Here is a 72,089-nt window from a genome sequence, read left to right on the forward strand (position 1 = left end):
ATATAAATATTATCCGAGTCATAGATGTTGCCGGAACCGGAAACATGGTACGTATCGGAAAATATTATTGGAAATGGAAATATTGCTGGAATCGGAAATATTACCGGAAACGGAAATATTGTCAGAATCGGAAATATTATCGAAATCGGAAAATAATTCCGGAAACGGAAATATTAAATATTTGTTCGAAACGGAAATTTATTCCGGAATCGGAAATATTAAATATTGTTCGTATCGGAAATAAATTCAGGAATCGGGAATTTAATCGAAAGCGTATCGTACGAATTAGCATCGGACGAGGCCTGCCAGACGAAGGCCCAGCACGAAGTCGGGCCATCGCCCAGCAAGCCACACGCACCACACGCAACAGCCGAGCCACGCCAGGCCCAGCGCAAAGGCCAGGCCCAGCAGCGACCTCGGCACGCGGGGCTGCGGCATGGGCTTCGTCGAGAAGGGCTGGTACTGTGCGTGGGCCGCAAGGCCTGCGTACGGTGCTAGCGTATCACTCGAAGTGTGTTACTCGAATCCTAAGGCTACCGGGATTCGTCATATGATTAAATCCTAATCCTAATAAAGATAGAATTTGTTTAATAGAGTTTTGATAAGATTCTAATTAAATAAATTAGTATCCTAATAGGATTCCAAGTCCTTTTCCGTAACTCTATAAATAGGTGCCTAGGGTCACATATTTACATCGAGAATTTCAAGTATTCAAACAATAAAAAGCTAAGATTTTAAGTAGAAAAATCAGCCATATTCTTGCCCTATTTAGTCGAAATTTGTAGTACCTTAAGGGCGATTCTAGTTGGTCAATCTTAAGGCGAATCCGGACGTGCTGTGGACTATCTACGGAGGGACGACACTTGGAGTCCTAAAGACTTGTTCTTGTTCGGTTCGGGCGCAGCTAGGGAGGGCACGCTACAAAGTGTATGCATCTGAATTATGCTAAATGATTATGTGTAAATAATATGTTTCCTGGCTTTATGGTTTTTCCGCATGATTTATGTTTATTCATATGTATCATAACCTAACAGTGCTATCACGAGCCTCTTATTATTTTCATAATCTAAATTGCATGAACATGGTTAAATTTTACAAATTTGCAAAGAATTAAAGGGGTGATTAATTTTCGTAATTAATTGCAAATTGCGTTTATTTAATTATATGTACGCAGTTTTTCGGCAGTTTCTTCGTTACTCATCCAAATCGAGTGATTTTTGTGTCAATTCCGCATGTAAAAGGCATTCTAAAATTTTGACAAAAATAGTAATGTTCGGCCGAACCCAGAATTCCCAAATTCGAAGCCTAACTATGACTTTTCGGAGGTTTTAGTTTTTCTAACGCAAAAGTTTGTAAATTTAAGATGTTAAATTAAGTATTTGCGATTCTTGTTGATAAATCTTGAGTTTTTGATTGACCTACAGTATATGTTTAACAATTATGAATGCCTAGACTTGTTAATTATACAACCTAATTTGTAATTATGATTAATTTGTTGAAACTCGAATAATTTAGAATTGATTTGTTTTTCATAATTAATTAATAATTTAATTAGGTATCCATGATTAAAATCCACCATAAAAATTGTTAATTTATGTTAAATTTTTAATTTTTATGACCTAGATTTGAATCCATGTTAATCGGAAATTAATTGATTAATGAATTTTCGATTTTTCGCCCTAAAATTATGAAATTAATATGATTTATTAATTTGTCATTAATTTGAATTAAAAATTTTAAATTTTTATATAACACGCCCACAAATCTTGCACGCACAAAGCAATGGACGCTACTTATTACCCTTAAGGGGTGTTGTATAGTGCGGGCATGCGACGACGAGCAAGGGAGCTCGTCGCCCATGCGGTACAATGCAGCGAGCAAGAGCCATGGCACACGAGCACAAGGCAGCACGCTGCCCTTGTGTCGAGTGTTGTGCGCACAATGGGCGAGTAGGCGAGGGCGATGGGCCAAGGCGCAAGCCAGCGGGAAGACGCGTGTGGGCAGCAAGCGTGCTGCGCCACAGCGCGCGCTGCCGCGCCCAGCGAAGCAACAGTCGCGACGAGTGAGCGGGCTGCGCGCAGCATGGCCTGTGCTTGCTGCGTTGCGTATGGCCTGCTTGCGTGGTGCTGTACGATCGGTCGAGGGGCGTTAAGCCTCGTGCACTCGACGGGGCTTGGGCGCAAGCCCAAGTGCTCGTCGTGTTACGATTGAGTCGTTTAGAATTTTAATTTGAAATTTTCAGTTCGGAAATAATTTTAATTAATTTTAAAATTAATAATTTAAATTGTTTTCTCGAATTTTAATTTTGAATATTATAATTATTATAAGTTTTTATTTATACTAATTATTTTACTAAAATTAAACCTTGAATTAATTTGAATTCATTTTTTTTTTGGCAAATAGGGGAATATATTACCAAAAGGGGAAAGAGCCAAACAGCTCAGTTACAACCAAACACCAGAACACCAAGGCCCAACAAGCCAAACAAAACCTAGAAAACTAGGCTACAAACATCAATACAGCAACAGATGCAAATCAGACTCTTTACATCTACAAGCTACTCTAAAAATAGCTGCTCTAACAATATGATCAGGAACTTGAGAGTGGCCAGCAAAGACTCTTTGTTTCCTTTGAATCCACAGACCATACACCACTTCTGCAAACACAGCAATGAACAATTTACTAGTACCAGAGGATCTCTTACACATTCTAACTGCAATCTGAATCTCTTGATCAAAACCAAAGCTTGGTCTCTGAATTTTAAGCACCTGTAACACTTGCTGCCACACTTGCTGAGAGTAAGAGCATTGAAAGAATAAGTGCTGCACAGTTTCAAGATCAGTGCTACATAGAGGACACAAACCATCAGTAGGAATACCCCAATTTTGCAGTCTATCTTTGGTAGGCAGTCTGCTTTGAACAGCTAACCAGAGAATGAACAAGCTCTTAGGGCTAGCCCTGTTGTTACAAATCAATCTTCTCCAAGCAACCTTAGGCAATATACCAGTCAAAGCTGAATACATTTTCCTAATTGAGAACTTTCCAGCAGCAAGAAATACTTGTTTGCAGTCACCATGAGTATCCAAAAGATCTCTGGAAGACCAAATTTTCTTAATCATCCAAGAAGCAGAAGCAGGAATAGGCATAGTATACATATCCTTACCTTTGACATAGTAAGCATTAACCCACTTTACCCATAAGGCATCAGGTTTGAAAGCAAGAGCCCATAGAAGTTTCAGAATAGCTGCTTTATTCCATAAATGGAAATTCTTCACATTTTGACCACCAGCTACTTTAGGTTTGCAAACTGAATCCCAAGCAATTGGGGATTTCTTAGATGTTTTAGTATCTCCAGTCCATAGATAAGTTCTGCAAATCCTTTCAATCTCTCTCACAACTTTCTTTGGCAACATGAAAATTTGGCTCCAGTAAGTTTGCAAGCTAAACAAAATTACTTTAACAAGCTGAAGTCTACCAGCATAGGAGAGCTTCTTTGATACCCAACTTGTAACCCTGGTATAGAATTTATCAATGAGTGGCTTACACTGACCAATAGTCAGTTTAGAACTAGACAAGGGAACTCCTAGGTATCTGAAAGGCAAGGACCCTTTAGTAATCCCAAGTGCCTCCATAATTGCCTGTTGTTCTATTGGGTGCACACCAGAAAAATACACTTCTGTCTTATCCATGTTAGCTTCCAAACCAGAAGCTTTAGAGAAGCAAGTGAAAGCTTTAAAGATTAGTTGCAAGGAAATCAAATCACCTCTAGCAAAAAGCAAGAGATCATCAGCAAACATCAAGTGAGTCAACTGCAGTTTTTCACATTTGGGATGAAAGTTGAAATCTGGATTTGACACTAGTGATTTCATACATCTGCTCAGATATTCCATACAGATGGCAAAAAGGAAAGGAGACAGTGGATCTCCTTGTCTAAGATCCTTCTTAGCAGCAAAAGGTGGCATAGGATTACCATTAACAAGAATGGAATAAGAAACAGTAGTCACACACCCTTTAATCCAGTGAATGAACAATGGAGGGAAACCCAACTCCTGCAGAATCATGAAGAGGAAAGGCCATTCCACTGAGTCATAAGCCTTCCTCAGATTAACTTTAACCATACACCTAGGAGACATATGAGCTCTATTGTATCCTTTAATTAACTCAGTGGCCACAATAATGTTATCTGAAATACTTCTACGAGGAACAAAGCCAGCTTGATATTCATAAACAACCTCAGCAACTACTTTCTGTAGTCTAGCAATGAGAACTTTAGACACTATTTTGTATACAGTAGTGCAACAAGAAATAGGTCTGAAGTGAGAAACAGAAGTGGGAGAAGGGATTTTAGGGACCAAAGTGACAGAAGTGCAATTAAACTTCCCCAACACCCCACCAGCATTAAAGAAATCAAAAACAGCAGCATAGATATCCTTTTTCAGAATTGACCAAGTCTTCTAAAAAAGAAAGAATTGAAACCATCAATACCAGGTGCCTTAGAGGAATCAATGCCAGCAATTGCCTAATCTATTTCTGTTGTAGTGATAGGCATACACAAGGAAGCTCGTGCCTTAGGAGAGAGCAGAACACCATTTCTGATAGTAGGCAAGTCAATGCTAGGGAGTGATACAGCAGCTGACCCCAAGAGTTTCCTGTAAAAAACTCCAATTTTTGCTTTGATAATTGCTGAATCAGTAATCATCATCATCCAGTAGCATATGTATCTTATTTAGACAATGTCTCTCCTTCATTGCAGCATAGAAGTAGTGGTGATTTGAGTCACCTACCTTTAGCCATTGCACTCTAGATTTCTGCTTTAAAGCTTGCTCCTCAATTCCAAGCCATTTTTTAAGTTTGCAAACCAGATCAATCTCAGCAGCTAATAGATGAGAAGAACCACAAACTCTAAGCTGAGTTTGCACAGAATCCAATTCTCCTCTATAGTGTTCAATCTTCTCAGCAGCATGAGCAAACTCCTCCTTGTGTAGGGATTTTAATTTGTTTTTAATCCTTACCAGTTTGCACCATATCTGCTCCATAAGGTGTCCCCTATCCTCCATGTTCCAACTATCAGTTACCAAACCAACAAAGGTAGTGTGGTCAGCCAAATAGTTCATAAACCTAAAAGGTCTCCCCCCATGAAGCTCACTCTTTACACAGGGGATAATTTAAATTCATTTAATTCAACTGAAAATAAATTCAAGAGAATGGATTCAATTATAAATTTATATGAGCTTTAAATTTTTAATTAAATTTGTATGTTTCCGGTTAGACTAGAAATACATTTTTATGTTTAAAAATTAGTAAAGCATATGAATTTATTGGTTTAAGTGGGAGCAATTTTAGTCATAAACTCTTGATTAGGTCTACAAATCCTTTAAGGTTAAACAACTTGATTAGAATTAATAAGGACTGAATAATTGGTAGATTATTGGTGCCCTTAATTAATTGCTGCAAATATTTATGTGATGCATACAATGTGTTTTCACTAACCAATTATGTGGGCCATTCATGATAATGAATGGGTGAATGGTATATATTGTATATGTACTGTTTTGCAGGTTATGAAGTGACTAGTATGGCCCAAATAGGATAGAAAATATGGTCTGCGTACCATTAATTTGAATGTAATTGGTCTAAAGCACCAAATTTGTTTTTCAATTCAAATATGGTCTGCGTACCATCATATAGTTGTAATTAGTTTAATTATAGCTTATCCTATTTGAAGAAAATGGCGCCTCCCACGGTGAAATTCAAGACAGAGTTTCCAATCCATTTTCAAGACGGACTTTGAAGTTGAAGCTTCAAGATGAAGTCGGGCCATACCAGATCACATTTATCTTATGCATGATTTAAGTTATTTATTGCTTTTAAATATGTCTTAAATATGTCTTAAATATGCATGAGATTGAAGCTTGATTATGTTGCATGATTAAGGATTTTAGTTCACTTAAAATCTAACCAACATAGTAAGAGCCTTAAGTTCCAAACTTAAAAATTGAGTTAAAAGGTGCCATGCCAAAATAACACTTACTTGGATATCCTTTACATCGATCTTAGTAATAGTTTTCCGCCATAGCGAGGTGTTACCTATCGATACTAAAGGGGTAAGGTACACAAATAATTGTGAGTACATGTTAGTTTTGGTGAAACTCAACGATATAAGTAAGGAGTCCTTTTATGTCGTGGAAAAATCGATAGGTTTACCTAATAAGTTCTTAGACGTACCTATCAACCAAGAGTAGTTTCTAGACTATTAGCAAAAGGCTTTTGCTTACCTAAAAGATTTTAGAATTGAGTCTAAATACATATTGTGCTTAATTCTTCAATGGATTTTAGGATTTTGGAATCATTTTATTCACACCTGCCGGAACACATAACTTGAATAAAATGCTTAATGAACATTGAATTATGCATGTATGCTAGAATTTAAGTTTATTAAGAGAAACTGTGAATGATTATTTATTTGTTTATTCTTTTTCAATTGTAATTTTAATTATGGCAAACAACAATTCATTCAACATTCGATCAATTCTCGAAAAGGAGAAGTTGAACGGGAAAAACTTCCTTGACTCGCAAAGGAACTTGCAAATAGTTCTTATGCAGGAAGAAAAAGAGTATGTCCTGGAAGAGGCGATGCCCGAAGCCGCAGGCGAAGGGGTCACTCAGGAAGCCCTCAATCGTTGGATTGATGCCAACAAGGATGTGAAATATCTAATGCTTGCAACCATGAGTGCAGATCTACAGAAAACGTTCATCAACTCAGATGCTTTCACGATCATCAGTGAGTTAAAGAACATGTTCCAAGATCTGGCTCGGATCGAAAGATTCGAGATTCATAGGAAAATTCTTGAGACCAAGCTTAAGAAAGGCGAGCCCGTAAGTCCACATGTTCTCAAAATGATTGGACTCATTGAGAATATGAGTCGGCTGGATCAGCAGTTCTCTCAGGAAATGGTTGTAGACACCATCCTCCATTCTCTTCATAACGGGTATGATCAGTTCAAGCTGAACTACAGTATGAATAGTCTGGACAAAACGCTCACTGAGCTTCACGGTATGCTGAAGACCGCTGAAAAGACGCTCAAAAGTGATAAGCAAGATGTGCTTATGGTGCGTGGGGGCAAGTTCAAGAAATCTGGAAAGAAGAGGAATGCTAAGAAAGGTGGCAACAAGGCCAGCCCAACTAAGCAAACCGACGCCAAGTCTGAAAAGAGGAAGGTCAGTCAACCCACTTCTGAATCCGAATGCTTCTATTGCAAGAAGAAAGGGCATTGGGAGAGAGATTGCTTGAAGCTAAAGGAAGATCAGAAGAACGGAACAGTCGTTCCATCTTCAGGTATTTTCGTTATAGACTGTATACTTGCTAATTCAACTTCTTGGGTATTGAATACAGGTTGTGGCTCACACTTATGTTCCAATTCACAGGGACTAAGAAGAAGTAGAAAGTTAAGCAAGGGTGAAGTCGACCTACGAGTGGGAAATGGAGCACGGATTGCTGCATTAGCTGTAGGAACTTATTATTTGTCGTTGCCCTCTGGGCTAGTTTTGGAACTGGAAGAGTGTTTCCATGTTCCAAGTCTTACTAAAAACATCATTTCTGTTTCTTGCTTAGATGCTAAGGGATTTTCCTTTTTAATAAAAGACAATAGTTGTTCGTTTTATTTTAAAGAGATGTTTTATGGATCTCCTAGATTAGTCAATGGACTTTATTTATTAGATCACGACAAACAAGTTTATAACATAAATACCAAAAAGGCCAAAAAGGATGATTCAGATCTCACCTATCTGTGGCATTGTCGATTAGACCATATTAACTTGAAACGCATAGAAAGACTTCAAAAGGAAGGAATTCTAGAACCATTTGACTTAGAGGACTATGGTAAGTGCGAATCATGTTTACTTGGCAAAATGACAAAGCAGTCTTTCTCTAAAGTTGGAGAAAGAGCAACTGAACTATTGGGTTTAATCCATACAGATGTATGTGGACCAATGAGTACAAATGCTAGGGGTGGTTTCAGCTACTTTATCACTTTCACTGATGACTTCAGTAGATATGGTTATGTCTACCTAATGAAGCATAAGTCTGAATCCTTTGACAAATTCAAGGAATTTCAGAGTGAAGTAGAGAATCAATTAGGCAAGAAGATTAAGACACTGCGGTCTGATAGAGGCGGTGAATATCTGAGCTATGAATTTGATGACCATCTGAAAGAATGTGGAATTCTATCAGAATTGACTCCTCCTGGAACACCACAATGGAACGGTGTGTCGGAACGGAGGAACAGAACCTTGCTAGACATGGTTAGATCAATGATGGGTCAGGCCGAACTTCCAATACAATTTTGGGGACATGCACTAAATACAGCCGCACTCACTATAAATAGAGCTCCGTCTAAAGCTGTTGAAAAGACTCCATATGAGTTATGGTTTGGAAAGCCTCCAAAAGTGTCTTTTCTTAAGATTTGGGGATGTGAAGTATACGTCAAACGATTAATTTCAGACAAACTTCATCCGAAATCTGAAACATGTATCCTTGTGGGCTATCCAAAGGAAACAAAGGGGTATTACTTCTACAATACATTTGAGAACAAGGTGTTTGTTGCTCGAGATGCTATCTTTTTGGAAAAGGATCACATTTCCAAAATGACAAGTGGGAGAAAAGTAGACCTCGAAGAAATTCGAGTCGAACAACAAACTCTAGGGAATGCTCAAGATGACATTCAGGATGAAACTCAGAGATCTTTAAAAGTTTCTGGTGAGAATCATGGACAATCTAGAGATGTAACCCCGCGTAGATCGCAGAGATATAGATCTCAACCGGAAAGGTACTTAGGTATTTTGACGAACGAGAGCTATGATGTTCTATTACTTGAAAGTGATGAACATGCGACTTACAAACAAGCTATGACGAGCCCTAGGTCCAAGCAATGGCAAGAAGCCATGCAATCTGAATTAGACTCCATGTCAGAAAACCAAGTATGGGATTTGGTCGATTTGCCAGATGGCTACCAAGCCATTGGAAGAAAATGGGTTTTCAAACTGAAAAAGGACAAGGATGGGAAACTTGAAGTTTTTAAAGCTAGATTGGTTGCAAAAGGTTACAGGCAAGTCCACGGTGTGGATTACGATGAAACCTTTTCACCAGTTGCAATGCTAAAGTCTATTCGGATAATGTTAGCAATCACTGCATATTACGATTACGAAATATGGCAGATGGATGTCAAAACCGCTTTCTTAAACGGCGTTTTAACAGAAACTGTGTTTAAGACACAGCCTGAGGGTTTTGAGGATCAAAAGAATGCTAAAAAGGTATGCAAGCTAAAGAAATCAATCTACGGATTGAAGCAGGCATCCAGGAGCTTGAATATACGTTTTGATGAAGCAGTCAGTGACTTTGGTTTCATCAAGAACGCAGACGAATCTTGTGTATACAAGAAGGTCAGTGGGAGCAAAATTGCTTTTCTAGTATTGTATGTAGACGACATATTACTTATCGAAAATGACATTCCTATGTTGAACTCTGTCAAGATTTGGCTTGGGAAATGTTTTTCGATGAAGGATCTAGGAGAAGCACAGTACATATTGGGCATCAAGATTTACAGAGATAGATCTAAAAGGATGATTGGACTTAGTCAAAGCACTTATATCAATAAGGTGCTTGATAGGTTCAAGATGGAAGACTCCAAGCGAGGCTACCTACCCATGTCTCATGGAATGACTCTAAGCAAGACTCAGTGCCCAAAAACACTTGATGAGCATAGAAGAATGAATGGGATTCCATATGCATCATTGATTGGTTCAATAATGTATGCTATGATATGTACACGCCCGGATTTTGCGTACGCACTCAGTGCTACGAGAAGATACCAGTCAGACCCAGGAGAGGCACATTGGACTGCTGCCAAGAATATTCTGAAGTACCTGAAAAGGCACAAAGATGACTTCCTGGTCTATGGTGGAGATGATGAATTAATTGTTAAAGGCTATACGGACGCAAGTTTCCAAACCGACAAAGATGATTTCAGATCACAGTCTGGGTTTGTCTTCTGCCTCAACGGAGGAGCAGTAAGTTGGAAAAGTGCTAAGCAAAGCATTATTGCGGATTCTACAACTGAAGCGGAGTACATTGCTGCACATGAAGCAGCAAAGAAAGCTATATGGCTAAGGAAGTTCATAGGCGAACTTGGTGTAGTCCCCTCCATTAAAGGACCAATAGCCCTGTATTGTGATAATAACGGAGCTATTGCACAGGCAAAGGAGCCTAGACACCACCAAAGAGTCAAGCATGTACTTCGTAGATTTCACCTTCTACGAGAGTTCGTTGAAAGAAAAGAAGTCGAGATAAGCAAGATTGGAACTGATGACAACATATCAGATCCATTGACTAAACCTCTTCCGCAGGCGAAGCACAACTCGCACACTGCAGCTATGGGAATCAAGCATATTGGAGAATGGCTTTGATGTCCTTGTTTAATGTTTTAAAGTTTTAGAGTTTAATACTTTGTAAAACATTATTGGTTAATCATTCACAATAAATGAATAGAATTCATTTTCCATTTAATTTGTGGTTTATTAAATGATGAGTCCCTTCAATTTGACGAAATATTCAAGATACACTGTCAGGACCAGTCCTGTGACTAAGAAATGTCTATCAAGTGAACTTGAATGTCAAAAGTTGAAAATGGTCCCTGGTCGGAGTTTTCTATAAAGATGGACGCATAGAAAACGTTAGACGACTAGAATGCAAGATGACTAGTAGTTTTGTTTCTTGAACTATGTGGACATGGCAATGTCGTAATCATTTGCATAGATACTTACTTTGGGAAGACTAGTATCGGACAGACCTATGAAACTTTACTGTAAGAGATGGAAATCTATCATAAGTAAATTTCATTTAAATTATTAGACACTAAATCCTCAATACCGGAGTGATTTGAGATTACTTGTTTGAGAACTGGTTACTTTGACGTTGACCAACCGTCGCACCGTAAAAGGAGGCTATAAAGGCAACGCTCAGGTAATCACCTATCAAACGAAGTCTAATCTCAAGATCGCAAGATTGGGATTGTCCTCCCATAAATCGGGATGAGATGCTTAAAAGTTGTACAAGGCCACTCGGAGAGCTAGAAACTGTAAAATGCATGGCCGTGCTCGGATGAATCATAGGCTATGATTATCTGTTTATTTGATCAGTTGAACTGTGAAACCGAGAAACACCTCTGGACATAATAAGGATGACAACTCTTACCTTATGTTCAAGAGCAAGCATCGAGCGACAAAGGAATTAGGAAATGCACACTTGTCCCTAAGGACAAGTGGGAGACCGAAGGAAATAATGCCCTTGGTCCAAGTATGCATATAATGTTAAGTCTAGTAAATGCGGTTCAGTATTAATTAACAAGTTAATAATTCAGTGAGATTAAGTGAGCTTAATGCCTAGCTAGAGGCCGCTTCAGTTCAAGTGGAATTAATGATATTAATCCACAGCTTACTCTTGACTGAACCCGTAGGGTCACACAAATAGTACGTAAACGGATCAAGTATTTAATGGAATTAAATACTCCATCTATGGATATTCGGAATCGACGGATCTTGGTTTCAGTGGGAGCTGAGATCGTCAAAGGCAAGAAATGAATACTCCGGAAACGATGATATTGCCGGAAACGGAAAGATGGATCGTATCGGAAATATAAATATTATCCGAGTCATAGATGTTGCCGGAAACGGAAACATGGTACGTATCGGAAAATATTATTGGAAATGGAAATATTGCCGGAATCGGAAATATTACCGGAAACGGAAATATTGTCAGAATCGGAAATATTATCGAAATCGGAAAATAATTTATTAAATATTTGTTCGAAACGAAAATTTATTCCGGAATCGGAAATATTAAATATTGTAAGTATCGGAAATAAATTCCGGAATCGGGAATTTAATCGGAAGCGTATCGTACGAATTAGCATCGGACGAGGCCTGCCAGACGAAGGCCCAGCACGAAGTCGGGCCATCGCCCAGCAAGCCACACGCACCACACGCAACAGCCGAGCCACGCCAGGCCCAGCGCAAAGGCCAGGCCCAGCTGCGGCCTCGGCACGCGGGGATGCGGCATGGGCTTCGTCGAGAAGGGCTGGTGTTGTGCGTGGGCCGCAAGGCCTGCATACGCTGCTAGCGTATCACTCGAAGTGTGTTACTCGAATCCTAAGGCTACCGAGATTCGTCATATGATTTAATCCTAATCCTAATAAAGATAGAATTTGTTTAATAGAGTTTTGATAAGATTCGAATTAAATAAATTAGTATCCTAATAGGATTCCAAGTCCTTTTCCATAACTCTATAAATAGGTGCCTAGGGTCACATATTTACATCGAGGATTTCAAGTATTCAAACAATAAAAAGCTAAGATTTTAAGTAGAAAAATCAGCCATATTCTTGCCCTATTTAGTCGAAATTTGTAGTACCTTAAGGGCGATTTTAGTTGGTCAATCTTAAGGCGGATCCGAACGTGCTGTGGACTATCTACGGAGGGACGACACTTGGAGTCCTAAAGACTTGTTCTTGTTCGGTTCGGGCACAGTTAGGGAGGGCACGCTACAAAGTGTATGCATCTGAATTATGCTAAATGATTATGTGTAAATAATATGTTTCCTGGCTTTATGGTTTTTCCGCATGATTTATGTTTATTCATATGTATCATAACCTAACAATACTTTACTCATATTCATGATCTTAAATGTTGATCATAATCTTATTTATATGCTACAACTAACAATGCAATTATATGATTTATTTTTCGTGATAATATCGCACACAAGACATTGATTGCAGGTATAATGTTGATGACGTTCGGCGACACTGTTGATTACGTCTGACGACACTGTCGATGACGTCCGACGACATTGTCAATGATAATCGACGACATTGTCAATGATGATCGACGACACTGTCAACGATGACAACACCAGCTTGGAATACATCAAAAACTTGTCAAGATCAACAAAAGATGTCCAAATGGGGCATACAGCTAGGATGTTACGACATCAGGGCTAGGACTTGTGTTAAATTCGCCACAAGGGGACATGATAGTACAATCTATCTGTTGCGAGTTTAAAGCTACCAACAACAAAGCGGGGTATGTTAGGGGGGAAAATACCCTCTTGGTGACGTAGGCAAACGTGGCAAGTATTGCGTACGTGGCTGCCAGCAAGGCACATGGTGGCACCTTTCGAACTTACTCTCAACTGCTGGGATCAAAACAGCCGTTGCAAAACCTCGATGAAGCCGGCCTTCATTACGCATTTATTGTCTAATTATGTGCAATTAAGCACAAATGTTACACTTTTATTGTAAATGCCTATAAAATGGCTTAGTCTTGTCTATTTTTACATACACGATTTCTAAGCAATAAACCTACGATAATTCCATGCTATTACAACTGACTCTCACCATTTTCAATTATCTAGCTCGATCGATTGTTAGCACCATCATCAAGGCAAGCTCGTCTCTAAGTCGAATTTGCCCAAAACAATTTGGCGCCCACCGTGGGGCTGACAATAAAAAAACAGCTTGATAATACCATTCCAATCACCATGGCCGGAAATACTAGCTCATCCGACGACATTACTCGTCGCTTCGAAGCCATGGAGCAGCGCATCAACATCCTCCAAAAGGAAAATGAAGCATTACACTCTCAAGTCAGGTCCACCGCCTCCATCGCCACCAGATCCAGGTTCCAGTACCGGCGAGACACCTCCGGGCTAAACCGCCGCTTGGATCTTGACGCCGCTCCAGACCATCCCCTCCATGTACCTTTTGGCGAGCCTGGGGGCCCTGTCCTCGAACAGATCCGCAAGTTCGATCCGCTGCCGAATCCGCCCCGCTCTAACCCGAGTTGGCTTCCACCACCTCCAATTCGACCATCCTCTGCAGGTACATCGGCGACAGTCGTCGCCACGACAGCTGTCCGGGTCGCCCCACCTCAGGCCGGCAAGACGACATCCACCATGGTGTTGGCTCCCGCCTCTGTTCCGGCGTCTCGCCCGTTGCTACCTCCAATGGTAACCATGTCGATGCCTCTGCCCGTTACACTTCCGGTACAAGGATCAGCGCCAATGACTCAAATGCAATGGGACCAACTCTTCTCTCAGCAAGTCGTCCAACCTGTTGTCAACCTAGTCACTTCGGCGCCAGGAGCACCCCCACAGTTGATGGCGGTTCCTGTAGCCATCCAGGCGCCGCAAGTAGCGTTTCCAAATTCCCTAATGAGCCCTAACTCTTCTCGAAACTATTCTCCATACACTCCTCTTAACAGGTTAGTCGTTCCGGTTAGTCACGGTTTTGTAACTCCTTTCCCTTATGTTGCAGGTACCCACGCTACTCAAGGAACGCCCCCTTACATGCAACAGGTGGTACCGCAGTTCACTCCTCATCAACCTCATGGTGTATATCCACAAAATACCTATTATCAACATCTCCAAGCCAGCCTTCCCGAAACATTCAGCCCCCTCGTCCCGGTGCTCAACAGCATCTGTGAGAACACCAATCATCAACTCCAACAAATCATGACTATGATAAACAAAATCCCTGGTGTACCAACACCAATCAAAGAAGCTAGCCTAGACAGTTATGCCGACTCCCCATATGCCGACCCCATTGATGCAATCGACATCCCGAAGCGATTCAGCCCACCCAACATGCCCATGTATGATGGGACGACCGATCCAAGAGAACATATCTTGACCTACAAACAACGGATGATGACCATTCCGGTCCCCAAACACATGAGAGAAGCCAGCCTTTGCAAGGGGTTCGGTTCGACACTGGTTGGGTCCGCCTTGAAGTGGTTGACCAGCCTGCCAAATGGATGCATCACCTCTTTTGCTCACCTCGACAACATGTTCAATCAACAGTTCGCTAGCAGCAGGTGTCTAGAGAAGCAGACAAGCGACTTATACCGAGTGATCCAACACCCTGACGAACCCCTGAAGGATTACATAGCCCGGTTCATCATGGAGAAGGTGATTGTTCCCGAATGTGATGTCCCGACAGCTATCGAATAGTTCAGGCAAGGATTGTATGGTGAAACCGACCTCTGGAGGGATCTAACCAAATACCCCTGCAAGACGTTCGAAGATGCTCAAGCCAAAGCAATGGCCCAAGTAAGGTTGGAAGAAACTCTCCATTCCCGGAAAGGGGGTAATGACTATTCAAAGACGGAAAGACGATTGCCCTATCCCAAGAGGAGCAACGATCGCCCTGCTCCTTATTCCCGACCTCAACACGTAGCAGTGGTGGAAGATGACGACGACTCCGACTGGAAGAACAACCCGGATCTGCCTCCGAAAATTAACGAATATTCTTTCTGTGTTGATACTGTAGGTCTGATGAACCACCTCTCGAAGATGGGAAAAGCGGTGCAGTGGCCACCGAAGTCCAGCAAACCCGAGTCGAAGAAGGATCCCTCAAAATGGTGTGATTTCCATGCCGACATCGGTCACACCACCAACGACTGCGTTGCGTTGAGGAGAGAAGTAGCCTATCTGTTGAAAAATGGGTTACCTCAAGGACGTCATGTCAGACAAAGCTCGTGGTGTTGTCAACAAAGATAACTCTAACTCTCCATCTCGACCTCCTCCACCTCCCCCTCATACTAAAACTATGAATTTTATTGCTGGAGGTTCTCACATTTGTGGTTTAACTTATTCTGCAGCGAAGAGACACGCCCGAGAAAATGAGATAGATAGACCGGTCCGAGCCGTAGCCGCAAAATATCTAACCCCTATATCTTTTGATGAATCTGATGCAGGGGACATCTCGGATAAGCATCGTGACGGCTTGGTAATATCCATTCCTGTTGGGAACTGCATGATCAAGCGAGTCCTTATCGACAACGGTAGCTCAACTAACGTGATGATGCTCGACGCCCTCAAAGAGATGGGTGTCGTCAAAAGGTCCACCGTGCTGATAGGGTTCAGTGGTGAAGCAAAAACCACCTTCGGAGAAGTTACCCTACCTGTTTACGCACAAGGAATCAACCAACAGGTAAAGTTTTGTGTTATTGATTGTCCTTCATCTTACAACATTATCTTGGGCAGACCATGGATCCACGACATGAAGGCCATCCCTTCGACATATCACCAAACCATCAAGTTCCCAACTCGATGGGGGGTTCAGGAAATCAAGGGAGATCAGCAAGAGTCCAAAGAATGTTATAAGGCGGCCCTAAAACCCTCAGCCACCAACAAATCCTCATTATAGCAATTACAGTCTAGTTCTGGACCAGCAAGCTACAAAGAGCCCAAGTCTGAAAAACTCGATGAGGTCTTCTTAGATCCCACAAAGCCGGAACAGGTTGTTTTTATTGGATGTGACATACCCGACGACATCAGGTCGGAACTTGTCAAGTTTCTCAAAGCCAATGCAGATTGCTTCGCGTGGTCCCATGAAGATATGCCAGGCATCAGCCCAGACGTCATCACTCACAAACTCAGTGTTGACCCCCGTCACAAGCCCGTCAAACAAAAATGGCGGAAGTTCGCTCCAGAACGCAACCAAATTATCAATGACGAAGTTCAGCAACTATTAGATACAGGAAAGATCAGGGAAGTAAAATACCCAGACTGGTTGGCCAATGTCGTCGTAGTCAGAAAGAAGAATGGGAAATGGCGAGTTTGCATAGACTTCACCGACATCAACAAGGCGTGCCCCAAAGATTCTTTTCCTTTACCCCACATCGACGCCATGGTTGATGCTACTGCGGGACATGAGATGCTCACATTCATGGATGCGTTCAGTGGGTACAACCAGATTTTGATGCACCCAGAAGACCAAGAGAAAACCGCCTTCATCACGGAGCGGGGAACTTATTGTTACAAGGTCATGCCGTTCGGTTTGAGGAATGCAGGCGCCACCTATCAGCGCCTAGTCAACAAAATGTTCAGAAAACAACTAGGGGACACAATGGAGGTCTACATCGACGACATGTTGGTATAATCCAAGAAAGCCTCAGATCACATCTCGCATCTCCAACAAGCCTTCGACGTACTACGGGAGTACATCATGAAGATCAACCCCACCAAATGTCATTCGGAGTCTCCTCCGGGAAATTCTTGGGTTATATGGTTACTCAAAGAGGCATCGAAGCCAGTCCTGATCAGATCCGCGCAATCATCAACCTGCAATCACCTCGAAATCAAAAGGACGTACAAAAGTTAGCAGGCAGAGTAGCCGCCCTCAACCGTTTCATCTCCAGGTCGTCCGACAAATACAAATTGTTCTACGACATCCTTAGGAAGAACGAGAAGTTCAACTGGACCGACCGACACAAAGCCGCATTGCAGCAACTCAAGCAATACCTGTCAAACCCTCCGCTACTGTCCAAACCAAAAAACAATGAAGTGCTACAGGTATACCTTGCAGTCACGGAGTCGACCATCAGTGCAGTATTAGTACGAGAAGAAGACGGAAAGCAGCTACCTGTTTATTAGGTCAGTAAGTCTTTACTTAGCGTCGAAACAAGGTACTCTCATCTCGAAAAACTTGTCCTTGCATTGGTCGTCGCTTCTGTTAAATTGCGCCCTTATTTTGAATGTCATCCTATTACTGTTAGAACTAACTATCCCATGAAGTCAATCATGAGGAAGCCCGAGTTGTCTGGCAGGATGTCCAAATGGGCAATACAATTGGGTTGCTATGACATCAGATACGAACCTCGCACAGCCATCAAGTCGCAAGCTCTGGCTGATTTTGTGGCTGACTTCAGCCCGAGCCTCCAACACGAAGTCGATCACGAGGTCAACATAGTGACCGACAGTGGATCCTCATCAACATGGACTCTACATACTGACGGCTCCTCCAACATACGGGGGACAGGCCTCGGCATCGTGCTAAAATCGCCACAAGGTGACACCATAGTACAGTCTGTCTGTTGCGAGTTCAAAGCTACCAACAACGAAGCAGAATACGAAGCCTTGATCCTGGGATTATCATTAGCACTCGACATGAATATCCGCCGACTTGAGGTACGTTGTGATTCTTTATTGATTATCAGTCAGATTAACGGTTCGTATGCAGCGAAGGACTCAAAGATGCAGGCCTACTTGGAAATAGCAAAAAGGCTCGTGAACAAGTTCGACTCATGCACCTTACAACAAATACCAAGAGATCAAAACACCCAGGATGACGCTTTAGCCAACCTCGGCTCAAACATCAAACCTAAACTCACTTCCATTCCCCTAGTCCACTTAATGTATCCAGCCATCACCAAAGATAGCCTACCCATCACCGAACAGTCCCAACCTACTCAAACGCCTTCATGGCGCGACCCCTACATACACTGGCTCAAACACAACACCACCTCACCTGGAGTCACCCACGAAAAATCCTTCCGCATGAAAGCCTCCAGATTTATCCTAATTCATGGAGTATTGTTCAGAAAATCAGTTGCAGGACCGTACCTGAGATGTCTAGATCATGACGAGATCGAGTCGACACTGCGCAATATACATGATGGAGAATGTGGAAATCACGCCGGAGGAAGAAGCTTAGCTCACAAAGCCCTCACCATGGGATATTTTTGGCCCACCATGAAGAAAGACGCAATCGCCTTTGCTAAGAAATGCGACTCTTGCTAGCGGTTCGCATCTATCTCTCACCATCCCTGTGAAGTACTCCACCCCATCCTTTCCCCTTGGCCCTTCATGAAGTGGGGGATGGATATAGTGGGACCCTTACCACAAGCATCCGGACAGCGCGTCTTCATGTTGGCAATGACTGATTACTTCTCCAAATGGATCGAAGCAGAAGCTTTTAAGCGAGTTCGAGATACTGAGGTCATCTCGTTCATCAAACGAAACATCCTTAGTCGGTTCGGTATCCCATCCGAGATCGTCTGCGACAATGGTTCTCAGTTCATCAGCAACAAAACCAAGGAATTCTGCAGTAGATATAACATCACCTTGCATACCTCAACACCAAGATACCCTCAAGCAAATGGCCAAGCCGAGTCAAGCAACAAAATCATCATCAACAACCTCAAGAAGCCCCTCGACGACGCCAAAGGAAGATGGGAAGACGAATTACCTATGATCCTTTGGGCTGACAGGACGACACCCAAGACGGCGACCAATCACACTCCTTTCTCCTTAGTCTTCGGTTGCGAGGCAGTCATCCCTCCCGAAGTCGAGCTCCCCACAGCAAGAAGCAGTTTCATTGCTCCAGGAATGAACGACTCAGTCTTGGCTTACGACATCGATACTGTCGACGAACTCAGAGAAGCAGCATTGGTCAGGATGGCGTCCTACCAACACGCAGTTGCAAAAAGCTACAACAAGAATGTGTGGGTTCGAGTATTTCAGCAGGGAGATTGGGTTCTGCGCAAAGTTTTCCCAAACAAAAAGGATCCTCGACATGGCAAATTGGCCCCGACATGGGAAGGTCCTTATCAGATCGTGAGACGAACAGGTCATGGTGCGTACGAGTTGGTTGACAAAGATGGTACATCCATCCCAAGAAGTTGGAATGAAACACACCTAAAATTGTACTATTTCTGAACACTCAAGCCTTCTTTCTTGCTTTATAGTTTTTCCTAACACACAGGCACCCTAGCATTCGTCGTCTTTATGACGACGCCCCCAAAGCAGAGTGGGCACAACGTATCATAAAACCGAAAACATCTCGAGCAGTATACACTCACAAGTAACAAGAAGTTAAGTCTTTCTCCTCTATCCTTTTTTACTTCTTTCTTTTTTTTCTCTCTCTCTACATATTATTATCCTTACTGACTTAGGCATCGGAGGGTCGTTGGCTCCACCAACGGCCAATTCTCACGCCATCATTCTGTTTTACAGGCAATCACATGACGCCAACATAAAGTATGCACTTAGAAGGAGTAACAAACATAAAGCATTCGACTAGACTTCGTCCATATGATGCCCACATGATGACGGATTCGACAAGAGGAGAAGAGATGAAACGAAGTATACAACACAACATACAGGAAAACAATATTCGAAAATGAGCACAAATATTCAAAGAAACGAAGTAACAGGAAACGTTGTTAATTTTATTTCAAACGTGATTGTATACATCACATATTAAAAAGTTTACAAACTACAAAACACAATTTAGGCCATTACAAAAAATCCTGGTACACTACAATGTACGTTACATACACAATGGAATACAGATCTACATTTCCTACAGTATACATTTTGCAGGTTCTCCTTTGACAGGCTGGAGACGTCTCCAAAGTCGAACTCGAGGTATGTGCCCAACCTGCAAAACAAAACACCAAACCAAAGCATATTTTTTCCAAACAAAAAGCAAGCAAACATAGAATCTAAAACCCACAAAATATTTACATGACTTGCCCCCTTGGACAAGCCCAAAACACACACAAAAGGCTGCCGCCATTAAGACGAAACACAGCCCCAATATTTTTCGACCTCTTCAAAGGCCAAACACAAAAACATTGTTTAAACGAACCATTGTTTAAGAAAACACCATTAAAATATTAAATTTTTGAGGAGGGGGGACAGAGCTACTCCTAAGGATCTGTTGGGCCTGCATTCTCCCCTTGTTCGCCATCGCCTGGTGCCGCCACCGTCTCGGCATTGGGGCTGGTTGCAGTTGCACCCTCCTCAACGTCTTCTTCATCGCTAACGGCACCAGGGGGATATAGTCCTCGGGGAATGCAGTGTTGAACTGAGCAATGTCTTCATCAGGAGTCCAGTTCACATGTTTGCCCGCCTTGATTTCCTCCATCATCTCGGCCTTCATCTTCCAAGTGTAATAACCAGCACACTCGTAAATCCTCGCCTTGACTTTGGAGAGAGACGTCTTCAGCTCGTCAACCTCAGCAACTAGCGTCTCCTTTTCGGCATTCAACTGTGCAACCTCAGCAGCCCCCTTTTCTTACGCCACTTGCAGCGCCTCAGCTCTGGCCATCGCCTCCTTGGCCACACCGCCAAGACGACCAGCTTCCTGCTTTGCCTTCTTCATGTCGTTTTTCAGTTTTACTATCTGATCTTCTAACATTATGACAAGATGACGTGTGGCTAAAGCAGATTGCAGGGACTATGTGAACAAAAACAAATTATTCAAAGTCACTACAATGACGAGATGAAGATGGCGTGCAGGAAAGTAAGGAGACGAAGCATAAAAAAGAAGCAAAAACATACCCTCCATGCATCCGAGACGCTCTCGACAGTTGCAGCAACTAGGGACAAGGATTCCTGACGCTCCCGGCTTGACGGCATCCAAAGGCGGTCGACCTCAGGCCAAAGCTGAACCCGTGGCGCATCTGCCGACCCGTAGTCGTCAGGAAACTCCACTGCGAGCTTCCTCTTCCGAGTTGGAGGCGGCAGCTTTTTCTCAGCAGGCATAAGCGAGCTGGTCTCCCCCGTCACTGTGGCGTCAATTGAAGCCTTTGGCGGCTTCGGTGGTGACAGCACAGTGATGGGTTTGGCTCGAGACACACTCCCCGGTGACTCCAGCCTCTTCCTCAGCAACGCGTCCGCAGATGGGGTCTTGCCAGAGCGTGTCGATGGGCCAGTTCCTGTTGACAGCATTTTTCGACGACTCAGTCTCGTCACAACAGTTTTAATTTATATTTCGTTTTGAAAAGGGAAACGAACCCAAAGTTGTAAACTAACCCTAACCCATGTTTACCTGTTGACGTCGACATGTTTGCAGGCTCAGAAATTTCTTCTTCTTGAGAGGCCTCCTCACGATCGAACTTGAGGCCGATAAAAGCTCTGTCCTTTAGAGGGACCCCCAACAGCACATCAGTCTTTTCTATAGCTTCGGCACCGACTCCAACTGTGTCGAAGGACGCACCTACAAAAATAAGAAAGTGAGACAAAGTCAAATCAACAAGCCCAATAAACACAAAAACAAACAAAAATACCTCTAGCCATCCATTCCCCCGTCAAGAAGTCGGAGTCGGGCCCTAAACTAGCCAACTCCACAATAAAGAAACGACTCATCCACCCGCGGTCGTTCGACTTGTCCGCACCAAGAAGAGCCTCCCTGTCATCCTTGACATGCAGCAAGTATCTACCAGCCCCATAATTCAGGACCTTGTAGGTGTAAACAAGGTCCTCAACCCGGAATTCCATATCCAGTTTGCCGGCCAAATGGTCGACCAGATGCATTACCCTCCAATCCTGCGGCATCAGTTGCGCCGGCGGCACCGCCAGTGCCCTCAGAACTCCTCGCACCAGTGGCGAGAAAGGATAAGTGTACCCAATTCTGAAGGGGTACTCATAAAAGCACACCCAACCGTCCGATACCCAATCGGCCCGTTCGTCGGGCTGCGGCAACCGAATTACCGCCAACGGAAGGAAACCACACTCCTCCTTGAGAGCCTCCACATCCTGCTTCCCCCAAGTGGCCGGCCGAGCATTCTTTCTGTCCAGAATGTGGGTAGGGCTGAAGATTGGCCCCTCAACCAGGTCGCACTCCACCACCACTCTTTTGTTCTTCGCGCGGGTGGATTTCGTTCCCATTCGTTGCGACATTGAAAGAATTAAAGAAAGGAAGAAGAAAGGAAGAAGATGGAAGCCAAGCAGTTACCTGGAGAAAGGAGAGAGAAAGAGCGCCTATTGCTTTTCTGGGAAAAAGAAGAGAGAGATTGCAGAAGTGAGTACGGGTGGTTGGGTGCGCAGCCCTATTTATTGGCGCAGGTGGGCGGTTGGTCTTTCCAAAGCAAAAGTCATCATTTCTCTAACGCCGTCAGTGTTGGGGAGGTTAAGAGGCGGTTTCCATTTTCCTTCCGTGAAACACATTTTTCCTTTTTGAACTTCCCGGTTTGGGGACAATTGTTAGGGGGAAAAATACCCTCTTGGTGACGTAGGCAAACGTGGCAAGTATTGCGTACGTGGCTGCCAGCAAGGCACATGGTGGCACCGTTCGAACTTACTCTCAACTGCTGGGATCAAAACAGCCGTTGCAAACCCTCAATGAAGTCGGCCTTCATTACGCATTTATTGTCTAATTATGTGCAATTAAGCACAAACGTTACACTTTTATTGTAAATGCCTATAAAATGGCTTAGTCTTGTCTATTTTTACATACACGATTTCTAAGCAATAAACCTACGATCATTCCATGCTATTACAACTTACTCTCACCATTTTCAATTATCTAGCTCGATCGATTGTTAGCACCATCATCAAGGCAAGCTCGTCTCTAAGTCGAATTTGCCCAAAACAGGGTACGAGGCCATTATCTTAGGATTGACGCTAGCTCGCGACATTCACATTCGACGACTTGAGGTACGCTGTGATTTATTATTGATTATTAGTCAAATTAACGGTTCTTATGCAGCAAAAGATTCCAAGCTGCAAGCCTACCTCGAGACAGCCAAGGCACTTGTCAAAAAATTTAATTTGTGCAACCTCCAGCAAATCCCAACTGATCAAAACACCCAAGCCGACGCACTAGCAAACCTGGGCTCCAACATCAACCCGACCAAACTAACCACAATTCCTATTGTCCACCTCATGCATCCAGCCATCACAAAACAAACCTTGCTAATCAGTGAACAACCATCCGTTAACTCCCACATCAGGACGACACCCAAAATAGCAACCAACCACACTCCATTTTCGTTGGTGTTCGGATGTAAAGTCGCGATCCCACCTGAAGTCGAGATTCCAAAAACACGGTACGGACTCATGACGAAAGATAGGAACAACTCGGGGTTGGCTCACGACATCGACACGATCGACGAACTCAGAGAAACGGCCAAGGTTAAAATGGCGTCATACCAACAAAATTTTGCAAGAGGTTACAACAAGAATGCACGAGTTAAGTCTTCCAGCAAGGCGACTGGGTGTTAAGGAAAAGTCTTCCCCAACACCAAAGATCCGCGACTGGCAAGTTGGCTCCAAACATGGGAAATCCCTTATCGTGTCGAAAGACGAACAGGTCATGGTGCATACAAACTGGCGGAAAGAGATGGAAAACCAATACCAAGAAGTTGGAACGCGACACACTTAAAGTTGTATCATTTCTAGTCTCTAACTCATTGTGTACAAGTATGTTTTCCTTTTTGCAAACACCCCACTTGCAGAGATGAACAAGCCACTGTTGATGGAATCAAACCGACGACACCGAGACGGGGGACAACACAAACCCGTCGCAGTCACTACGCAGAGGATAACACCCACGCTAGACGATTCCCAAACCATCTAAGTAACTCAACAATTCGATCCTATCCTTTCTTATTTGTCCATTTTCTTACCATGACTGACTTAAGCATCGGAGGGCCGTTGGCACACTCAACGGTCAACTTTGACGCCTTTAGCTCGTCTTGCAGAATAAACAATCATGACGATCCATCTTGGAACAACTTTAAGGTGTATACATACATTACACAAATCATGTTGAACCATGGGAAACCATTTACAATTACACTTACATTTACAATTTACAATTTACATTTACGATTTACATCTTACAAATTGGTCCATACAAAATGCCTGGGAAACGTTGGCCAATACAAAATGCCTGGGAAACGTTGGCCAATACAAAATTTTTGGGAAACAATTTACGGTTACATCTTACATATTACGTTTACATCTTACATTTCATTTTCATAACGGACATTTGTTTACATTCACATACAAGTACAAAACAAAGCAGCTGCGGGGTTGAAGTCGTCGCAACAGCAGGGTCAAGAGGCCACAACCTGCAAACCCAATAACCAAAAACTACCAAAACTCACATATGCCACACACAATCAATACCTCAAATCCACACAATATTTCAACAGACCTGTTCCCTAAAAACAAGCTAAAACCATACTGCCGCCCTCAAGGCGAAACACAACCACAATGTTTTCTGACCACCTACGGGTCATCCAAAATCAAACCAAAGTATTCTTAACAGTACCTACAAACACTTATATTTGAAATTTTATCAGGGTGGGACTACTCCAGCGGATCTTCCGGGCCTGCATTCTCCCTTTGCTCGACATTGCCTGGTGCCAACTCGACTTAGGCGTTTGGGACTGGTTGCAGTTGCGCCCTCCTCAACGTCTTCCTCGTCACTCTCGGCACCGGGGGGACATACTCCTCGGGGAATGCAGTGTTGAACTGGACAATGTCTTCCTTTGGAGTCCAAACCATCCTGCTTGCCATCCAAAAGAAAAATCCTTCATCAAACTCAGGTTGAACATCAAAGTCGGCATTCTCTGTTTGTTCACCATCACCTGGTACCGTCTCGACCTTGGTGTTGGGACTTGTGGCAGTTGCGCCTACCTCAACATCCTCATCGTCATCCTCGGCACCAGGGGGGACATAATCATCAGGGAATGCTCGACGAAAGTGGTTGATATCAGCTTGAGGGGTCCAACCATTATGCTTCCCATCCAAGAATTCCTTCATCAAATCGGACCTAGTCTTCCACATATAATAACTGGCACACTCCCAATTTTTCTTCTTGACCTTGTTTAGTGACGCCTTCAACTCGGCATTTTCAGCAGACAACACCTCCATGTCGTCAGTCAGTGTTACAACATCAACCGACGACTTCATCTCGTCAATCTCTAGCGGGACGACCTGCCAGCCCCTACAAAAACGCCAACTATGGACGACTCAGTCTCGTCACCCCATATCTTCTACTTATTTATTTTTATACTAACGCTAATCGTTTACCTGTTAATGTTGTCATTTTCTCAAGGTCAGTTCTTATTGTCATCATTACATCTTACCGGTTGATAAGGAGTCGGGAAGTTATTTTCCTTCCTTTTTGAAGATTAAACCCATTTTCTCCTTTGAGCTTCTCGGAAGAATTCGAAAATGGGTATGGGGACAATTGTTTGGGCGGTAAAATAACGTCCCCGTGACATGGCAAGGTGGACCATTCAAAGGGTCATGTAACACACCATCAAGACAGTAATAAAAGCTATGGGAATTGATCAAGGGAACCAGCTAAAGTAAAGGAACGGTTACAAACATTGAAAGCAATGCTAAAATCAAGGAACGGTTACAAGCAATTGAATGATATGGGAGTTACACCCAATTACTCCTTGATTAAATGCTCAATTTATGTTACAAAATAATGATTCATGTATAAATAGGAAATGATAGGCTAATTGTATGCATTCCATTCACACTGGACAATAATATACTACCCCTCTCCCCCTTTTCTGTAAGAGTTTTCCACCTACGTTCCCACCATCTTTATATTATCTTGCTCATTCGGATTGTTAGCACCCCTCCCTCCGACAAATTCAACCCTAGGTAGAATTTGTCCAAAACAAGTAGCAATATAGTACTAAGACCCTCTATAAATAATTACGCTACCTTTTTAAAAAAAGAAAGACATCTAATTAAACCTTATTCCTCACGGTTTATTGATTCAGGATTTACGTTCTAAACAATTAAGAGTAGGGGTTCAGGAGTATGTAATAAGGGATCCACACCCACAAACAATCCCTCTCAGTGAGATTCGAACCTCAAACTTACAAAATTTAAGCTAAGAGTCCTACCAACTGTATTGGAAATAACATCTCTGCAATTGTAGGGGTAAGATTGCGTACACCCGACCCCCCCCTTACCTCGCTTCTTACGGGAGTCTCTTTGAGACAATAGGGTAATGATAATGATAATGATGAGTCTTACCAAGTGTGACAAGGCTTTGTTTGGTACACTTGGTTGCGATAAGTTTTGGTATGAATATCCCGATCCGTAGCTTATGTTTGCACGTTGAAGATGTACGACCGGACTCTATCTTTCTCCTCGCTGACTTTGGTTCACATTCCTTCACAAAGTATGAGTCAAATATAAAGAAATTTGTCATTAATAACATCAATTACGTCATTAATAGAGAAAAGTTGAGCTCGTGGACGAGGAACACGAATTATAAGGTGGCGTAAAATTTGTGACTCAAATTACATATTATACAGCTGACACAACAACTTTAACCATTTATTTCATCTAATAATAGATATATCCTTTTTTGCACCACATCTATATAACTTGTTATGTTGATTGCACGTCTGCACCTGATAAATGTTGGACGCGAAACACGAATTATTAGGCGGAGTACAATTTGTGACATAAATTACATATTGTATGCTTACACAACAACTTAAACCATTTATTTCAGCTAACAATGTATATATACTTCCTTGCACCACATCGATGTAGCTTGTTATGTTAATTGCACTTCTGCACCCGATAAATATTATATTCTTCTTTATATCCAAGTCATAATTTTTGTCATCAAGACTAACTTTCCCCTACACAGGACAACTAAAGAAACCCGTAAATAGTTGGGCCATGCTTTTTGATCGTCTCTTCATACTTTATTAAGTTGTTAACATATATTGACGAGTTTTAGGTGCATAAAATAAATGCATCAAGAAGGAGCACACCCAATAAAATGCAAACATATGATTGCACTAAATGTTCGCACATCAATAATGACCGCGCGTTAAATTTGCATGAATATATAATTGCTTAGAAGCCAATAAAAGGATAAAGTAAATTACAACTAAACTTCATTGAGAGTTTTAAATAAAGGTGAAAAGGCAAAATTTGAACAAGATTTTTGAAAAGGAAATTGTAATGCTACATGTTTAAGGGGTCCCTATATCAATAAATTTGTTATATGGTGTGGTCGGTGTTGGGAATGAAGTAAATAATTAACAAAGTGATCGTTGGAATAATAAGATAATTAGGATGGACTTATCTGGAAGATGCGAACAATTGGATGAACATGTAACGAATAGTTGATGTACCGTGAGATACCAATGTCCTAAAAGACGATTCCGCATTACCTTCTGGTGCAGTAGATCAAAAGCGGTCGCCCTCCATGATTAACACAACTCCGAATTCGTGTGCACTGTGCACTCACAAACCCGAATGAATTCAGAACATATGTCCAAAACCAAGAGCAATTTGAGAGAGAAAAGAATGTGTTTGGTTTTTCTGGAACTGTGTATAGTGGTGCAAACGAGCCGATCGGAGCCGAGCTTTACCCTGTTCATGTTCATGTTCATTTAATATATATATATATATATATATATATATATATATATATATATATATATATATATATATATATATATATATATATATATATATATATATATATATATTATTGAATTATTAGAACACCATGTAGGAAATATAATGGTTTCGGCCAATAACAAATAAGATGTATAATTTATTTTTAAATTAAAAAAATCGAGTGCCACGTATATAATTAATTAGGTACTATGTAGATATTTTAATTAATTAATTACTAATATATTCAACTCCATCCAAAATTAAACACTCTAATTATTAAAAAATAAATCTAAAATAAAATTCAATCCAAAATTAAACACTAATCTAAAACAAAATTCAATCCTAAATCAAACACTAATCCAATATTAAAGCGTCACTTAGGAAATCTAATGGTTTTTTCCAATTAAAAATAAGATTTCAAAATTATTTATGAATTAAAGTGTCACGTAGATAATTAATTAGGTGCTACATAAATATTTTAATTAATTAATTACTAAATCAAACACTTATCCAATATTAGAGCGTGACGTAGGAAATCTAATGGTTTTGACCAATGAAAAATAAGATTTCGAAATCTTTTATGAATTAAAAAAGTCGAATTCCACGTAAATAATTAATTACGTGCCACATAAATAATTTTATTAATTAATTACTAATACTATGTATATACAACCGCTATCAAAATCAAACACTTTAATAATTAAAAAATAAATCTAAAATGAAATTCAATCCTAAATCAAGTATTATTCTAATCAAACATATAAAATATAGCAGTTGGTATATATAAGAGTTTTATTTTAATTAAACAATTTAATAGAATCCGTGAATCGCACGGGGTAAAATCTAATTGTAAATATTGGTGGTTAAATTTATATTACAAACTTTTATATAAGGCGGTCTTACACAAAAGACCACCTTGATGTCATAGAAGTTAAGCAATGAAATCATTCAGTTAAACACTTGAACTAATTAGTTAAGCACCGGAACCAATTAGTTAAACAATGAAAATAATTAGTTAAGCACTAAAATTAATTAGTTAACCAATATAACCAATTAGTTAAATAATCAAAGTGGTCTTTCCAGTAAGGCGGTTTTACACAAAAGTTGCCGAGTTTATATACAGGCAAATGAAAAAGTCAAAATGACGGAACTACGAAATTTTCTGATTTGGATAAAAATCCACCAAAATTCTGAAATGGTGATTTTCAAGTATAAAGGCCAGACTAAAAATCACTTGTTTTGTATTTGTTAGTTTTGATTTCTATTGTAGAAATCGTATGACCATTTTATCAATGAACTAATTTTTACCTTAAAAAAAAAAAATCACTTGTTTTGCTTTTGCACAAACTAGGCCCTAAATGTGATACAAAGTACTTGTATAGTTGTATTAACCATGGATAAAACCTCAGTGCTGGTTGGCCCATAAGTTTAGGGTTTAGTCTATCTACTTCGTTTCCCAATCTGCTTCTCTTGTATTAAATCCCCTAGCCGCTTCATCTTCATCACAGCCTCCTCTCCGTCAATCTTCATATATGTAGTTCTCTTCCTCTCTCTTCCTCTCTCTTTTGTTCTACGTGATTGATTCAATCTTATTTATTTTCTGGAATTGATTATTATAGATTTTGGGGTAACATAGCAGTGATTATAAAAATTCCTCGTTCTGAATTGCTATAGCCATGGCATGATAGACTCATCTATACACCCATAGAATATGAGCGATTTGCCCCAATTTCATTCTCTTTTACAAAAGCTTTAAGCATTGTTTTCTCTTCATTAATCAACTAATTATGTGTTAATTAACGTATTTTGGTTGATAAAACTGGGTTTGGTTGCAATGATTAGATGAAATAACTATGTTTCTGAATGCTAATTTTAGCATGGAAGACTCCATTAATAGCTGGATAGTATATGAGCACCTGCCTTTCTTCTTTCCTTGAATTATTAAAATCCATTTTTGTTTGTCGAAACTTTGATTTAAAGGAGGGAGCCAAACTTGTTATGTTGCATCTAAATACAATGAATTTGGCACTCCTAAAAGTGAGAAAAAAGTGGTGTTTAAAGCCCTGATTAGCCTTTATATTGAATGTATGGTATTGGGGTTACGCACACCTATATTTGGTAATCAGTTTTTTTTTTCTTTTTGTTCTTGACAACATAATACGTTAACAGTTACAGCCCTTTTCTAGCTTTAATAGCTAGATTATGAGCCTTTAAACAGCAATTCTAGGAATCAGTAGTATTGTTGATTACAAAGTTGTGCTTTTGTTTGACATATTTCCTAATAATTTTCATGAATGGCCATTTTACACAATAAATTACTACGTATGTTAGTATGTTGGAAGGTTGGTTCATATTCTAAACTAGATAAGTGCCTATGCGATCACGGTTGAAAAAAAGAATTATTTGTTGCGAACCGTTCTTATAGTATTAAATATATATTTAAATAATTAAGAAATAACAGTATAAACATGAGCTTTGTTCTAATAATCAACTAGTTTTCTGATCCGTGCAAGGCATGGCTTAGTCTTAGCGCAAATATGATGGTGCAGGGGTGTGTACAGTGCTCTTGGTGCATTGGTGTCCAAACGACATGCAATAAATGTAAAACGCGGATATCTTGTTGAATCCGGAGAAGAAAAGAACAAACGTTGTTTTTTTGATAAAAAAAGAACAAACGTTGTTCTTTTGTTAAAAAAAAGAACAATGACTGCTCTGTCCCTTTTTTTCGTTCTTTTGTTTTTCACTCCATTTTTCTGGTATATATACCTTCTTTTTTATAATTTTCGAATCAGAATTTGTGAAGAGGAGAGAGAAAAACTATGGAAATGAGAGAGAAACTGTGAAGAGGAGAGAGAAAGTAATGGAAAATTCTCAGATATTGGTTGATTTCTCTACTTTAATATCAAATTCTATTGATTCTTCTTCTTTAAATTTGAATTCCTCTGCTGATAATCCGAATTGTGAAGGTAATTTTACAATTTTTTAAAACGAATTACTTATTTATGATGATTTTGATTTCCATGTTCATTATTTTCATCATTTCAATTTATTTTGATTTTTTTGATAATTTCGATTTCTGCATTTCTCAATAACCTTGATTAATGTATTTTGATTCTATATTTTGATAATTTTGATGATTAATGTATTTTGATTATATATTTCTGATGATTTTGATTTCTGTTCTTTTTTCGATTTTATATGTTCTTTTAGTCTTATCTTTTGTTCTTTTATATATTGGTTCTCATATATGTCTAAGAGATTGTAATAATACAGAAAATAATTATTGAACATGTTGTTCTTTTTTGCTTTAGCTTGTTGTTCTTTGTTCTTTTTTGCTTTAGCTTGTTGTTCTTTTGATATTACACACTTCAGATCAAATTGTTCTTTTACCATTTTTATTGTTCTTTTATCTTTTTGTTCTTTTTTCACATGGTTAAAATAAGTGTTCTACATGATATGTTATTTTCTGCTATTTTTAATGTTCTTTTTCTTTACTTTATTATGTTCTTTTATGCTCTATTGTTGTTCGTTTTTTTATTCGTAATGTTGTTTTACATGGTTAAAATAAGTGTTCTACATGATATGTTCTTTTCTGTATTTATAATGTTCTTTTTCTTTATTTATAATGTTCTTTTAGGTTCATCCCCTTTTTGTTCTTTTGAGGAATTGCTTTGTTTATTCGGCCTCTCTTCTTGTTCTTTCAGCTGTTTTTGAAGATTTAACATCATTTGTTGCTGGTCAAGAAAAAGCTTCCTTTGCTCTTCAATACTGTACTTTTTGAAAAAAGAACAAACATAAAAGAACAGAACAACAAAACCCAAAAAAAAAAAAAAAACAAGTGCACCATTTTTATCATGAACATGGCTTGTATTTCTTCTCCTTCCCCCTCTTTTGTTTTATTTTTTTTTATTTTTCATTTTCTATATATATAATATTTCTCCTATTGGATTCATAACTTCTCATTTTAGAAACACATTTTTGAGAGAGAAAGAGGAGAGCTTTTAGTTTCTCCCAATAAAAGAGAGATTTTATGAGAGAGAAAGTTCAAAACAAAATTTCTCCTCCTTCTTTCTCTGAAATGTGATTTTAATTGAATTAAGTTTACAAAAAACTAGTTTATTAAGCGAAATACTATTTCAATTTCGCTATTTTTTGAATTTTTTTATTCATTCAAAGAGGTTTATGCTGTTGATGAAGGTGCATCGGGTGATTAAGGTAAATTTTCTCGTTCTTAATTCTATGTTCTTTTTAAATTTTAATGTTCTTTTCTTATAACTTTCTATTTCTGTGGCATCAAAACAGTGTGTTCTTTTTTAGAATCAGCAATTGTTCTTTTTACATATTTATAGTGTTGTTTTCAGATATCTTTTGATAAATAAAATAACGGAATTAGAACATAAATTGGTTGAAAAAGAACATTTCCAGAACTTAAAAGAACAAGAAAAAATATAGATCTGGTTTTAAAGTTCATCAAAGGTTCGTCGTTTTATTTTTTAATTAGAACATAAATTGGTTGGAAAAGAACATTTCCAGAACTTGAACAAGAAAAATTATAAATCTGGTTTTAAAGTTCATCAAAGGTTCGTCGTTTTATTTTTTAATTAGAACATACTGTAAATTGGTTGGAAAAGTACATTTCCAGAACTTAAAAGAACAAGGAAAAATATTACTGCTTTTTATATTTGTACCTTTTGTCTGATTTGTCAATATTCGTGTTCTTTTTGTTAGTGTTTTTTTTGTTAATGTTCTTTTGTTAATGTTCTTTTTTTTTTGCGGTTTTTATTTTTGTTGCGTTTTATTGTTATTTATGTGCGTTTTGGGACAGGTGCACCAAGAGCACCATGCACACCCCTGCACAATCTGAGCGTTGTAGTCTTAGGATTTTGATTTTTTTTTTGTGTGTAATTTTTTTATATTTGGGTGGTTGGTGAATGTTTATTTTTAGTTTTGGTTGGATTCCATCTACATTTAAAAGTTGAAACAAATGGAATTGGTTTCTTTTCTTGCTAAAACCATCAGAAATTCTAATTCTTTTTGTTATTTGGTAAAGTGCAATTGTCTACCTAGATTAACAATATACTGGAGTACTCTAGGAGAAACTAATACTTTGCTAAGTTTACTAAATACTTTGTATTATTGCTTTAGCCTATTTGGGATAATGAATTGCCAAGTTTTAGCGCAAAGATAACGCCTTTTTAAAATGAACACTTACAAATAAAATCTTGACCTAATGCACAATAACAACAGTAGACCTGTAGAAGAAGCCCATGGAGAATTTTATTTCTTCAAATTTTGTATGGAAACATAATCATACACAGGTTTTTAATGAAGTATAAGTGCAAGAAATAGGTGTTATTTAATGTGTAAAGCAACTTAAGTGGAGCAATGGGTTACACAAATGGCCGGTTTGAATGGGAACTGATAAACAGACGATAAACTCTAACAGTAACCTGAACAAACTGCATCTTGTTCAACGCAAATGACTTGACAGAAACGGGTCCATGTTGTTAAAGCCTGGACTCGGCAAGGCACTCTATGGTTTCCAAAGAAGGGTAATCTCCGCAATCATGGAAGTTACAACATACGGGTCCATGTTAGAAGCCGGCCTCCTGTCCTCAAAATATCCTTTTTCCTCCTCCTCAATGTCTCTTCCAACACGAACTGATGCCCCTCGGTTTGCTACTCCCTGCCAGATGATTAACAAAATTAACCAGCTTTCTCAAAATCAATTGAGCAAATACTGAAACAGGATGAAAAGTAAATCCAAATACTAAAAGTAATGCCTGAATCAAGTACGGAGTAATATAATGGTGATATGAAAATAACACTTACCCACAAGTAGGTTGAAACGTTGGTTGTTTCGTCTTTACCAGTAAGACATCGTTCATTTCCTTCACCATAAGCAGCAATGTGCTCCTTGTGCCTCAATCCAAGATTTTCAATAGCCTGCTTGATGCTCATATCCACCACGCATCTTCCCTCATGGACTTTGTGCTACAATCATTAACAATAACCTTTAGTCATTTATAGTTAACATTGTGAAAACTTTGTATACAAATTGTTCACCAAGGAATAAATACCCCCCGTAGTTTGTGTAAGCACCAACACCATTCCAGTCACCTATAATTGATTTTGGATCAAAAGAAAGAGCCACTACATCAATCTCAGTAATTCTCTGTCAACATACAACCCAATAAATATACAGTTTATATTGACACTAAAATTTGATCTATACTATTCTAAAGAAAGTGAAAATTTATTTCAAAGATTAATTTTTTGTTGATGTACCTCTAAAATAGAGCGAGCTACCCACACCATCATTAAAATTAGAGGAACTAATTAAAAAAAATACAAGCTTAACTAATTACACCATTACGTACTACTACTCCTTCCATAATTCTATTATCATCCATGCCCACACCATAATCCATTAATCATTATGCACAATGAGACAACCTGAGGTATGTTCAGTTAAACCCATCAGAAATACGAACCAAGACCAACGGGAGTATTACATTAGCAGTTGTGTAGCATTTTAGTGTGTTTGCTCCAATAAGAATATTCGAAAATTTGTGTTTTTCAGATTGGTGATACTTAGAGATCAGAATGTTATATATTTCACAATTTGGTTTTAAACATGTATTGGACTGAGTACGATAAGATTTGTCAGAGGACTTTCCTAACATGTATTGGACTATTGGAGTGAGTAGAATAATGATCCTAGGTTGAGATTAGAGTTACTCACTATGTCAGAGTTACAAACAACTGGAAAGCTGAAAAGAAGTGCAATCTTCAAGTGCCAAGAGCTTATGCTCGCATAGATCTCGATATATTAGTTCGTCCCTCCACCCGCAAGGTATACTCTCTCTGATCTCTCTTTTTATTTTTTACTCAAACAAACAATTTTAAAAATAAAACAAAATATATAAACACATCAATTTGAAACATGAAAAGTGGAAATTTATACCAATTAACAAAAATAGAGCAATTCAAAATTGTAAATTAAACCAAATTTAAACAGGCAAAAATACAGCAGTTCAATTCAATATTGTAAATCAAACCAATTTTGAACAGGCATTAAAAAAAGACACATACCTGTATGTAGCTCTGGGTCATATCATTACTGTAGGGGGGTTTTTTTGCACTTATTTCCCGTTCTACAAGAGGGGCGGTTCTTTAGAAAACCATTGTATTTTTGTACCTCGAAGAAGTCACCACCAAATATTGTTTAAAGTCTCGTTTGGCAAGACCGCAATTGACTCTACTTTGGATAAGGCTTTGAATCCTCGAAACGGATGGGTGAGATCCGGGCACGGGAACGAAATATTTATTCCGCGAGCTTTAGAAATATTCAAGTACGTTGGCACAACTTTTTTCGAAAATATACCCTAGATTAGACTATGTGGGTTTGATTTTAGAGCAAATAGAATCTCTAAGAGTATGGTGGTCACTTTGCTTTAAAGATTGATTTAAAGGAACCTAAGGCCGGTTTGTCCAAGAAATTATCTTTGTTAAGCGTGATGTAACCTTGTATTTTGTTGTATTTAGAATATGCGGTGATGAAAGCAATAAAGCAACATCACAATACTAAATAAAGTGCGGAATTAGTAAATACAAGACCCCCTAGAGATGGACTAGGGAGTAGGTCCACATTGCCTAGAAATGGACTAGGCAAGTAAAGGTGCGGAATTGAAAGTGCGGAATTGAAATTGCGGTATTGAAATTGCGATATTGAAAGTGCGGTATTGAAATTGCGGTATTGAAATTGCGGTATTGAAAGGTGCAATATTGAAATTGCAATATTGAAAGGTGCATAATTGAAACTTGTACTTGGGCACATGAGATTCGAACGCCAAGCGGCTCCTTAAAAATAAGTGCGTCCGACACGAATTCAAAGCCAAAAATCTTAACTTGGGAGAGGTTGCTCAACCCAAATATCCCAGACTTGCATATTGAACTTGAATTTGAAAACTTGAATATTGAAATATTGAACTTGAAAATGTTTGAACTTGAAAGGATCCTAGTTTAGAGAAGTAGTCATGAACAACCCTAAACATGGTGGGATTTTGAAATTTGAAAACTTGAACTTGTATATTGAAAAATGGAGTTTTGAATCTCAAAAGACTAGACCTTTAAGGGTTAAAAAGGTGTCATCTTTGATTACTCCATACTTGAAGGTGATTCTAGTTCAAAGAAGTAATTGTAAACAACTTTGAACATCCTTGAATCTTGAAAGTTTGCATTTTTGTATTTTGAAAAAGTTTGGATTTTTGAAAAACATGTATGATTGTTGCAAGTGGCATTTTTAATAATAAAAACGCCAACTTGCTAATCATTTTGAAATCAAAACAACATAATTGATTAGAGTGGGATTCGGATTTACCTATTTAGGTTTAGGCAAGAGCTCCCAATTGCTTTTGAATTAGAGATTTTGTATGTGTTTTGAAGGGTTTTTGATTTGTATTTTGAGGTGTAATGTCGGTATTACGACGTTGTATTCTGTTTTTCCTGTTTTTGGTGCTGAAAATGAGGGGTATTTATAGAAGGAATGGGTGCAAGACGCCAGCACACGCCAGCGCAGCACGCCGAGGCAGCGCTGGGCGCTGGTGACGTGGCGTGAATGCCGCCAAAGCAAGGACGCGGGCTCCATCCTTGTTTCGTCTTGTAGTGTTGTACCTGTGTACGAATTGTACTAGGCTTGGCGTTTTGTGTTTTCTTGGAGGTTAAGGCATTATTTTGCGTCTAAAAACATGCCTTTCTCGAGTTTTGAATTCCGGTTTTACGGGGCGGGGCCCGGCATGCTCGGTTTTATGGGTCGGCGCCCGAATTTGACTTGCCTTATATGATTTTGAGTGGAAAAGGCCTATTAAAACCAATGGAATGGTCTACTAGATGAGATTTTACTTGGATTTTGAAATTGGATTTTGAAAGTTGTATTTTGTACCGAGTTCCGGGAGGGGAACGGCATCGGGAATTGAATTTTGGATTTTGAATTTGGAAATGTTCTTTAGCAAATGGTATTTCCGCCTAGAGTTATTCCAACCACCTAGTAAGGATAATGGTATCGTCATCATCCCAGAGGGGAGACACAAATTAGGTGTCTACAGAAGCCCCCACTTTGACTGAGCGTTCGGTTAGGAAAGCGCAAGTCAAAGTATTTCGAAAGGGACGGAGAATGATCAAGATGTTCTGCAATCGAGACCACTCTTTGTACGCCGGTACTTACATAAAACAGGCGTTAGAAAAAAGGATAGAGTCTACCTCGGTGTGGTTGTGACGACTCCGATTTGTACTTGTACTTTTCCGCCTTCAGTTCTGGACGGAGTTTGGCATCGAAAATTTTGAATCTTGAATTTTTGAATCTTGAATTTGTGAATTTGAACACCCGGATTTGATCCATTGGGGATGTGCTTTGCTGGGGATAACAGCTTTTTACTGGCCCTTAAAACTTTGAAATTTCGACTGACTTTCCCGGAGCTTAGGTCCATTGGGAGTTGAACGCCTGAGTCGTTGTATTTTTTTGGACTTTGTATTCTTGAAATATTCATCTGTTTGTACTTGGAGATATAGGTGTATACCCGTTTTTTCGATGGATGGCCTGATGCGATGTTTGATGCTTAGTGCGGAAGACCGTAGCAGAAAAGGACGTGCAATCAGCACGGGAGATCGCGCGCGCTGAAGATTCGCGCATGCAGCGGGCAGCGCTGGGCGCTGGGTCGGCGTACGGCGCGGGGCTGCGCTATATAAGCGCCCATTGCCGTGCCATTTTGAGGAGCAATCTCTTGCTTTCTTGCTCTCTTTCTCTCTCCAAGGTCGAATTGTCTTCCCTTGGTTTTGTTCTTGCCTTATCCATGTAAGTATTTCATGTTTTGCTTATGAAATAACTCTAGGATTGCATGTAGTTTTGATTTTCTCGTACTTTGAATTGATGCTTGTATGCTTAAGCTTCTTGAATCTTGCAGAAGATTGTTTGATAGCCACTTGAACTTGAACTGTTGGAACTTGTAATTTTGAAATTTTTTGAAAGTTTTCTTGAATGTCGTACCTGGTAGTTGTAGATAGTAGTCTCACTGGTGACCTAGCGGGGTCTTAGGTAGAGAAATAGGCTAGAATGCCTTGATGTTGTTTTGTAGAGTTTTGAAATGCTGGCTTCGGCATGGGTAGCCTAGGCGTTGATGTTGAACTTGTATACCTGCTTCGGAATGGGTAGCCTAGGTGTTGATGTTGAACTTGTATACCTGCTTCGGCATGGGTAGCCTAGGCGTTGGTGTTGAACTTGTATACCTGCTTCGGCATGGGTAGCCTAGGCGTTGGTGTTGAACTTGTATACCTGCTTTGGCATGGATAGCCTAGGCGTTGGTGTTGAACTTGTACTTTGAACTAGAGGTCCACTAGGGATTTGTTTTGACTTTGTATAGGCTAGTATAGGATAGCCCCCAGTTTAGAATTTTGACACTTTGTACTTCACTTGATTTAGTATGCCTCGTCACACTCGGAAAAAGCTCGTCGAATCGTCTGTGGTTCTGGCTGCTGAGGAGGATGCTTTGGATGACGAAGCGGCTGCATTAAACGCGCCAGGTGGGGGTATGGTTCCCCGGGAGGCGCCCACTTTTGCTGGTACTGGTCGGAGTCCTTCCGACCTGGTGTTTCGGCAGGAGTGGCACTTGTCTCAGCGGCCTCGCGCTGTCTTGGTGAGTCTTGTACTGTGTTTTGAGTTTGTATCTTGTACTTGTATAGGCTTTGAGCTAATTCGTTCACCTGTAGGCCGATGGAAAGCCGTTTCGTACTTTCTGGTCCTTGGTGGAGGTGCAGAAGGCCTTTAAAGCCCTTCGTGCTGATGAGGAGGCCATGGAGATTTGGTCACAGACTGGCCTGGCTGATTTCTGGCGTGCCATGGGAGGCACTTCGAGGAGAACGGGGATCAAGCCCCGGCTGTGGGCTTTGTTGGAGCGGTGGTGGGATACCACCAACACTTTCCACATGTCATGGGGGGAGATAACCATTACCCCCTTTGAGTTTGCTATGATCACGGGTCTTCCTTTTTCTGAGAGGAACGTGACCTTTGATCCGGAGCTGACGTGGCGCTCTGCCGCTGCCAGGGACTTGCTTGGCCCTGTTGTTGACTTGTCGGAGGACGGCACCCACGCTTCCATGACGGCGATTGTGGATGCTATCTGCGGTGTAGGTGTGTCTGCGGAGCAGAGAGTTAGGCTCTTCCTCCTAGTTTTGGTGAGCAGAGTGATGGCCCCAAGCAGGAACAGTCGGGTGCACATCAGATTCTTGTCCGTCCTGCGGGACTTGAGGGCTGTTTCCAGCTACAACTGGGGTGGTCTGGCATATAGCCACCTCTTGTATGAGATGAAGCAGGCCTCCCGGACTGCGCCGGGGAGCGACCCGAGCATGGATGCTCTATGGAGTGTGCTGGAGGTTTTTAAGACTCCTTGTACTTTGTATGTTGTACTTGTATGTTTGTATTTGAACTTGAATGATATTTTGCTTGCTTCTTGAAAGATTTGGATATATGAGCACTTTCCGACTTTGGCGCCAGATCGCACTAGAGATGCGGCTTATCCGTATGCTGCCTCTTGGATAGGAGCGGTGCGCGCTAGGGTGCCTCTGGCGACTTCCCGCAGAGCTTAGAGAGTTCTACCTGCTACCGAGGTGATCTTTTGTACTATTTTGCTCTCTTGTATTTGTATTTGTATTGTTGCCTGAGTTGTTTGTTTTGCAGGTGGTATGGCGTCCTTTTGCCAATGCGCTTGTACCTGCCTCGGCTGCTCGTGCCCATTTCCTGTCTGAGCGGTGGGTTTTGCTTCCAAGGGTGTACCGCCACATGTGGTACCTAGGGGAGCGAGTGTCCCTTCAGCACAATTTGGGGGATAGACTTATCCCCAAGGACCCACCGGGGTCCATGCTGTTGTTGGATGAAGAGCTTGCCCGGCTCTATGTGGAGGCTAGGGGCAATGCTGTTTGCCGCTCTTGGAGGGATTTTGTACACAGGAAGGGGAGCTATGACGACTTCCTGAGGAGGCTGGCTCCACTAGTACGTTTCGTACTACCGGTGAGCTTTTGAACCTTGTATCTTGTATTCTTGTATTCTTGTATGATTGGATGATTGTATGATTGTATGTAGGAGGAGGAGGTTGATCATGAGGACATTCCCCATGCTGATAGGATCCTCCGCTATGAGAACTCGGACGGGGAAGAGGTGGTGGAGACTTTCCCTGTAGCTTCTCCTCTGCACCGGAGATCGTATGATGCTGTACCTGAGCATTATGCTGCTGTAAGTACTGTTGCACTTTCTTGAAACTGATTGTAATCTTATATTTGGAAATTGATCTTGAATTGTGTATGCAGGCGCCTCGGGCGAGAGTGCGTCGCTGGATGCTTTTGCTTGATTCCTGGAAGAGGCATTGTGCCAAGCTGACCCGGAAGCTTTCTGGCCGGGACAGAGAGGTGCCTTATTTGATCTTGAAATTTGTATTCTGGAAATTCTAACTTGGATGTTGATTCTCGAAATTGTATTTTGTATAGGAGCGCCGTCGAGACCGTAGAGGTTCCGTTGACAGGGAGCCCCAGGTGGAGACGTCTTTGAGGCAGGAGGGACCGAGCTTGGAGCTGGGATAGGGGTCCGGTGCTGGTGCTCATCAGAGGCATTCGTTTGGAGGTGCAGGCAGTTCACGACCCTTTGTTTCTTCCCCTGGTTACTACTCCGGAGGGAGTGGTCCTCAGCCTCGGGGTGCAGATTCCTGGGCTTACTATGCAGAGATGGAGAGGATGCGTCAGGCTCAGATGTTTGGGTCGTACTAGTATATGGCGATGCCGCCACCGTATCAGTATTCCTCTCCTCAGCAGGGACTTCATCCCTCTACTGGCACACTTCGTATTTCAGAGCAGGATCCTAGTACCCCTGGGACGGAGCTGGATCAGGATCTGGAGCGCCTTAGGAGGCGGAACAGGGACAAGGCGCCTGTGGTTGATATCACTGTTGGTGACGACTCGGACTAACCCTGCATGGTAGCGAGTTCCAGCTTGCCTGGGTTGATTTTGTATAGGCTGGATTGTATTGTATTTGTATGGATTTGAAACTTGGATTTTTGTATGGTTGTATGGCTTTGAACTTGAATTGGTTTGAAAATTTTTGAAGATTGGCTTTTGTATGTTTGAATATTTGGAATTGTATGCGTTGTGTGTGCTTTGAAATTTGTGGCTAGATGCATGCATGAGAATTTTGCCAAAAAAATTGAAAAAATTTGCCCCATTTTTTCGGGTGTATATATACCCACTATAAGCCCCCACTTTGACTGAGGTTTTTTGGTTAGAAAAAGCGCAAGTCAAAGTATATTCAACTCTTGCTTATGCACATGCAGACTCGACTTAGGACGCCGATCTAGGACTAGAATGCTTGAATTTTGAAATTGATCTGAAATCTGCCCGAAGCGTTGATCCGGACTGTTTGAAATTGCGCGGCTTGCGGCTTTGGAATCTTGAATAATGGAGGTTGTACTCTGCTGTACGAAACACTAAAGAGTGTGTACTCGGAGTCATAAAAGAGGACGGTGGCCTCGTCCTTTGATGCAGGCCCCTGCGCCTGGCGCAGGCTTGGCGCCTGACGCCTGTGGACTGTCGTGCAAGCCGACTCTTGTATAAATAGGGAGCTTGTTGGATCACTTCTTGCATCAATCCTTCCCTGCTATCATTGCATACTGCTTCCTCTCGAAAAGAAAAGAGAATATGGCTGCGTCCTTTGAAAGTGCCTTGAACTCGTGGCTCGGTTCGCTAGGCAAATTGGAGAAAAGGGAGCTTGATGGCATGCATCTTGGGGTGCTCGTCTCTTTCCGATTTGTAAAATTGGATTTGCACTTCATTCTTGCTGCTTTGGAAGCTTGGGATCCAAATCATCACGTCTTCCGCTTTGGAAATAATGAGGTATGTCCCCTCCCTGAGGAATTTAGTGCTATATTGGGGTGGCCTATTATGCTGGAGCCATGCATGCCCAGTGTTGAAGAACACTTTTTCTTGAGTTTTGAAAGGTATTGGGGCTTGAAGCTCCCACTTTTGAGTGTTATTGTATATGGCAGAGGGGTGGATTTGTCCCTCTTTGTCACCTACTTTGCTGGGCTTGATGTTCCCAAAGTATTCCGCCTGAGAGCCTTGAGTTTTTGTATATTCGCTTGCTTTCTCTTTTCGAAACAGGGGTTTGGCAATGGTGATGCCTTCCTAATAGAAATTGTAGAGCAGTTTGCTAATGGTCGGGACCCAATGCCGCTCGTGATCGGCGAAACATTGATGGGCCTTCACTTGCTGAAATCGGACCCCTCTTCTTTGCCATCGGGAAGTCCGATGTTACTCCAAGTAAGGATCTGGAGCCTTGTATGTTGAATTTGTACTTGTATTTGAATTTCAAATTTTGAATTTTTAAATGCACTTCTTGTATACTCCCCAAGGTTTGGCTTATGGAGAGGCTCATGCTGGTGGCACCACCAGAGAACATGGAGAGCTATAATAGAAAGGGATTCACTGTGCGGCCCATGCTGCATGGCCGGTTTTCATTGGATTAGTGGCGATGCGCACTCTATGGGATTGAATCTTGTATAAGGTGGGTAGTTCCTTGGTGGGGAATTGCTGCCATGAGACATGCCCCTGATTCTACTGCTTTGAGGGTGCCAATCCTCACAATGCTGGTCTTCTACTCGCCTGCTCGAGTGATGAGACAGTATGGCTTTAAACAGGAGATCCCGGACCGTGTTGAAGAGAACCCGAAACCTGTTGCGCTGAATGCAAATCGTCTTGAAGTTTGGAGGCGGTATTGGGTTGCCAAACCATTCCTGAGTATTCAGTTCCCACCTGAGTCAGTTACTCTGTCTGCGGGGTACATTATATGGATGAGAGGCCTAAGCCAGAGGGACATTTCTTTCTCCGGACCAGCTAGAGTCCGAGGTTCTAAAGCTAGACGTCCTGCATCAACTGACTATGAGGAAGGTGACGGGAGTGTAGCCCATCTGGTGCTTGACCGTTCGGAGTCCAAAGGAGGTTCGTCGTCCTCCCGTCTTGGAAGGCTAGCAGGTTCCTTCTCCCGTCGCTTGGGCAAGGGGAGGATTGATGATTGATTGCGGGAGGATCCAGGGGATAGTACTCAAGGTGCCAAGACTCGAGAGCATAGTCGCCCGACCCTAGATCTTTGTAGGTTAAATGTGTTTGAAATTGTATTGGAATGAATTGTGTTTGGAATGTGTTTGGAAGATGTGTTTAGAAAATGTGTTTAGGAAGTGAAAAGGCTTTTGAACTTTGCTTCACTTGATCCTGACTTTGTATTTGAATTAGCTTTGAAGGCCTTAGGGCCCAAATAAAGAGTTATTGTGTTAAATTCCGCTTGAACATGCTTTGCTTTGAAGTGGCACATTTGGAATAAAGACAACAACATTTGATTTTTGAAATTTGATTTGATTTTTAGGATGCCCTTAATTGAGGAAATTTTGATTTTTTTGTATTAAAGTGGCCGGGCCTCGAAATGAGGTTGCCTACGTGTCCCGTTAGGGAATCAGGCCGGACGTAGTTCTGACTACCTTACAGGACTTTGAATTGGATTCTTGAATTTGAACATGGAACTTAGACATAGAACTTCTTGAGTTGATCGAGGTTGGTCAGAGATCTGAATTCTGTTCCGTCAATGTCTGTTAGTTCGACTGCTCCCCCGGAGAGGATCTTCTTGACAATGTATGGGCCTGCCCAGTTGGGTTTGAATTTTCCCCTTGGGTCCATGGTTCTTTTGCGAAGGGCTTTCAGGACAAGCTCGTCTTCCTTGATGTTTCGGGTTCTGACCCTTTTGTTGAAATGTCTGGCCACTCGGCGCTGATAGACTTGTACATGGTGAGCAGCTTGAAGCCGGCGCTCATCGAGCATGACTAGCTCGTCATATCTTGCTTGTACCCATGAAGCTTCTGGGATTTTGCTTTCGAGGACTATCCTTAGAGAAGGTATCTTTAGCTCGATAGGTTGTACTGCTTCCATTCCATAGACCAATGAGAACGGAGTTGCACCAGTTGAAGTGCGAATTGAAGTTCGATATCCCCACAATGCGAAATGCAGCTTCTGGGGCCATTCCTTGTAATTGGTAGTCATTTTCATGATGATGGTTTTGACATTCTTGTTGGCTGCTTCGACTGCCCCATTGGTTGTGGGAGATAAGGTGAAGAGCGATGATGTTGAATCTTGTACTCGGTGAATAGATCTTCACACTCTCCTTGAAAATGGGTTCCCTGGTCACTGATGAACTCGTGAGGAACGCCGTATCTGCATATGATGTTTTCTTGTATGAACTGGGCCACTTGCTTGGAACCCAATACTTTGAATGACCTGGCCTCGACCCATTTGGTGAAATAGTCGATGGCGACCAATATGAACTCATGATCCCCGGTGCCTGTTGGAGTGACTTTGCCGACGTCGATACCCCACGCTGAGAATGGCCATGGTGATGACTGATAGTATAACAATGATGGAGGAATGTGCTTCAGATTCGCACACTTTTGACATGTAGGAAATTTCTTGACAAAAAAGTAGCAATCCCGTTCGAGGGTAGTCCAGTAGTATCGAGCCCTGATGATCTTGAGGGCTAGCATTTTCCCATTCATGTGGTTGCCACAGACTCCAACATGTATGTTGTCCATGACTCTTTGAGCTTCGTGCTTGTCAACACATCGGAGGTTGGGGCCGCCAAGGGACCTTTTGTATAGAATGCCGCCTTCTGTGACGAAATTGGTTGATTGTAATCGTAGAGCCCTTTGACAAAGTAGCACGTTGTCACACTAGTCATGGACATGAATGCGACATGCAAAGTTCTCAACCTAAGGTCGGTCTAAGTTTTGTATGATGCAAGTGGTCGGCTTAGGGTGTCAAAAGGTACTCGACTAAGAGACGGATCCGGCGAAAACTTTCACATCCGCCTAAGGGACGTGTGTGTCGGCAGAAGGCCTCCATACTTGACATTGGGAATGTAAAGTAAATGCCAAGTTTCGGTAGGCGCGGAAATGGTCACACACTTTGGTCGGGAACCGTATGGAGAGTCACCATTTCGTTGCCCCCGGGGCTAGCCCGAATGTAGAACACATCCGTTTGGGCAAAGGTAGAAATTCATTTTGCACAATATGGTTTTCGAAAAATGGATGAAATGCCTAGAAATTGAAATTGAAATCGTACTTGAATTTGTATTTGTAAAGCTTGTTTTTCGGCACTCGTTCACGAGGTTTGGGAGCGTCCTTCCAGATTCAAAAATAGATTAACTCTTAACACGAAAAGTTGAGCAAAAGTGGGCAACAAGCAACTGTGAGCCACTATCCTGGATGCAGGCAGTGGCGTTGGGCGCAGGGGCTGCGCCTGGCGCCAGTGCTGGCATCTAGTACTTAAGCAGATCAGTGGCTTGCAGCTCGAAATCTGCTCGCATTTTCGAAATTGAAATTAGTAAAATCCCCAGTGGAGTCGCCAAAATTGTAGGGGTTTTTTTCCTGCACTTGTTTCCCGTTCTACAAGAGGGGCGGTTCTTTAGAAAACCATTGTATTTTTGTACCTCGAAGGAGTCGCCACCAAACATTGTTTAAAGTCTCGTTTGGCAAGACCGCAATTGACTCTATTTTGGATAAGGCTTTGAATCCTCGAAACGGATGGGTGAGATCCGGGCACGGGAACGAAATACTTATTCCGCGAGCTTTAGAAATATTCAAGTACGTTGGCACAACATTTTTTCGAAAATATACCCTAGATTAGACTATGTGGGTTTGATTTTAGAGCAAATAAAATCTCTAATTGTATGGTGGTCACTTTGCTTTAAAGATTGATTTAAAGGAACCTAAGGCCGGTTTGTCCAAGAAATTATCTTTGTTAAGCGTGATGTAACCTTGTATTTTGTTGTATTTAGCATATGCGGTGATGAAAGCAATAAAGCAAATAAAGCAACATCACAATACTAAATAAAGTGCGGAATTAGTAAATACAAGACCTCCTAGAGATCGACTAGGGAGTAGGTCCACATTGCCTAGAAATGGACTAGGCAAGTAAAGGTGCTGAATTGAACGTGCGGAATTGAAATTGCGGTATTGAAATTGCGATATTGAAAGTGCGGTATTGAAATTGCGGTATTGAAAGGTGCGATATTGAAATTTCAATATTGAAAGGTGCATAATTGAAACTTGTACTTGGGCACATGAGATTCGAATGCCAAGCAGCTCCTTCAAAATAAGTGCGCCCGACACGAATTCAAAGCCAAAAATCTCAACTTGGGAGAGGTTGCTCAACCCAAATATCCTAGACTTGCATATTGAACTTGAACTTGAAAAATTGAGTATTGAAATATTGAACTTAAAAATGTTTGAACTTGAAAGGATCCTAGTTTAGAGAAGTAGTCATGAACAACCCTAAACATGGTGGGGTCTTGAAATTTGAAAACTTGAACTTGTATATTGAAAAATGGAGTTTTGAATCTCAAAAGACTAGACCTTTAAGAGTTAAAAAGGTGTCATCTTTGATTACTCCATACTTGAAGGTGATTCTAGTTCAAAGAAGTGATTGTAAACAACTTTGAACATCCTTGAATCTTGAAAGTTTGCATTTTTGTATTTTGAAAAAGTTTGGATTTTTGAAAAACATGTATGATTGTTGCAAGTGGCATTTTTAATAATAAAAACGCCAACTTGCTAATCATTTTGAAATCAAAACAACATGATTTATTAGAGTGGGATTCGGATTTACCTATTTAGGTTTAGGCAAGAGCTCCCAGTTGCTTTTGAATTAGAGATTTTGTATGTGTTTTGAAGGGTTTTTGATTTGTATTTTGAGGTGTAATGTCGGTATTACGACGTTGTATTCTGTTTTTCCTGTTTTTGGTGCTGAAAATGAGGGGTATTTATAGAAGGAATGGGTGCAAGACGCCAGCACACGCCAGCGCAGCACGCCGAGGCAGCGCTGGGCGCTGGTGACGTGGCGTGAATGCCGCCAAAGCAAGGACGCGGGCTCCGTCCTTGTTTCGTCTTGTAGTGCTGTACCTGTGTACGAATAGTACTAGGCTTGGAGTTTTGTGTTTTCTTGGAGGTTAAGGCATTATTTTGCGTCTAAAAACATGCCTTTCTCGGGTTTTGAATTCCGGTTTTACGGGGCGGGGCCCGGCATGCACGGTTTTGTGGGTCGGCGCCCGAATTTTACTTGCCTTATATGATTTTGAGTGGAAAAGGCCTAGTAAAACCAATGGAATGGTCTACTAGATGAGATTGTACTTGGATTTTGAAATTGGATTTTGAAAGTTGTATTTTGTACCGAGTTCCGGGAGGGGAACGACCTCGGGAATTGGATTTTGGATTTTGAATTTGGAAATGTTCTTTAGAAATTGGGATTTCCGCCTGGAGTTATTCCAACCACCTAGTAAGGATAATGGTATCGTCATCATCCCAGAGGGGAGACACAAATTAGGTGTCTACAATTACTCATGGAAAACCTGTGTTAAATAGAGTTAGGATTGGATGAAGAGATGAGAGATGGAATGTCAATGGCTGTTTGTGCAAACAAACCGTAACCGACATGATTTAAGAAATTGTTAATGTTTTTGGGGGCAAATAATTTGTGATTGAAGGCAATTAAAGTTAGGGAGGAGATGGTGGGATTGAATTGAAGGTGAAATTGAATTTTGATTCTGGTTCCAGGTCCAATTGAAGCTCTTGCGATGGTGGGTCAAATTGAAACCTGGAATTAAAGATGATAGTTATCCAATGCTCGGAATTTGCAAGGTATACCTCATCAATTTGGAATTAATGATGATTAATAGCGAGGAGGATGAAGTAGAGATGACAGTAATGGAGAGATGGAAGGGCGTGTTAAAGGAGAGGATGAAAGGGCGTGATAAACATGGCATCAATATGGGGTGGTTTTTGGCTGTTTTTTCTTATGTTTTCTTTTAATCCTGCTTGTTTATTCGATATACGGTAAGCCACGTGGAGTTGTTTATTTTTAATGGAGGTAGCCATGTAGAGTTGTTTATTTTTAATGGAGGTAACCACATGGCTTTATAATGGTGGTGGTTGTGTTTTTTAAATACTAGGTATTGATTGATATTTCAACTTTATCGATTGCATTATATCACAATAGAAAGGAACCAATTGTCTGTTGGTAGGGAAGATCCGTGTTCGATCCACCATAATAACAATTGGGAGGGGATTGAAACCTATCCACCCAAAACTCGTCTCGAATTTGGATTAGACCAAATGGTAAACTGGGTGCTAACACCAAAAAACTTCATAGAAAAGCTGACGAAATAAAACAAAAACCACCCTTTGACGTTAGATGCAATAAAGCGAACAAGCAATAAAACCCTATTTTGTAGTTGTTGGGCCTCTTATTACCCCCTCTGTATTTATTTAAGATATACATTTGCCTTTTTGATCGTATTTATTTAAGAGATACACTTGTTATTTTTAAGTAACTTATTAATCTCATCATCTAATTACATAATCTATCTAATATATCATGTCTCACCACCCTATTAAACAAATAATTTCAGAATTGCACCCCACCCCTAAAATGACATGATCCATTGATCCCCACTTGTTTTACCTATTAAAATATCTACCCAACCCCACTTGTTTTATTAATTATTTCATTCAATTGTTATTCTTAATACCCGTGACCGGACAAGTGTATCCCTTAAATAAATACGGAGGGAGTAGATGTCTCGCTTGTGAACGAGTAATTTGTAGGAAATCACCAAATACATGAACTTTAATGACCAGGTTTATGTGAAATGAAATGATTGATATGTAATGAAAAACCGGACAAACATTAATTCATGAAGAGATATATCTTTATGGTTGAATGTTCGAAAAATACATAATTGTAAACTGCCCAAAATACTTCAGTACATGAGTGGAATGCTACGAACAATTGCTACACTACTGCTAGGCTACTAAGTCTAGGACTACATTAAGCGATAGGGCTAAAGCTACGAAAAGCTACAAAAGTAAGAAATGTTTTGTTTGAATGCCAGTGCTAAGTGTATATATACTCCTAGTGGGAGACGGTTGAAGAGCAGTTTGCTCTACTCTTCCTATTGGGCTTATCCTTTGTTGGGTTGCTCTACTCTTTCTCTTGGACATGTATCTTGACTAGGCTTGACTTAACCATTGACCCTTTGTTATTTTATGGCCTTTAACCTACCGTATACCTTTGCTAAGGGTAGGATTTAAAAATGTGTACAACAAATGCCTCCCTAACTTGATCATGTTGTACTTATCCAAATTACCCCTTTAGTGAAAAGGGTAATTCAACTAGAACAAAATATGGACTGTGTGATTCCCATATATGATTTTGGGAGTTTTATTTGGAGTTTACATTTTGGTTTGGGTGTATACCAAGATAGACTCACGAACTCTGACTATGATTGGTTGCTTGATCCTTGGGAAAAAGCCTACCATCTTCTTAGTAAGTCCACATAGTCTGTGACCTCAACCGTTTTGTTTTTTTTTTGCGGCAAATTGGTCAATTTCCCTTTTTTTTGTCGTCGATGAGTTGCCAAGTGTAGGTTTTTTTTTGAGGTGGTAGTGGTATTTTTCGTATTTCGTATAGCTTGTATATTGAATTTTGTAGGTAAGTTATGAGAGCTTAGTGAATCTTGTTTAAGACTGAACAAGGCTCTAACTTGGTCAATTTTTCAAGTGTGTGATCAACTAGATTTGGCTTGATTTTCTCAGTCCCACCCTAAAAGAAGAGCCACATTCTAGGTTCACACAAGTGTAATTGAATTTTGAACATAGAAAATCAAAGCTCAAAGTATAGAAAAGTGCGTAAAAATACCCCTACGGCTTTCAGAATTTTGAACATTGATGGAGTCGCCACCAAACAAGTTTTAGGGTCCGGTTTGGAAAGACCAAATGTGACTCGAGATAAGGCATTGGAATTGAAACAGATTGAAACTCGGGTAAGGGAACGAGACACTTATTTGAGTAAAATTTGAAATTGGTTCATACAATACAAGCATCATTTTCGGAGTAAAACTCTAACATGACATTACTTAGGTGGGTTAGCATGCATAATTAGAACATTGAAATTGCTAAGTTTGTATGATGATCACTTTGCTTTAAGTCAAATTTTAACCTAAATCGGTTTGTCCAAAAATTATCTTTGTTAAGCGTGATTAGAACTTGCATTTTGTTGATTTAACATGTTAGGTGATGAAAACAATAAAGGAGTAAAGTATCATCACAAGAAAATAAGGTGCAGAATTAGTAAATATATACATCACCGCCTAGAAAAAGGACTAGGTGGAAACCACATTGCTTAGAAGGACTAGGAAAGTAAAGTTGCATAAATAGTAAGTGCGGAATTTAAAGGTGCAATATTTAAAAGTGCAGAATTGGAATAAGCAATAAATCTATATATTATACTACTCCGTATAAGAGAGGAAATTAATGCGGTGATGACAAATTTCACTCATTGATTGACCTCTCTTATAGATATACAAATAATTAGAAAAATATTAAAGTATTTGATTCTATATTTATTTTGTTAACTTTTACCTCAAAAAAAATATTTGATGATCTTTTCCACAAAATAAAAAAAACTTCATTCTATACATAGGGAATATTTTCTAAAATTAAATATCTTTTCTACATTTGGTAACAATCTAGTTGTTGGCCCGTGCGCTGGCGCGCATGGTCCTTCAAGGTATAAAAATCTGTCATTTAAATAAGCTTACGTAAAAGATCGATCTAAAAACTTTATGGAAATGTAAACATATTATTGGTGACCAAACATAAAGTTGGGATAAATACGCATACACATGATAATATGTAAAATATCGGTCTAACAACTTTATGGCAAATGTAAACATATTATATTGTCAAATGACCTAACTTGAAGTTGGAGACGCAAACAAATGCTACTTAGGGCATGTTGTAAATAAGGAAACCCGTAGTTTGGGAGCCGGGAGTACAAGATATAAAAAACTTCGATTTGAAGCCTTTCACAGCTTGGACACCATGATCTATTATGGGGCATTGCTGGCAAAATGGTGGAGACGAATCACAAACTTGTTCATCTGAATCAGCATCGACACACTCAGTTGCATTGGTGTGCATCTATCTGCAAATAAAGGTATCCCGCTTAGTGAATCTACATTCCCGCAATTTTTTATGTAAATTGGAAGATCCACGCCGACAATTCCTTAACAATCATTGGTCTTCCATTAAAAGAATGAGTCCAACATAAGGAACCTCATTCTTATCACCAGATAAAATAACAATCATTTAGATAATGATAAGGTTTACCCACATGGTTCCACTTATTATCAATAAATTTCTTGTCAAGCACATATCTACCAAGAATGAATCAGAAAGATTACCTTCCTTTCACTGTTCCTCCTATGCTTTTTTGCATCTCCGCTTTACAGGCCTTACCATCTGCTAGCACTGATGGTGATGACTTTGCAATTGTTGTCGGAACAGAACACCCAACTCTACAAGTGAACTCTCTAAAGCAGGTCTTATTTGCAGCTTTATCTGTAGGTCATCAAGAACATGCCCCTTGGATTGTTTCACCTCAAGAACCTTAACCTGAACCTATTGCAACTTTTTCCACAACAGTCTTATTTTCTTGCATAATTCATGATTTCCATGGGTGAGAGCTTCTAATTTAAAACAATCAGCTTTCTTTGCTACTTTTCCTGCTGTCATAAACTCCCTACTCCAATAGCTACTTTGCCCGTGAAGAAGAGCATGTAGCTATATTGAGTCTCCAAGGACCAAGGATAACGTCATTGTGACAGAGGGTGTAAAAACGAAGCGAGTTGTTTCATATTACATATATACCGAATTACGTACAGATGCTACAATTATGCATGCTAAATAGAAGCAAATGTTAAACTTAAAATATCTATGTTATGCCATACCCAATGAGAAATACATTTACCAACCTCAAATAATAATTATTTTCCATGCATAATATCTTAATTATATTACAGACAAATTGGAGTAATACTTGCTTAATTTAATTTATTATGGAGTACTCGTAGAATCGTAGAACATATGTGATATGTTGACGTGAAACTGTAAAAGCACTGTAGAAAATTTGTCAAATTGAGCAATAACATCAATCAATTCAAAGCATTTCAGTTAGTTATTATCTAATCTAATTTTCAAAATACCACACTGATTCTAAACTATTTTCAACTGATAAAGTATTTCTAAGGAACTCCTGATTCAAAAGGCAGAGGAGAAATGTGCTATTCTAAAGGAATTGCTAAAGAATAAAAGAAACGGTATGATGAGTGATATTTTACAAAGTACAATAGAAGATACATCTCAAAACGGGAGCTAAGATTAGATTTCCCCTACATTCTCACGGAAAATTCATTTTGAGAGTACTACATCAAACATAATTTTTTGTTTAAATAGGGAGCTAGAATTTGAGTTTTCTTCTAAAGACCACAATAAATACGCTTCTTGTTCTAGTTTTGTACCATCAAAGATTCAAGGCCGATACAAGAAGTCCTCTGAATCAATAATTTCAGATTAAGGTAGATACAAAAACGTATTTGCACCGTCACTCTTAATTATTTACTCTTGTACAACAACAACAATATCAGAGCCTTAATCCCAATAACTGATGGAGTTGGCTACATGAACCAAGAATTTCATCTCGGTTGGCCTTCGACAAATATCCTCCCCCCCCCCCCCCGCTCTCTCTCTCTCTCTCTCTCTCTCTCTCTCTCTCTCTCTCTCTCTCTCTCTCTCTCTCTCTCTCTCTCTCTCTCTCTCTCTCTCTCTCTCTCTCTCTCTCTCTCTCTCTCTCTCTCTCTCTCTCCATGCCCTCGTATTAAGAGCTATATGCTCATGTAAATCATATTTCTTAATACATATCATTCTTAACTCCCTTCTTTCAAGTCATCTTTAGCCTCCCTCATCTTCACCTAAAATAAAGAAATATCTTCGTTCCAATCTAGCTCCCTCAAACCAAAATGTATTCTTAATATGCATACTTATTACTTAGTGAGTACAAAATGTGACTATGTTGTTGTACTTCTTTTATGTTAGAGTACAAAATATATTCTGAACATGCATACTTAATTACTTGGTGAGTTAGTTAATGATTTCCAGCCTTTTAGGATAACAAATTAGTAGATGAGATCATTCTTCACATCACAATTTTTCTGTAAAATGTAGAGGATTTGAAAATCTGCTACGATCTTGAGAATGAGACAGATTGGATCGTTCATTGTGCTTACGAGTGTCCTAAAGAACGGATAGTGGTTATGGTTCGTGATGTGCAATACAATGAAAATATTTCTTTCTACAACTTCAGCTATGATGCACTACTGGCAATTTTTTTTGATAGATTACAATTTTCTAAACCTTGTATTCATATATTGAGTTTAATTGTGGTACATGTTAGCTGATGAAAAAGTTCTACTTTTTTGCACCGTCACTCCTATTTCAAATAAAAAACAATAGAGGTATGAGAAATAAGATTTCTGATTTTAGATTTCATACACAACAAATGATTTTCCCCTTCAAAAATTTTCGTCTCAACAAAAGCGAAGTAATTAACAGTGCCTAAAAATGTAGGCTTAATAGTTTTGCACAATAACCATATCAAAATCAAATACAGTGTCCATCTATATTTATTAAACAGACTAAAATAATACAAAATAACAAGAATTCTAATATCTAGTGGCTCAACAACAAGAAAGGCAATAGAGAAAGGTTTCAACACAGATCTCAAATATGTTATGAAACTGGAGAGTTGTATAGTTATAAACAAATAAGAGTGAAATGGGTTTATAAAGAAACTTACAATGAGGCGAGGAGGGATCTTAAAGGTGAAAATGATCAGACCAGGTGATCAACTTGGATGTTGTTGAGGGAGAAATCCTCATAGAAACTCGGACCTATTTGGGCATGTGTGGTTTAACAATCACTCGTGAACGCACTCTGACTCGTCCTCTCTCAATTGTATGTAGTGATGATTTTTTAGTTCTATTTGTTTCTACTACAACGTTGTTCAAACATGATTTTCCCATATACTATAATTATCCCATGTATTCAAATGACCAGCTTAATTCAGACCATAAAGGAATATACAAATTAAGATGGTAATGCCATAGATAAACAAAAACAAAGATCGAATCAATTCAATGTGAAGGAAATAATGCCCTTGGTCCAAGTATGCATTTAATGTTAAGTCTAATAAATGCGGTTCAGTATTAATTAACAAGTTAATAATTCAGTGAGATCAAGTGAGCTGAATGCCTAGCTAGAGGCCGCTTTAGTTCAAGTGGAATTAATGATATTAATCCACAGCTTACTCTTGACTGAACCCGTAGGGTCACACAAATAGTGCGTAAACGGATCAAGTATTTAATGGCATTAAATACTCCATCTATGGATATTCGGAATCGACGGATCTTGGTTTAAGTGGGAGCTTAGATCGTCACAAGCAAGAAATAAATACTCCGGAAACGATGATATTGCCGGAAACGGAAATGTGGATCGTATCGGAAATATAAATATTATCCAAGTCGTAGATGTTTCCGGAAACGGAAACATTGTACGTATCAGGAAATATTATCGGAAATGGAAATATTGCCGGAATCGGAAATATTGCCGGAAACGGAAATATTTTCAGAATCGGAAATATTATCGGAATCGGAAAATAATTCCGGAAACGGAAATATTAAATATTTGTTCGAAACGGAAATTAATTCCGGAATCGGAAATATTAAATATTGTTCGTATCGGAAATGAATTCCGGAACCGGGATTTTAATCGGAAGCGCATCGTACGAATTAGCATCGGACGAGGCTTGCTAGACAAAGGCCCAGCACGAAGCCAGGCCCACGCCCAGCAAGCCGAGCGCCCAACACGAAGGCCACAAGCCTCTCCAGGCCCAGCGCAAGGCCAGGCTCAGCAAGGCTGCTGGCGCGCGCGCTGAGCGTGCTCGTGGGCTGCGAGGCAGCGCTCATGCGTGTGGGCCGCAAGGCCTGCGCAGTGCGTGCTTCCCTCGTGGTCGTGCGACACTCGTGTTCGTAACGAATTCTAATCCTATCGGAATTCGTGCAATGATTAAATCCTAATCCTAATAGATTAAATTTATTACTTAGAGTTCAAATAGGATTCTAAATAATAAATCCATATCCTAGTAGGATTATAATTCCTTTCCATAAACTCTATAAATATAGCCCTAGGGTCACATATTTAAGAGACGACAATTGAAGTATTCTAAAGGTAAGATTTTGAAGCAAAGATCAGCCAAACACTTGCAACCTATTAGCCGAAAATCCTAGTAACCTTAAGGGCGATTCTAGTTGGTCAAGCTTAAGGCGGATCCGGACGTGCTGTGGACTATCTACGGAGGGACAACACTTGGAGTCCTAAAGACTTGTTCTTGTTCGGTTCGGGCGCAGCTAGGGAGGGCACGCTACAAAGTGTATGCATCTAAATTATGCTAAATGATTATGTGTAAATAATAAGTTTCCTGGCTTTATGGTTTTTCCGCATGATTTATGTTTTGTCATATGTATCATAACCTAACAGTGGTATCACGAGCCCCTTATTATTTTCATAGTATAAATTGCATGAACATGGTTAAATTTTACAAATTTGCAAAGAATTAAAGGGGTGATTAATTTTCGTAATTAATTGCAAATTGCGTTTATTTAATTATATGTACGCAGTTTTTCGGCAGTTTCTTCTTTACTCATCCAAATCGAGTGATTTTTGTGTCAATTCCGCATGTAAAAGGCATTCTAAAATTTTGACAAAAATACTCTTTTTCGCCGAAACCCAGAATTCTGAAATTCTAACTATGACGTTTCGGAGGTTTTAGTTTTTCGAACGCAAAAGTTTGTAAATTTAAGATGTTAAATTGAATATTTGCGATTCTTGTTGATAAATCTTGAATCTTTGATTGACCTACTGTATATGTTTAACAAGTTTGAATGCCTAGCCTTGTTAATTATACAACCTAATTTGTAATTATGATTAATTTGTTGAAATTGGAATAATTTAGAATTGATTTGATTTTCATAATTAATTAATAATTTAATTAGGTACCAATGATTAAAAACCACCATAAAAATTGTTAATTTGTGTTAAAGTTTAAAATTTTATGACCTAGATTTGAATCCATGTTAATCAGAAATTAATTGATTAATAAATTTTTGATTTTTCGCCCTAAAATTATGAAATTAATATGATTTATTAATTTGTCATTAATTTTGGAAATAAAAGTTTTAATTATTATGCAATTCGCTCATAAAACTTGCACGCACAAAGCAATGGACGCTATGTGTTACCCTTAAGGGGTGTTGTATAGTGCGGGCATGCGACGACGAGCAAGGGAGCTCGTCGCCCATGCGGTACGATGCAACGAGCAAGGGCCATGGCACACGAGCACAAGGCAGCACGCTGCCCTGTGTCGAGTGATGTGCGCATGTGGGCGAGTGGGAAAGGGCGAAGGGCAAGGCGCAGGCCAGTGGCAGACGCGTGTGGGCAGCAAGCGTGCTGCGACACAACGCGCGCTGCCACGCCCAGCAAGCAAGCAGACGCAAGGCGACGAGCAAGCGGGCGCGTGCAGCGTGGCCTGCAGTGCTGCGTTGCGTGTGGCCTGCAGACGCGATGAGCGAGCAAGCGCGCGCGCAGCGTGGCCTGCAGTGCTGCGTTGCGTGTGGTTGCTTGTGTGTTGCTGTACGAACAATAAAGGGGTGCTAAGCCTCATGCACTCGATGGGGCTTGGGCGCAAGCCCAAGTGCCTCGTCGTGTCTCGATTGAGTCGTTTCGAATTTAATTTTGAATTTTCAGTTCGGAAATAATTTTAATTAATTTTAAAATTAATAATTTAAATTGTTTTCTCGGATTTTAATTATGAATATTATAATTATTATAAATTTTATTTATACTAATTATTTTACTAAAATTAAACCTTGAATTAATTTAAATTCGTTTAATTCAACTGAAATAAATTAAATTAATGGATTCGATTATAAATTTATATGAGCTTTAAATTTTAATTAAATTTGTATGTTTCCAGTTAGACTAGAAATACATTTTTATGTTTAAAATTAGTAAAGCATATGAATTTATTGGTTTAAGTGGGAGCAATTTTAGTCATAAACTCTTGATTAGGTCTACAAATCCTTTAAGGTTAAACAACTTGATTAGAATTAATAAGGACTGAATAATTGGTAGATTATTGGTGCCCTTAATTAATTGCTGCAAATATTTATGTGATGCATACAATGTGTTTTAACTAACCAATTATGTGGGCCATTCATGATAATGAATGGATGAATGGTATATATATTGTATATGTACTATTTTGCAGGTTATGAAGTGACTAGTATGGCCCAAATAGGATAGAAAATATGGTCTGCGTACCATTAATTTGAATGTAATTGGTCTAAAGCACCAAATTTGTTTTTCAATTCAAATATGGTCTGCGTACCATCAAATAGTTGTAATTAGTTTAATTATAGCTTATCCTACTTGAAGAAAATGGCGCCTCCCACGCTGAAATTCAAGACGGAGTTTTCAATCCATTTTCATGACGGACTTTGAAGTTGAAGCTTCAAGATGAAGTCGGGCCATACTAGATCACATTTATCTTATGCATGCTTTAAGTTATTTAGTGCTTTAAATATGTCTTAATTATGCAAGAGATTGTGGCTTGATTATGTTGCATGATTAAGGATTTTAGTTCACTTAAAATCTAACCAACATAGTAAGAGCCTTAAGTTCCAAACTTAAAAAATTGAGTTAAAAGGTGCCATGCCAAAATAAACACTTACTTTGATATCCTTTACATCAATCTAGTAATAGTTTTCGCTCAGCGAGGTGTTACTTATTGGTCCTAAAGGGGTAAGGTACACAAATAATTGTGAGTACATGTTAGTTTTGGTGAAACTCAACGATATAAGTAAGGAGTCCTTTTATGTCGTGGCAAAATCGATAGGTTTACCTAATAAGTTCTTAGACGTACCTATCAACCAAGAGTAGTTTCTAGACTATTAGCAAAAGGCTTTTGCTTACCTAAAAGATTTTAGAATTGAGTCTAAATACATAATGTGCTTAATTCTTCAATGGTTTTTAGGGTCTTGGAATCATTTTATTCACACCTGCCGGAACAATAAATTCGAATAAAATGCTAATGACTTGTTTAAATTGCATGATTGCTTTAATTTTCAAGTTATTACTCATGATAAATGTTTAGACTGTGCATGCTTCAATGTATGTTTTAATTATTGTTTATAATTAAATATCTTGCACTGCAGTAAATCCTTTTAGAAAGGTAACAGTAAATTTCCTCGATTGGTAGTGAATCCAAGAACAATTCACGGAAATGAGAGAAAATGAGCGATTTAAAATGTACGTTTCTTTTAGCGACTTTTATGGTTGTTTTCGAGTATCAAAATCGAATGGCGAACCGATTGGTGCTTGTGAAATCAAAATACAATGTAGTTTTGAGATCATAAAGAATTGAGTTTAAACGCTCAGCTTTACCAATGGTTAACAACCTAAAATCTTTTTTCCATTTATTTCTCGAATGAGTCTAGTCCCTAGACATTCGAATAGATCGATGCTTAGAGAACTTTAGAAGCTTCTGGTAAGATCATCTAGTTGAAACAGAATATTCAACATAAATAAAATGGTAAGAACTCTGTTGGAATGACATCGAACATGTCTAACAAAGTATAAAAGTCAAACACTAGAGAAGTTGATTCTTAAGACTATAAGAAAAGGTACAAGAAATAGGAAAATAAGGAACAAATGAAAGAAATTTTACGATTTCGTTTCTACCTATAAGTTTATGTTTAAAGAGAAGTGACCAAGCAATCAAACTTCCTTGGTATCATATACCGCTTGAGGTTCTTACTTCGGTAATAACTCAAACAATGGAAGCTAGGATACACTAATGACCTACAAGTGGAACTTAATGGCTATTTTGTTCCATAATCAGCATACATAAATTTCTGCTTCAAACACAGAAAGACTCACATTCAGAAGAACAAAAACAATGCTTGTTTGTTTGTTTATTTGAATGAAATGGTCATTTGCAGGTTGAGTCAATATGCTTGATTAAAAACAAACAACTCTTTAGCAATAAGAACTTTACCAGGTTCAAATCAATCTCTTGATTTGAGTTCCACTAATCTTTGGCATTGTTGCTTAGACTATATCAACAAGTTAACATTCAAAAGCTCCATTTTGATGGACTTTTGAAAGTTGATTGATTTCTAGATCAATTCAAACCAAGCTAGTCTTACTTGTTGAAAGTAACAAAAGATATGAACTATTGTTAGAACGCCTAGACGATAGAGTTCAAAGCTAAAGAAAGGTTTTATGACTTTATTATTTCACACAGATTTGAGTGAATATAGGTTTATTTACTCAATGTGATATAAGTTTAAATCTGTTTGGCTAGTTCAAAGATTCAGAAGTATAAATCCCACTTGGCAAGAAATCATAAAGATCTAGGTTAGATTATGTTGATGATTACTTAAGTCAAAAATGATCATCAATGATTGTGTGTAGTAAAATTCACAATCTAGCTCCATAAGATATGGCATATCTAAGTTGGAATGATCGAAGTCGATTAATACTTGATTCGATCAATGATGGATCATAAAGACTTTTCCTATAATTTCTAAAACAAAATGCTCAACTACCACCAAACTAAACCAAATTCGTCAAAGCTATTGAAAAGTAATTTCAGAATATCTTTTCATAATATATCTAAAGAGTTCCTAAACTCAGTGGGAGCATAGTGTTTGTTATTCAACAAACTAAGGCCCAAGTATAGATATATGTTTCATTATGATTTATTCAAATGAGACACAAGGGTATTGTTTCTACCACGAATTTTTGAGAACATAATGTTTGTTTGCTCGAAATAATGTCCTTTTGGAGATTCGTTTCCAAATTGACAAGTGGGAGAAATAGACCTCGAAAGTCTTCGAGGCGAACAACAAACATAAACAGACGTTCAAGAGGCTTTTCGAAGTTCTTTAGAAAATCCAAACATGTATTCTTTAAGGACTTTAAAAGTGGCTTTAAAGAATAGACATCTCTTAGAAAACTTTACAAGTGCTTCAAGGAGAACAGAATATTCAAAGGACTTTCAAGTGGCTATTGATATTCTATTGTTTGATGTTCTATACCCAAGTAGACATAGAGTTCAAGTCACTGAAACTATGAGATTCTTCTATTAGATAGTGAAGAAACATGGAGTTCAGGTCACTGAAACTATGCGATTCTTTTATTAGATAGTGAAGAAACCTACAACTTGCAGTCAAACTATTAATGAGTTTGTGACCTGTAAGAAAGCTATGACGAAACCCAGATTCCCTAAAATGGTTAGAGGCCATATATAGACTAAAATATTTTAAATGGTTAGAGGCCATAAAACATACTCAATGTTTTGATGACAAAATTGAAATTTTGTTGATTTGCAAGAATAGTTTCACACCTATTGGTTGCAAGTTTGTTTTAAGGATAAAAACCATCAAACATGGAATTGTGTTCACACACAAGACTAGATTAGTTGCTAAAGGTTACAAGCAAATTCATGGCATGGATTGTGTTGAAACCTCATGTATAATCAGAATGCTCAAGTCTATAAATCAAGCAATGATTGCATATTGGTACATATGGCAATTGGATGACAAAAACGAATTCCTCAATCAAATGTTGGAAGAAACTATGTACATGGTATGTCATAGGATTTGTGGATCCAAATAATGCTTGAAAAAAAAATGCTAGCTTATGAAATCTAAGTATATATTTAAGCAAGCAATTGGGAATTGGAATTGTATTTTAGTGAAACTAATAAGTATTTTAGTTTCATAAAATGTACATTATTCTTATAGATATATAAGAAGTTTAGTGGGAGTACATAAAACTTAATTGGTCCTATGTGTATCAAACACATATCTCTCTATTATGAAATAACATTCAAATGCTAATAACTTAGGTTTGAAATTATTCATCAATGATGGACCAAGGCGAAACTTAGTACATACTGGGTATTAAGATCTATTTACAAAGATCTTATGATATTGTTTTGGATTAAGTAATGGTATTTACTAAATCAAACACGAAAGACTCCATTGGAGATATTCGATCCATATGAATAAATCTAAGTAATGAATGTTTGAACTATGTATAAGCATTTACTAAGTTAAACATCAAAGGATCTAAGTGAGATTCTTAACCTATATTATATGTCAAAGAATTTAGCTGGATTTAGTATCTACTAAAACTAGAATGAGCTAAAGTTACATGAATAGAATTCAATTGGGAATTATTCTGCAAAAGAATTTATCCTGTATGATATAATATGAGGATCGCCAAAAACGTATCGTATGACTTTAAGCATGACGAACATATACCAATCTCTATTGATCTAAGTGAAGATCAACTAGATTGAGATCAAGAATACTTATGGTACTTGAAAAGGTACATAGGAATAGTTCTTGATTCAAGGAAATAAAGATATGCTAAATATTGATGCTACACGCATAAACACTGGTAAAGGATCAAAGCAAGATCCCTTTGGAGTTAACCATTGGCAAGGACGAGCTATAGAGCATCGTGTTTTGAAATGGCAACATGGATTGAAGACCATGAGTTGTTGCGTGGGAAATTAAAATAATAGTTTCTATGTTCTAAGATATAGTTGGAGAGTCTTCCACATATCTATGAACTGCTTGGATAGGTAAATCCAAACAAAGCATCACTAACAACCTATACAGTTAAAGTAAAAGTAATTATAGCCTAAGAAGCAATAAAACAGGGTTGTTTAAAGTTCTTCACTGAACTTGGGTAGATCACCTATCTGCTGGCTTGATGGTTCTTCATTGAAAAATGCGTAGAACCACTCTTGAAGCAAGATAAACGTCTGCTAACTTGATGGTTCTTCATTGCAAAATGCATAGAACCACTATCAAAGTAAGAAAGACTAGATCACATAATAAACTCAAAAAGATCTTATCATCATATCTCGAAGAACATTCGTTGAAAAGGATATTAAGATTGGAAAAGCATGATAACTAAACCTATGCAACAAGTGAGAAGCAACACTCACATTGTAGCACTGGAAATCAAGCATAGCTTTGAATTCCATGAACTGTTTTAAAGATGGGTTTGAGGCCCATGGTTGTAAAACATTAGGGTTGAACATTTATCACATATGAAATGTATTTTCATATTCCATTTAATCTTGGTTTAGTATTAAATGATGAGTCCCTTCAATTTGACGATATATTCAAGATAGACTGTCAGGACCAGTCCTGTGACTAAGAAATGTCTATCAAGTGAACTTGAATGTCAAAAGTTGAAAATGGTCCCTGGTCGGAGTTTTCTATAAAGATGGACGCATAGAAAACGTTAGACGACTAGAATGTAAGATGACTAGTAGTTCTGTTTCTTGAACTATGTGGACATGGCAATGTCGTAATCATTTGCATAGATACTTACTTTGGGAAGACTAGTATCGGACAGACCTATGAAACTTTACTGTATGAGATGAAAATCTGTCATAAGTAAATTTCATTAAAATTATTAGACACTAAATCCTCAATACCTGAGTGATTTGAGATTACTTGTTTGAGAACTGGTTGCTTTGACGTTGACCAACCGTCGCACCGTAAAAGGAGGCTGTAAAGGCAACGCTCAGGTAATCACCTATCAAACGAAGTCTAATCTCAAGATCGCAAGATTGGGATTGTCCTCCCATAAATCAGGATGAGATGCTTAAAAGTTGTACAAGGCCACTCGGAGAGCTAGAAACTGTAAAATGGATGGCCGTGCTCGGATGAATCATAGGCTATGATTACTTGTTTATTTGATCAGTTGAACTCTGAAACCGAGAAACACCTCTGGACATGATAAGGATGACAACTCTTACCTTATGTTCAAGAGCAAGCATCGAGCGACGAAGGAATTAGGAAATGCACACTTGTCCCTAAGGATAAGTGGGAGACTGAAGGAAATAATGCCCTTGGTCCAAGTATGCATTTAATGTTAAGTCTAATAAATGCGGTTCAGTATTAATTAACAAGTTAATAATTCAGTGAGATCAAGTGAGCTGAATGCCTGGCTAGAGGGCGCTTCAGTTCAAGTGGAATTAATGATATTAATCCACAGCTTACTCTTGACTGAACCCGTAGGGTCACACAAATAGTACGTAAACGGATCAAGTATTTAATGGCATTAAATACTCCATCTATGGATATTCGGAATCGACGGATCTTGGTTTCAGTGGGAGCTGAGATCGTCACAAGCAAGAAATGAATACTCCGGAAACGATGATATTGCCGGAAACGGAAATATGGATCGTATCGGAAATATAAATATTATCCAAGTGGTAGATGTTGCCGGAAATGGAAACATGGTACGTATCGGAAAATATTATCGGAAATGGAAATATTGCCGGAATCGGAAATATTGCCGGAAACGGAAATATTGTCAGAATCGGAAATATTATCGGAATCAGAAAATAATTCCGGAAACGGAAATATTAAATATTTGTTCGAAACGGAAATTAATTCCGGAATCGGAAATATTAAATATTGTTCGTATCGGAAATGAATTCCGGAACAGGGAATTTAATCGGAAGCGCATCGTACGAATTAGCATCGGACGAGGCTTGCTAGACAAAGGCCCAGCACGAAGCCAGGCCCACGCCCAGCAAGCCGAGCGCCCAACACGAAGGCCACAAGCCTCTCCAGGCCCAGCGCAAGGCCAGGCCCAACAAGGCTGTTGGCGCGCGCGCTGAGCGTGCTCGTGGGCTGCGACGCAGCGCTCATGCGTGTGGGCCGCAAGGCCTGCGCAGTGCGTGCTTCCCTCGTGGTCGTGCGACACTCGTGTTTGTAACGAATCCTAATCCTATCGGAATTCGTGCAATGATTAAATCCTAATCCTAATAGATTAAATTTATTACTTAGAGTTCAAATAGGATTCTAATTAATAAATCCATATCCTAGTAGGATTATAATTCCTTTCCATAAACTCTATAAATATAGGCCTAGGGTCACATATTTAAGAGACGACAATTGAAGTATTCTAAAGGTAAGATTTTGAAGCAAAAATCAGCCAAACACTTGCAACCTATTAGCCGAAAATCCTAGTAACCTTAAGGGCGATTCTAGTTGGTCAAGCTTAAGGCGGATCCGGACGTGCTTTGGACTATCTACGGAGGGACGACACTTGGAGTCCTAAAGACTTGTTCTTGTTCGGTTCGGGCGCAGCTAGGGAGGGCACGCTACAAAGTGTATGCATCTAAATTATGCTAAATGATTATGTGTAAATAATATGTTTCCTGGCTTTATGATTTTTCCGCATGATTTATGTTTTGTCATATGTATCATAACCTAAGACAATGATCATGCTAGGAATAGACAGTACCTCCCAATGATATCCATTGATTGGAAAATTGACATATTGCGGGCTCTCCTACGCAGCTCTTATGCCTCTAAGCCACATTCTCTACTACCATTATGACAGGATATCTGATCACCGCAATGCCCAGTTGCTGGCTGCAAAACAGAACAAAAGAAATCAAGAGTCTCCATTCAGCCACCAAACATATTGGTCTCTATGCATATCCTCCCATCCAAAGCTCACTCTCTCAAACGACTATTCCTCGAAAATGAAGCCGCATTAATCATCTTACGCAATAATAAGCTGTTGTCCAAGATTTCTCAGTAATTTCCGAGGACTCACTCATTTGATGCTGCGAGATATACAATCCGCCAATCCAGGAAATGTGACTACTTCCCTACAACGTCAAGTAAGAGTCAAACACATTCTACGTAAATTATTTTTGTACAGCTCGTGACAAATTTCTACGTAACTTATTTCTCTACAATCATACACATTGATTTATTAGCTTCAAAAATACAGCTACTCCTTAGTTTGGATGGGGGGTGGTCGGTCTTTCTCCACCGTGATGACACCACCCAATCATTACCAACTTGTAGCATTCTTTTCAATCCAAGATATAACATATTTGGGCCATTTGGCAGTACCCAATTCACAGTACCAATGCAATATCAAATTAAATGCCACATCACAAAGCTAATGCAATTTAACTAACAAAACTAATGCAATTTAACTAAATTCAACAGACTCTTCATATTCGTGAGAATGACTAATATGACTTCTTGTAGTTTCAATAAGAGTAAATAGGCGTTTGATTTAATTGGTCGTATACAAATTTACAAATTAATATTCCCACTTACCATTCATAGAATTTATTCAAGTTTGTCTCTTGCTTTTGATGATCTGAAACCACTAACTAAGAAAACATGAGTTTATTCTCCGCAAAGATCATGAAAGTTTGATGCTGTCAAGAGGATTCACAATCAGGGTTTTTGGTACTTGAAACACAATCTTATTCTCTATTTTCAAAACTGTTAAGTAAGATACCAATTTCCTGAACAACGGACTCTAGATCTCTCACAGATATTCCCGCTTTCAGTATTTGTTGTTCTCCATTTGACAACCATCCCACCATAGTCGGAAGTGCATTAACCCCTAAACTTTTTACCTCTGGAGCAGAAACATCACCAACCTGCAAAATCAATCAAACAAGAAAACTACAGTTTTAACTTGTGCTCCCCTCATCGTGTCTAAAGATATTCAGAGGTACAAGTGTACATCAATATATTGCAACAATATTGTCTCATTGAGTACATTAGCAGGTCAAATTCCACGGTTCGCCAGTACATATCCATAAAAGCTGCATAAAATGAGACACCTAAAACTGAATCTTTGCAAGGGGAATATTGGATTATCATGCGTCAAGTTCAAAACTAAATAGGTGATATCTTCCCCCGTTTCTCAAAGTTTGTAGAAACAATGTTTTTTAAAAGAATTTGTTGACTACCTGTTTTTCTTATCCTTCTTATTGTTCGAGGGTGGGAGGGAGGTGGGGAGAAGGGGGAAGAGTACAGAGTGCAGAGTGCAAGCAATGCAGAACAAACATATAATACATGTGAGTTATAGAAGATAAATAGCTTGGGATACAAGCCACTGAGAGTACTCCAAATCACTGGTGTATCTTTTTTGGTCGAGAGAAGCATAACTCGGGGTAATCCTTCCCCGGCCCCAGATGAAGGTTGAAAGTTATTCAGGCTAACACGTCTCGAAAACCTAGACCAACGTTCCTAATTAAATCTTTTCAAGATTTTCACATCCCACTCGTCATCATTATTGACAAAGGAACCACTCTCACTTGTTATGTAGGAGTAACAAAATAATCTGGGTGTTCTACGAGGATATATACCATAATTCTTACAGAAAGAATATTCACTCTCACAATTTATTTTACCAGCCTGCAAAAAGAGATAAGAGCATCATCATTATACTGTTATGAGAAACTACTGGTTTCTAGAAGAAAGGAATCAAGGATAGAAGTTGTACTTTCATATCTCCCTTCAACGAGTTACCAATCTCCTCTAAGAATAACTCATACTGCTGGATCAACATTGTTGAGGGCGTATAAGATAGCAGAAGCCAAGTAATTCCCTTGCCATTTATTTCTGTTTCAAATATTTGTGAACTTACAGCACGAAGAATCTTGGGGGCCCCTTAAACCCAGATTGTGACCCAGCTGACCCACCAAATGTAAATCCAGATGATCTACCAGAACCGCCAAAGCCAGAGCCACCACCCATGCCACCACTAAATAAGTTTGAAAACATATCATTGAGGCCAGAAGAAAATGGGTTTCCAACGCCAGATCCACCCAAAGAAAAGGAGAAAGACCGACCACCCCCACCCATATTCTTCCACTCACCTCCTGATCCACCGCTTGTGAAGTGGGAGTATCCACCATAATCTCCTGTACAAACGTATTAAAGGATGGGCCACCTTTTTCGTCACCATATAAGTCATAGTTTTTTCTGTTTTTCTCATCAGATAAAATTTCAAACAACTGCACAAAATAGACACCGTGAACAGAGATGCATCAGTAAATTTCACAATAACCTCCTTAGAAGACAAAGGAGAAGATACTCACCCCCCATCTTTCTTCCCCGGGGTGTACCTCAGAATTAAAGAGAGGGGATGTAAGTTGTGTAGTAGTAGTCAAATTATGGCAGGCATATGCACACAGCTCGTAAAAAACCAAAAACAGATCATATATAATAAAAATATTTAGCATGGAAGGCTGAATACCGAAAAAAGGAAAATAACACATACAGAAGAATTCAACACCTACATCAGCCTCAACACATGACTTCGGAATATATGATTCCCTAGTCTCGTTTATACTCTTATTCTATTGAGCACATATCAAAAGCCACCTATTCAGCATTGGCTTATTAAGTCTGCTCTATGCCTACAAGCTACAATAAGGCATGCAAGAGTTCCAACAAAACGTTTGTGGCTCCAAGTTTTAAAGCCTCTGGGCCACTGATCTAAAATTCATATTAAAAAGAAGAATTTTATAACGATGTCAACATGTCAGTAAAATAGGAGGATATTACCAATTGACTTCCTTAAAGAAAACAACACATGTTAATAAAGATGACAAAATACAGTTAGAAGTTTGGAGGCTTAGAGCTACCTTCTTCTGAAAATGACCACTACGCCCATATAGAATCGTAGATAATACTCCAAGTACATCGCCTGAATACTCTGCAAGAATTTCTCTGAATTAAACAACTGCAGAAGTTAATTAACTTCTCTCATATTGACATCATATGCAAAAAAAGGATGCAAGCAGCATGTTTAGAGACAATTAGTGCAAAAGAAACAGATGAGAAAGTTAAGTTAACTGAAACTTCATCATGGCAGGGGGATATATTGTTAATAAGCTAACCTGATCGATCTTTAGAGGATCCTCGTCCATTAGACGAGCATCTGCTAGAACTATGTCCCCTAATTTGATATTAATAATGTCACCAGGAACCAACACTGCTGCATCTTCTTCATTCCACACCCCGTTACGTAAGACCTTTACATAGAAATTGTTACAACCCCAATAAAAGAACACACGCATATGATTAACAAGATTGACAGGATTTATCACATTTAGTAAAGCAAAAACAGCAAAATGGGAGTATAATTTAGTGTTTTGATTGAGAGTATGACATTCTAATAATTTTGGAAATTTTCCTAGATTTTTGCTTTGATCAAACAACCAACTCAAAAAAGGGTTGTCAAACACAATTTCTATAACCCTCGATTCAACTAATTACCACAGAAATAGACGTAAAAATATATTTGTAGACACCTAATTCGTGTCTCCCCACTGGGATGATGACGATACCATTATCCTTACTAGGCGGTTGGAGCAACTCCGTGCGGAAATCCCAATTGCTAAGAACATCTCCAAAATACAAGATCCAAAATCCAATCCCCGAGGCCGTTCCCCTCTAGGAACTCGGTACGAAATACAATTCTAAAAACCAATTTCAAAATCCAAGTACAATCTCGTCTAGTAGACCATTCCATTGGTTTTACTAAGGCTTTTCCACTCAAATCATATAAGGCAAGTCAAATTCGGGCGCCGACCCACAAAACCGAGCAAGTCGGGCCCCGTCCCGTACAACCGGAATTCAAAACCCGAAATGGCTTGTTTTTAGACGCAAAATCAAGTCTTAACCTCCAAGAAAACGCTACGTGCCAAGCATCGTACTATTCGTACGAAGGTACATCAATACAAGACAAATCAAGGACGGAGCCCTCGTCCTTGTTTTGGCAGCACTCATGCCACGTCACCAGCGCCCAGCGCTGGTTTGGCGTGCTGCGCTGGCAATGGCTGGCGTTTTCCAGCCATTTTTCCTATAAAACCCCCTAATTTCCAGAATTCCAAGAGGCAGATTCAATATACAACGTCGTAATACAAAAGTTACGCCTCAAAATACAAATAAAAAATCCTTCAAAAACACATACAAACTTCAAGTTCTAAGCAATTGGGAGCTCTAAAAGGAATTCTTGCCTAAATCGAAATAGGTAATTCCGAATCCCACCATATTCAATTATGTCTCATTGATTTTCCTATTTCAAAAATAATTAGCAAGTTGGCATTTTTACTACTAAAAATGTCACTTGCAACAATCATACATCTTTTCAAAATCCAAACTTTTCAAAATACAAAAATGCAAACTTTCAAGATTCAAGGATGTTCAAAGTTGTTTGCAATCACTTCTTTGAACTAGAATAACTTTCAAGTATGGAGTAATCAAAGATGACACCTTTCTAGCTTTTAGAGGTTTCAAGATTCAAACTTTCAAGTTCAAGTTCAATATTTCAAGATTCAAACTTTCAAGTTCAAGTTCGATATGCAAAATCTAGGATACTTTGGTATGAGCAACTTCTCTCAAGTTGAGATTTTTGGCTTTGAATTCGTGTCGGGCGCACTTATTTTTAAGGAGCCTTGACGTTCGAATCTCATGTGCCCAAGTAAAAATTTCAATATCGCAATTTCATTTATGCACCTTTCAATATTGCAATTTCAATTATGCACCCTTCAATTCCGCAATTTCAATATCGCAATTTCAATTCCGCAATTTCAATATCGCACTTTCAATTCCGCAATTTCAATATCGCACTTTCAATTCCGCATTTCAATTCCGCATCTTTACTTGCCCAGTCCTTCTAGGCAATGTGGACCTACTCCCTAGTCCGTCTATAGGGGGTCTTGTATTTACTAATTCCGCACTTATTTACTATTGTGATGTTGCTTTATTTGCTTTATTGCTTTCATCACCATACATGCTAAATACAACAAAATGCAAGGTTACATCACGCTTAACAAAGATAATTTCTTGGACAAACCGATCTTAGGTTCCCTTAAATTAACTTTAAAGCAAAGTGACCACCATACAAGTAGAGATTCTATTTGCTCTAAATTCAAACCCACATAGTCTAAACTAGGGTATTTTCGAAAATGCTATGTCACGTACTCGAATAATTTCTAAAGCTCGCGGAATAAGCATCTCGTTCCCGTGCCCGGATCTCACCCATCCGTTTCGAAGATTCAAGTCTTATCCTAATAGAGTCATTTGCGGTCTTTCCAAACAAGACCCTAAACAATGTTTGGTGGAGACTCCTTCGAGGTACAAAAATACAATGGTTTCTAAAAACCGCCCCCCTTGTAGGGAATCGCCATACATACGCAAAAAACACCCCCTACAATTCTGGCGACTCCACTGGGGACTTTTCTAATTTCAATTTCGAAAATGCGAGCAGATTTCGAGCAGCAAGCCACTGATCTGCTTAAGTACTGGATGCCAGCACTGGCGCCAGGCGCAGCCACCTGCGCCCAACGCCGCTGCCTGCATCCAGGACAGTGGCTCACAGTGGCTTGTCGCCCACTTTTGCTTATCTTTTCGTGTTGGGAGTTAGTCTATTTTTGAACCTCGAAGGACGCTCCCAAACCTCGAGAACGAATGTCGAAAAACCTCGTGAACGAATGTCGAAAAACGAGCTTTACAAATACAAATTCGAGTACGATTTCAATATCCAATTTCTAGGCATTTCATGCATTTTTCGAAAACCATATTGTGCAAAATGAATTTCTACCTTGCCCAAACGGATGTGTTCTACATTCGGGCTAGCCCCGGGGGCAACGAAATGGTGACGCTTCATACGGTTCCCGACCAAAGTGTGTGACCATTTCCGCGCCTACCGAATCTTGGCATTTGCTTGATATTCCTGATGTCAAGTATGGAGGTCGTCTGCCGACACACACGTCCCTTAGGCGGATGTGCAAGTTGTCGCCGGATCCGTCTCTTAGTCAAGTACCCTTTTGACACCCAAAGCCGACCACTTGCATCATACAAAACTTAGACCGACCTTAGGTTGAGAACTTTGCATGTCGCATTCATATACATGTTAGTGTGACAACGTGCTACTTGTGCATTGTGTGGGCGTCTTTGCACGCGTGAATGGCTAACCTCGTGTTCTAGCTTTCCAAAACCAATTAGCCTCCAACTAGGAAACCAAACCCCTAGGAGCATCATTCAAACCTCATGCATCTAAATCGCCGATTTAAGGTCTTTTAGGAGTGCCACTCCATTTGATTCAAAACCCTCAAACACGCCTCACGCACAAATGCCAAATTCAAAATTCAATCCAACGGCGTCATAATGCCGGATTTTTGAGTCCACATTCAAAATGCAATCCAACGACGTCATAATGCCGGATTTTCTAGTCAAAATTTCGAGTTTCAAGTTTTAAGTCAAAATTCAATCCATCGGCGTCATAATGCCGGATTTTCTAGTCAAAATTTCGAGTTTCAAGTTTCAAGTCAAAATTCAATCCAACGGCGTCATAATGCCGGATTTTCTAGTCCAAATTTCTATTTTCAAGTTCAAAATTCAAATCCAACGGCGTCATAATGGCGGATTTTCTAGTCCAAAAATCCAACGGCGACATAATGCCGGATTTTCCAATTCAAACTTCCAAGTTTCAAATTCAAGTCCAAAAATCCAACGGCGTCATAATGCCGGATTTTCCAATTCAACCTTCAAGTCTCAAGTTCAAAACTCAAATCCAACGGCGTCGTGCCGGATTTTCTAGTTCAAACATTCAAGTCTTCAAACCTCAAGTTCGAGTTGCCAATTCCAATCTCAAAACCTCAAGTTCAAATGTCTAAACTCATGACTGGCGTAATGCCAACTTTTCAACTCCAATTTTCAAAACCTCAAAACCCATGTCGAGTTTCAAGTCCTATACTCAAAGTTTCAAGTTCCAAGTTCATACCGTCATAATGTCGACTTTTCCATTCCATATTTCAAACCTCAAGTTCGAAGTTCAAAAATTCCAAACTTTCAAATCTCAAGTCCTATATTCGAAGCTTCCGATTCCAAATCCATGATGGCATAATCTCCCTCATTCAATCTCATTTTCAAACACTTCAAAATTCCAATTCCACGGCGGCATAATGCCGGACTTTCAAATTCCCAAATTCAATGTCTCGAATCCATGGCGGAATAATGCCGGATTTTCCATATTCAAAGCTTCACACTCTATATACAAAAGTGCGTCTTTTCCATTTCAAGGTTCAAACTTCGAATCAAATTCAAA

The 72,089-nt window shown here is 39.6% G+C and overlaps 2 protein-coding genes, 2 non-coding genes and 2 pseudogenes across 4 annotated transcripts; 2 read left to right on the forward strand and 4 right to left on the reverse strand.

Annotated features, from left to right (window-relative positions):
- Window positions 1-2,513: 2,513 nt before the first annotated feature.
- LOC110775057 (uncharacterized) lies at window positions 2,514-5,114 on the reverse strand. Its single transcript, XM_021979657.2, has 3 exons — window positions 4,785-5,114; window positions 4,552-4,683; window positions 2,514-4,454 (listed from the first exon to the last, which is right to left on the reverse strand). The coding sequence occupies exons 1-3, from the start codon at window positions 5,112-5,114 to the stop codon at window positions 2,514-2,516; spliced, it is 2,403 nt and encodes an 800-aa protein (XP_021835349.2).
- A 19,527-nt stretch (window positions 5,115-24,641) lies between these two features.
- LOC130471823 (uncharacterized) lies at window positions 24,642-26,762 on the reverse strand. The gene is made up of 2 exons (XM_056842142.1): window positions 26,632-26,762; window positions 24,642-25,591 (listed from the first exon to the last, which is right to left on the reverse strand). The coding sequence occupies exon 2, from the start codon at window positions 25,540-25,542 to the stop codon at window positions 25,003-25,005; it is 540 nt and encodes a 179-aa protein (XP_056698120.1). The 5' UTR covers window positions 25,543-25,591; window positions 26,632-26,762; the 3' UTR covers window positions 24,642-25,002.
- A 2,890-nt stretch (window positions 26,763-29,652) lies between these two features.
- Window positions 29,653-29,744, forward strand: LOC130460532 (small nucleolar RNA snoR8a). Its single transcript, XR_008920388.1, has one exon. It is a non-coding gene; the product is annotated as a small nucleolar RNA snoR8a (small nucleolar RNA).
- A 104-nt stretch (window positions 29,745-29,848) lies between these two features.
- On the forward strand, window positions 29,849-29,940 carry LOC130460534 (small nucleolar RNA snoR8a). Its single transcript, XR_008920390.1, has one exon. It is a non-coding gene; the product is annotated as a small nucleolar RNA snoR8a (small nucleolar RNA).
- A 3,380-nt stretch (window positions 29,941-33,320) lies between these two features.
- LOC110775060 (glutamine synthetase cytosolic isozyme-like) lies at window positions 33,321-34,341 on the reverse strand (annotated as a pseudogene).
- Window positions 34,342-64,513: 30,172 nt separating this feature from the next.
- Window positions 64,514-68,055, reverse strand: LOC110775061 (dnaJ protein ERDJ3A-like; annotated as a pseudogene).
- Between the last annotated feature and the right edge of the window lie 4,034 nt (window positions 68,056-72,089).

The sequence above is a fragment of the Spinacia oleracea genome, chromosome 4, assembly GCF_020520425.1.
Source record: "Spinacia oleracea cultivar Varoflay chromosome 4, BTI_SOV_V1, whole genome shotgun sequence".
In the NCBI taxonomy this organism is placed as follows: Eukaryota; Viridiplantae; Streptophyta; class Magnoliopsida; order Caryophyllales; family Amaranthaceae; genus Spinacia; species Spinacia oleracea.

Coding starts and splice junctions, on each gene's coding strand:
- LOC110775057 (XM_021979657.2), bottom strand. CDS start 5,114: ATGAACTATTTGGCTGACCACACTACCTTTGTTGGTTTGGTAACTGAT. Junction 4,684..4,784: donor CTAGAGTGCAATGGCTAAAG/GTAGGTGACTCA, acceptor TTACTGATTCAG/CAATTATCAAAGCAAAAATT. Junction 4,455..4,551: donor TAAGGCACGAGCTTCCTTGT/GTATGCCTATCA, acceptor TTTCTTTTTTAG/AAGACTTGGTCAATTCTGAA.
- LOC130471823 (XM_056842142.1), bottom strand. CDS start 25,542: ATGAAGTCGTCGGTTGATGTTGTAACACTGACTGACGACATGGAGGTG.